The 72,089-nt window shown below is 35.9% G+C and overlaps 2 protein-coding genes, 2 long non-coding RNA genes and 1 pseudogene across 4 annotated transcripts in view; 2 read left to right on the top strand and 3 right to left on the bottom strand.

Annotated features, from left to right (window-relative positions):
- Positions 1-873: 873 nt before the first annotated feature.
- Positions 874-19,344, top strand: LOC142611917 (protein neprosin-like). Its single transcript, XM_075784069.1, has 6 exons — positions 874-1,074; positions 1,953-2,117; positions 2,261-2,317; positions 2,405-2,551; positions 18,713-18,850; positions 19,291-19,344. The coding sequence occupies exons 1-6, from the start codon at positions 874-876 to the stop codon at positions 19,342-19,344; spliced, it is 762 nt and encodes a 253-aa protein (XP_075640184.1).
- Positions 19,345-21,530: 2,186 nt separating this feature from the next.
- On the bottom strand, positions 21,531-22,898 carry LOC142611916 (uncharacterized). Its single transcript, XM_075784068.1, has 4 exons — positions 22,715-22,898; positions 22,057-22,486; positions 21,793-21,966; positions 21,531-21,639 (listed from the first exon to the last, which is right to left on the bottom strand). Exons 1-4 carry the CDS (start codon positions 22,896-22,898, stop codon positions 21,531-21,533), a joined length of 897 nt encoding a protein of 298 aa, XP_075640183.1.
- A 19,895-nt stretch (positions 22,899-42,793) lies between these two features.
- On the bottom strand, positions 42,794-46,411 carry LOC142613050 (uncharacterized). The gene is made up of 3 exons (XR_012840226.1): positions 46,143-46,411; positions 45,821-45,982; positions 42,794-43,194 (listed from the first exon to the last, which is right to left on the bottom strand). It is a non-coding gene; the product is annotated as an uncharacterized LOC142613050 (long non-coding RNA).
- Positions 46,412-50,021: 3,610 nt separating this feature from the next.
- LOC142611693 (phosphopantothenoylcysteine decarboxylase HAL3a-like) lies at positions 50,022-52,114 on the bottom strand (annotated as a pseudogene).
- An 18,463-nt stretch (positions 52,115-70,577) lies between these two features.
- LOC142613866 (uncharacterized) overlaps positions 70,578-72,089 on the top strand; it is a 3,424-nt gene continuing 1,912 nt past the window's right edge. Inside the window, exons 1-2 of the long non-coding RNA XR_012840321.1 lie at positions 70,578-70,831; positions 70,992-71,153. This is a non-coding gene — a long non-coding RNA (uncharacterized LOC142613866). The remainder of the gene's footprint in view (positions 70,832-70,991; positions 71,154-72,089) is intronic.

Here is a 72,089-nt window from a genome sequence, read left to right as displayed (position 1 = left end):
TCAAAAGAACTAGAGTAATGCTACATATAAACTAATTTACAACACTTTTACAAACCATTGATGTGGCTTTAGTAATTTTCAAATAATTATTGGTAAACATAAATGTAATGTTAGTGGTAGATCCATATTAGAACTAATAAGAATTTGTCACATCAATAGTTTGTAAATATGTTATAAAATAATTTGTAGCTATAGCACTACTCAAAGAACTATATTACTTCTTTGTTATTCATAATTTTTTTTTATTACAATTACTTTATTCTTATTTAATTTTTAATTTGTGCTGAGTAGTTTTATTTTATTCTAATTATATAGAATTTTAGTTCATTTAAATTAATAGAAAACAAAATTACTTTTTATCTTAATTTACCAAACTTCATTAAAATTTAACTTTCACAAAAACAAAAATTCCCTCCAACTTAATTCATAAAATTATTTGGATCCAATTTTCTCATTTTCTTATTATTTTAATGTACAAATAATTCAATTGAAGACTTAGTGTTAATATTACTTTGAATAAACCTCAAATGGACTGCTTACAAAGTTGCCAATTTGGGTTGTGTTGGTTTGGCCTTCGCTCTCACAGCCCAAAATGCCAATAGCAAATGTTGGAAATATTCAGATAGCCGAAAAGATTCAAGTTATTTGCTTGAGAACAATATCTTACTGTGATTTCTAGTTTTCTATGGTCTTTGTCTCCATAGTTAAGGTTGTTCTGCACATATTGCTTGGATACATGTGACTTGTACTAAGTAAACATTTTTATTTTCTTTATTTACTTTTATTTTTTTTAGGTGTGTATTTTGTATTTACCAATTTAGATTTAACTTTTATTGTTTACTAAACTAACATGCAATTAGTTTAACTTAACAGATGGCTCCAAGTTTTTCTGGAAATGTGCTGAATAATTATGACACCAAAATTGGTAAATTTTCCAAAATTGGCCTTCAAGATGAAGGGTGTCCACCAGGAATGGTACCTATTATGAAGATTAAATCCAATCGCCTAAGAAATGAGTATTCTCACTCAAAATATCATTCTAAAAATTTTACAGACGATAACCCGAGCCAACAAGTAAGTTAACTATTTATATTCACTTTTTATTACTATAAAACACAAATATATTTAAACGGAATATTTCGTACGTGCTCAAATTCTTATGTTTTAATTATTTTTTCTTTTCTATTTCAATGACCTTGTGGTTTAGTGGCATTTTTTCACCTATCCTATATCATTTTCATGTCATATGATATGAATGACCACCTGTCTATAATGGCAAAAATCCAATTTAAAGACCAAAAGTGGATTTTGACTGTGAATTAACGAGGGTGTCCTAAAAGCATCATTTGTTTCTTATACAATCAACAACGTTTGAGTTTGTGAATATAATAATTGGGAAAATTGTATGCTAAAACCCTATAGCATACAATAAATTTTACAGATAATATATATCATTAGCTAATATTATAAGGCCAAAATGTATTAGTTGAATTATAAGGTTCTTGACAGTTAGCATTACAAATGCTTTATAATGTAGAACATCATTAGTCTAAAATCAAAAGTAATTAAGTTTCTTGTAGGTATATTTTTTTTTCCTCAATAATTATAATCTTCAAAATTTAACATGCATTCTATGATTCGAATGTAGTGTTCTCTTATTTATTTATTTCTTTATATATCTGTAACACCCCCCATTCTCTGGATTTCAATCTATACCTACCAGTATCACCTCCTAGTTAACATTGTCAAATCTTTAAATGAATTTTTTTGGTATATCATGGTATTGACATAAAATAATAAAGCCACTGAATTTTATAGGGAAACTTTAACATTAGTAAAATATAATTTTCTAATTCATATTATTTAAATGGTGGCTATTGATGGCACAATTATGTTAAACTAGATGTAGTTCATAAGCTAATTCTTTTTTCTTTTCTTTTTTTGGTTTCTAGTATGCTACATATCACACAAAGTCGAAAAATAGAATTAATCATGGTGCTCGGGCGATTTTCTCTTTGGACAATCCAAGTGTGGAAATGGGCCAATACAGTATGGCTCAAATTTGGGTTCAAAATGGACAATTCAATGGACTTGAAAGCATACAAGTCGGTTGGGCAGTAAGTGACAAAATATATTTCTGTGTCTCTTGACTAATCAGTTCAATATACATAGATTGATGTCATTAATATTATAACCTTCCTTTATATTCCATATTACACTGTTATAAAGGATTTTTGTATCATTGTATTGACATTCATAGGTGGATCCAGTGTTATACGGTGGTGATACTCGTACACGAATAACAACATTTTGGACAGTAAGAACCAAATCATTTTCATTCTTAACTATAGTGTTTATAAGTACTTTCATGAATATATCCCTACTTTCGCTTATATGTTTACAGGTAGACAACTTTGGGAACACTGGTTGTTTCAATACTGAATGCCCTGGGTTTGTACAAGTGCATCCTCGTCTTCACCCTGGTTCGCTTGTCGCCAATGTTTCAGTATTTCAAGGACAACAATTCGTTGCTGACATTTTGATAGCTCAGGTAATACATTGTCCATTAAAGTGAGAAATCATGCTATGATACATCATTCTTTTTTTATATTAATCATTTATGATATTATTATTCATTTAAAATATTTACTGTGGGGGGTAAAAAGACTCTGATGGTTACATGGGCCGTTGGGCCATGCTAAGGAAGACCGACCTGCTCTTGGGTTTAGGACTTGTTAGTACTATGGGTCGGCCCATACGCCGAGGATCCGAGGATCTAGCCGAGGGTGAATTTCTCTGCAGATGGACACCGGAGAACTCGGGATTTCATGGTAAAGGTTAGGGAATGACACGAACAATGCCAATGGTTAAAGGGGGTGAACCCTTGAATGCCCTAGAAGCACCGATGTTGGAAAAATGTCAAAGATAAAGGCTGCTACCTCCACATTAAAGACTCTGCACCTACCACCCTGGCCGCATTAATGGGGAAGTGACACCTGAACAGTGGAAGGGAAACTTCTGGTTACTATTCAAAGGCACTGAGAAAAGAAATATCTAGGTTAAGGGGGAGATAGGACAACACGTGTACAAAGTATTAACAAGAGGAGTATTTAAGGGGCAACCTAGAACAGGAAAGGGGGACGGACTTCTTTGTAATCAAAAAGGAAAAGAAAAAAGGGGAAAAGATAATATAATAACAACTCTTGGCTTACGTCCGAGGAGGTTGATTTACAATATTCTCCATTATTTTTCGAGTGTTTGCAATCTTTTGCTTGCCATTTAATCCTCACATACTTCTAACCTGGGTTTCAAGCCCACACTCTACAAATTCATATTGTTTAAGGCTCATTGGGCCTGAGCCCGTAACTGTTCTTGGGTCCAGGTGCAATTGTGCACTTACAATTGACGCCGTCTGTGGGAAATCTAGTCTAGAAGAGGTAGGGATATTATGGCAGGCCTAGGCTCTCACCATGCAGAGTCACAGGGATCACAACCGGAAGATCATTTCGAACGTCTTGAACATCGAAGGGATCGTGAAGGGAGTGTCCGTACAGAATACCCAGGCGCTAGCCATACTCATGGCGGGGGTAGCACCACCCACGAGGAGGGTTCTAAATCCATGCAGAAGGAAATCAATCGTTTGAAGAGGAAGTTACGCCGTGCTAAACGTAAGTTTTCACCGTCCTCGTCTAATTCTTCCTCGGAGAAGGGTAGGGAAAGTAGCTACAGTTCAAGGTCTCGCTCCCCCACCAGTGCAACATCCTCCAGTGAGGAGGACGACCAGCCAACCCGCAGACGTAAGAAGCTTCGTTCTAGGGGCTTAGGCAACGATACTATGAGTAGGGCGCTGCACCAACTCTCTAAATCTCCGTTTTCACGGAGGATTGAGAGGGGGAGGCTTCCCAGGAGGTTCACCCAGCCCACCTTTACCATCTATAATGGCCGGACTGATCCGGTGGAGCACGTGAGTCACTTCAACCAGAGGATGGCAGTGCACTCTCACAATGAGACTCTGATGTGTAAAGTTTTCCCCTCCAGCTTGGGACCTGTGGCTATGAGATGGTTTAACGGTCTCAAATCGGGGTCTGTAGGCTCGTTTGGGGTGCTAACTAGGGCATTCGCTTCGCGGTTCATTACGTGTAGCAGAGTCCCTCGGCCATTGGACTCGCTGCTATCCATGGCCATGAAGGAAGGGGAGACACTGAAAGCATACTCCGACCGATACTGGGAGATGTTTAACGAGATAGATGGTGACTTTGATGAGGTGGCGCTTAATACCTTTAAGGTAGGTCTTCCTACTGACCACGACCTAAGAAAGTCTTTGACGAAAAAACCCGTCCGCAGCGTACGCCGCCTTATGGATCGTATTGATGAATACAAGAGGGTAGAGGAAGACCAGCAGCAGGGGAAGGGAAAGGAGAAGGTTATCCCACAGGAGAGAAGGAATTTCAGGTTGGACAGATACCACAACAATAAGCCGAGGAGGGATTACTTCGGGCAATCCGGCTCGGCAGCACCTCAGGCTATAAATATTGTGTTCCAAGAACCAGTGCATCAGTTACTAGAGAAAATTCGTAAAGAGCCCTTCTTCAGATGGCCAGGCAAGATGGCAGGGGACCCTGCGAAAAGAAACCAAAACCTCTTTTGTCAGTACCATCAGGATGTGGACCACACTACCGAGAACTGGCGGACCCTGTGGAACCATCTAGAGCAGCTCGTCAGTGAGGGAAAGTTGAAGCAGCACTTGTGTCAGCCCACTGGGCAGGTTAGTCAAGTTGGTTCAAACAACCAGAGGAACCTTTCATCGCGGCCAGCATTGGGAACAATTAATGTTATCTTCGCTGCACCTGGTAGGACCGGCTCAGGTCCCACTAGGGTGATGGCGGTCTCCCATCCTCAGGCCGAGGATGTGAGTAGCAGGCCGAAGAGATTGAAGGGCACTTTACCCGTCTTGGGATTCTCCGAGGAGGATAAAGTAGGAACTATCCAGCCCCATGACGATGCTCTTGTGGTTACCCTCAGGATAGGGAACTATGATGTGAGGAGGGTGATGATAGATCAGGGCAGCGGTGCAGATATCATGTACCCTGATCTATTTAAGGGGCTCAGGTTGGAGTTAGAAGATCTAACTCCTTATGACTCCCCACTTATAAGCTTCGAAGGGAGAGCCGTTGTGCCGAAGGGACAGATCCGTTTACCCGTTCAATCCGGTACAGAAACGGTTGAGGTGGACTTCATTGTGGTTGACGCGTACTCTCCATATACAGCCATCCTCGCCAGGCCATGGCTGCACGCTTTGGGAGCTGTCTCCTCTACCTTGCACGTTAAGGTTAAATTCCCCTCAGGGGAGCATGTTGAAGAAATCCTCGGTAGCCAGGTAGTGGCTAGGCAATGCATATCGGCTGCGGTGCTTCGTCAATCAGAAATTGAGTCATCAACTTTGCCCATCCAGGAGTCATAGCAATTAACAGCTCCAGAGGCACCTGGAGCGATGACAGGAGATGAGGCTGTTTGTGAGGAGTTAGAGAAGTTTGTAATAGCAAATGATCCAGAGAGGTTCTTCCAAGTCGGCATACGTTTGCCACACCAAGAGAAGAGGGAGTTGTTGGAATTTCTGAAGGATAATATAGATGTCTTTGTGTGGGACCCCTATGAGGCTCCAGGTGTAGATTCGAGCTTCATTTGTCATCGTTTAAACGTCAATCCTGCCATTGTTCCAAGGAGGCAGCCACCTCGGCGATCTTCCCGAGAACACTCTGAGGCTGTAAAGGAAGAGGTTCTTAAACTCAAAAGGGCGGGGGCTATCAAAGAAGTTTTTTACCCTGAATGGTTGGCTCATACTGTTGTTGTTAAAAAGAAGAACGGCAAGTGGAGAGTATGTGTGGACTTTACTGATCTGAACAAGGCCTGTCCTAAAGATTCGTTCCCAATGCCACGGATTGATCAACTGGTAGATGCTACTGTCGGACATCCTCGGATGAGTTTCTTGGACGCCTTCCAGGGTTACCACCAAATTCCCTTGGCGTTAGAGGATCAGGAGAAGACTGCTTTCATTACTCTGACCGGGAACTATCATTATAAGGTCATGCCATTTGGATTAAAAAATGCTGGGGCTACTTATCAAAGAATGATGACCCGAATGTTTGAACAGCAACTGGGGAAAACCATAGAAGTATACGTGGATTATATGGTGGTGAAGAGTAAGACAGTACCTTCCCACATGACAGATCTGGCCGACACCTTCCAGATGCTAAGGAAGTATAAGTTGCGCCTTAACGCCTCCAAGTGTTCTTTTGGCGTGGGGTCTGGAAAGTTCTTGGGATATATGATTACTCATAGGGGCATAGAGGTAAACCTAGTGCAGGTTAAGGCTATTCAGAATTTGCAGCCGCCTCGGAACCCAAAAGAGATTCAAAAATTGACCGGAATGATTGCTGCGTTGAATAGATTTATCTCTCGGTCAGCTGACCGGTGCCGTCCTTTCTTTCAGTAGTTGAACAAGTGGAAAGGGTTTCAATGGATCGAGGACTGCGAGTTAGCTTTCCAACATCTTAAGCAATATCTTTCTCGGCCACCCATTTTGTCTCGCCCTGAGGTGGACGAGGTTTTGTTCGCTTATCTGGCCGTGGCTGTCCACGCGGTAAGCTTAGTCCTTATAAGGAATGAAAGCGGAGTGCAAAGACCGATCTACTACGTTAGTAAGTCCTTGAATGAGGCCGGGGTGCGCTATCTGCCCTTGGAAAAAGCGCTTCTGGCTGTAGTCCACGCCACGCGCAAACTTCCTCATTATTTCCAATCTCATACTGTGGTTGTTCTGACCCAGCTGCCTCTCAAGGCGGTGTTACGCAGTGCTGATTACTCTGGCAGGGTGGCAAAATGGGAAACCATTTTGGGAGCCTTTGATGTCAAGTACAAGCCTCGCACCTCGGTGAAGGGCCAGGTCCTCGCTGATTTGGTGGCAGAGTTTACCGAACCATTGTTAGAAGAAACTTCGAAAGAAGCACACATGGGTGAAAAATCAGTTGGTGTGATCACGGCCGTATTGCCCTCGGCATGGAGAGTTTATGTGGATGGGGCTGCTAATCAAAAAGGGTCTGGTGTTGGACTTGTTCTGATGTCCCCTGAAGGAATTGTTTTCAAAAAATCTTTGAGATTGGCCTTCTCGGCTACTAACAATGAGGCCGAGTATGAAGCAGTTTTGGTAGGCATGCAGATGGTACATAAGATGGGTGGCAAGGAAATCCATGTGTTCTCGGACTCTCAGTTAGTGGTCGGCCAAGTCATGGGGACCATGGAGGCTAGAGACCCCAGAATGCAGGAATATTTGGCCCAGGTCAAACGTCAGCAGGCTAAATTCGACTCCTTTGCCTTAGCTCACGTCTCTAGGAGTAGAAACACTCATGCAGATTCTTTGGCTACGTTGGCAACATCCTCGGCTCAAGGTTTACCAAGGGTTATCCTCGTTGAGGATTTGGTAGAACCTTCTCTTGTAACTGCTAACGCACCTCGCATTCATCTAATAAGGCCTTGTCCTAGCTGGATGGACTCGATCGTATTTTTTCTTAAGAATGACATCCTTCCCGAGGACAAGGCTGAAGCAGAAAAGATACGTCGAAAGGCACCGCGTTTCTGGTTGTCCGAGGACCAGAAGCTCTACAAACGATCCTTTTCAGGACCGTACTTGTTGTGTGTACACCCTGAATCAACAGAAGCATTACTGGAGGAACTGCATGAGGGAATTTGTGGGAGCCACACTGGGGGAAGGTCCTTAGCCCATAGAGCCCTGACTCAGTATTATTGGTGGCCCAATATGCAGAGGGAGGCTCAGGACTATGCCAGAAAATGTGATCAATGTCAAAGGTTCACCCCTAATATTCACCAACCTGGAGGGGTTCTCAACCCTCTCTCTAGCCCTTGGCCTTTCGCACAATGGGGCTTGGACATTGTAGGGCCATTTCCGAGAGCTGCTGGAAACAAAAGATGGCTGCTCGTAGGGACCGACTACTTCACTAAATGGGTTGAAGCTGAGCCCTTAGCCAATATCCGAGATGTTGATTCCAAGAAATTTATATGGAAAAATATTGTCACTAGATTCGGTATACCACATACACTTGTCTCAGAAAATGGCGTTCAATTTGACAGCAACGCCTTTAGGCAATATTGTGGTGACATGGGTATCACAAATAGATACTCTACCCCAGCTTATCCTCGGGGAAATGGGCAAGTCGAGGCCGTTAACAAGGTCATAGTCAACGGGCTCAAGAAGAGGTTGGACGATACGAAAGGCAGATGGGTAGAAGAGCTCCCTCATGTCCTGTGGACGTATCAGACCACACCGCGCAAGTCCACTGGAGAAACGCCATTCTCTATGACTTATGGAGCCGAGGCGGTGATACCACTGGAATATGGTTTTCCTACTTTAAAGACGAGTTCTTTTAGCCCAGAGAATAACAGGGGACTCCTAGGAAAAGATCTTGATTTACTTGAGGAACGGCGTGAGGCGGCTATGGTCCAAATGACTTATTATCAATAGAAGTTAAAACGAGGATATGATGCCCACGTGAAACTAAGACCACTTGCACCAGGCGATCTTGTACTAAGGAAAGTTGTAGGCACTTCTAAGAATCCAGCTTGGGGTAAGCTAGGACCCAACTGGGAAGGCCCCTATCGTATTGTTTCAGTAGCAGGCATAGGGTCTTATAGGCTAGCTGACCTAGACGAAAGAATTGTACCACGTCCATGGAATGTAAATAATCTTAGAAGGTATTATTATTAATGAAATGTGCTTTTGTCAGTTGATATTCCAAAGTCATGAGTAGCTCTGTTATTTGAAGTTACAATTTTTAAGAATCAAAAAGAAACTTGGTTAAGTGCAGTCCTCGGACCACAAACCTTGTGGAAATTGATGTCTTCTCATTTGTTAAACAAAACCTTAGTTATGCCGGGTCTTCGGACCTCCTGCTTTGGGAAAATTAACGTTTGAAGTTACAGTTTTTAAGAATCAAACAGAAACTTGGTTAAGTGCAGTCCTCGGACCACAAACCTTGTGGAAATTGATGTCTTCTCATTTGTTAAACAGAACCTTAGTTATGCCGGGTCTTCGGACCTCCTGCTTTGGGAAAATTAACGTTTGAAGTTACAGTTTTTAAGAATCAAACAGAAACTTGGTTAAGTGCAGTCCTCAGACCACAAACCTTGTGGAAATTGATGTCTTCTCATTTGTTAAACAGAACCTTAGTTATGCCGGGTCTTCGGACCTCCTGCTTTGGGAAAATTAACGTTTGAAGTTACAGTTTTTAAGAATCAAACAGAAACTTGGTTAAGTGCAGTCCTCGGACCACAAACCTTGTGGAAATTGATGTCTTGTCATTTGTTAAACAGAACATTAGTTATGCCGGGTCTTCGGACCTCCTGCTTTGGGAAAATTAACGTTTGAAGTTACAATTTTTAAGACTCAAACAGAAACTTGGTTAAGTGCAGTCCTCGGACCACAAACCTTGTGGAAATTGATGTCTTGTCATTTGTTAAACAGAACCTTAGTTATGCCGGGTCTTCGGACCTCCTGCTTTGGGAAATTTAATATTTAAAGTTACAATTTTTAAGAATCAAACGAAAAATTGGTTAAGTCTTATCTTCGGACCACGACTTTGATCAAAGTTAACTTCTTATTATGTCTGCGTGTTAATGCATTGCTGTTTATTAACTTGGATCTTAAGTTTTATATCTTTAAGTGTTAAGCAAATTTGTGTAAGGAATGGTCCTCGGATCTTACATCCTACTAGAAAAGATGCTGTACATTACAAGGGTTTAATCTTTATGCAAGATCTTCTCTTCTTTCTTAATCAAAGGCATTGTTTAAATATTTCAACCATATCACCTTCTATTAAATCTTTAATAATGTGCGTATGATTATGTGGAAGTTATGATTGTGCAATCCTTGGAGTTAGATTTGTTTACTTTGAGAAACTTTTGTTATGTATTAATGGGAAACTTTTGCGATAAATATAAAAAGAATAAAGTAAAAACATATGCAACACGAGTAAAAATCAAATAAAGTTGTTCTTTATTAATCATTTGGGTATGCATTACATGTAAAGGCTGAACATGGAGAAAGAGAAGCCCTAAGCTAAGTCCTAAGCTTTTGGAGGAGGATCTTGCTGAGAAGTGCTGGTTCCCTCTGTCTCTCTCAACTCCAATTCAAAAGGAGACAGAACTGTTTTTTCTTTGTCTGCTACTTTCGTTGGAGGGACATTGGACTCCATGGCTTGGCTAAGTCCCTTCTCGGCATCTCCGCCTCCTTCCTTGTCTTTATTGGAACCCAAAGGTTCTGTAGGATCTGGAATTGGCTTCGGGACTATGGGAGGAAGAGCAGGAAGAGTTGTCTCAGGGGTAGGAGTAGCAGCAGGAGCTTCTTCAATCTCCTGTATTTCCAGGGGAAGCCAAACGTTCTTGGACTTCCTCAGATCTGAAGATAGAGGAACTCCTGCTACGTTTAAAGCTTCCCCCCATACTTTTTGACAGTATTCCCGGCACAAAGCCGCGAACTCCTCTGTTACTCCTCTGTCAGCTGCTCCTCTGTGGTTGCTACCCCTTCCTCGAAACTTGCCTGCTTGGCAGCTTGTAGAGAGAGTTGGTAGGAGCTGGCTTCTTCCTTCATCAGCGCCAGTTCCTTTTTCAGATCCGAGCACTCCCTTTGAGCTTGGGAGAGCTCTTCATCTCTTTCGCGAAGGAGCTTGCGCTGTCCTTCTATCTGGGTCTTCATGGTCTTCAAGTTTGACTCGACCCCATTTTTCTCTCTCCTCAGCTCAGCCATCTCCGAGGTAAGCTTCTCGTTCTCAGCAAAAGCAGTGCCCAAGGACTTCTCAGTCTCTAGCCTAATCTCCAGCTCAGTCCTGGCCTTCTTCCGAGTGTCTTCTATAAATTTCTCGGCTACAAAGACCTCCTGAATGGCCTGCAATAAAGTATGATGGAATCAGGAATAGTAAACAACTTATGAATGTTATTAAAAGTGGAATCTTCCTAAAAAGAGGTAAAATTACCAGCGCTAAATCCCTTTTTAAAGAAAGGAACAGTTGTGGCTGGCTCATTTTCTCCAAGGTCTCCATGTCCTTGGGCAATAGAAGAGTGCGCTCCAACACTTCGGCCAAGTGGTGGGCATGGCCTTGTTGAACCGCCCTTATACTGGACTGGCAGGAGATGGGTGCGCCGTCCAGTCTTAGGTCGGGGGACCAAGTGGTCGGTGCTCGGCGCACATCGGCCTCGTCCCTGATTTCCCCGCTTTCAACTGAGCGGGCCCTACCCTTGCCTTTGTCCAGCTTCTGCTGCTGGACCGGTGGGAGTTGTTGTCGTGGTTTCTTGGGGTCCTTATTGATCGTCCCCTCGGTATCCCCCTTTCTCTTCTTCTTGGGATCCTTGGCTAGAAGTTTTGGCTCAGCTGGAGGAGGGGGAGGTGGTAAAGATGGGGGAACTTGGGACGTCCCCGTCTTTTTCTCCACAACCTTTGCAGCTCTATTGGTTAGGAGACCCTGCATCCTTCCCATATCTTCCTCAGATTCGTCCTCGGGTAGGGCAACCACAAACCCTGCAATTCCAGAGGCCTCGGTGGCTTCTTCCTCCTCGTCGGAAAGTACAACAAACTGATTCCCGCGAGGTCTCTCGGTGTCTTCAAAATGGAATTGATCTATCTCGTCGTCAAGTGTATGCGAAGAAGACACTTGCTCTTCTGGAAAGACAGTTGCCTGTGAGTGCACGGCGAGGGGAATTGCTGCTATAGGCTGGTTGTACAAAACAGTGTGAGGAGCGTCCGGGAGATCGCGGTCGTCCAGAAAGTGGGGCCGAGCTACGTTTATCCTCCTTCGTCTTCGGTCGCCCGCAACTATGGCGTTTTCTATCTCTTGGAAGTCCGAGGAAATGGGGGTGTACCCCAGAATGAGATGAGCAGCCCGGAGTTGTAAGTCTTCGCTAACGAACACCTCGGAGCGAAGTACTCGGTTTAGATCTGCGACGTTACAGTGGCTCAAACGAGGACGCACGTGTTGCTTATCTGCAAAAAAGACATCAAAACAAACAAACCTGGTCAGATTCACACAGATATTTAGTAAATTTAAGTAAGTATGAATACGCATTTCTGTGTGTGTTAGAGGAAGTTGTGTTGTGGGGAGATTAATCCTACGACATCGTACCTGGATCCCTCCACTCAACTGGGCAGTGGAAGCCGTCGTGCCAGTTCCCAGAGACGATCAGGTGGTCGTCCTTCATGCCTTTGTTGGATTTGGGCAGACAGGAGATTAACCTAACGACACTAGAACGGGACTTAATGTAGTAACCTACGTTGGAAAGTTTATGGGACTCATATAGAAAGACGACGTCGTGCCAGGTGAGGTTCAGACCCATTTGCTCATTTAGAGCATCGACACTACCCAAAACTCTAAAAACGTTTGGGAGGCACTGGTCGGGGCACAACCGGTGGTTGCGAAGGTACTCCCTAGTTACAGGTTTCATTGGGAGGGTCATCCCACCCTGTATAAAGGCTATCATTGGGATGATAACCTCTCCCTCTTTCCTAGAATCGGCCACTGCTTCCGCCGGACAATACTTTAGACCTACGTCGCTGGGAATACGATACTTGGCCCTAAAGCCTTCCATCCCAGCGGCGGTATCAACTAGACACTTGAATCTTCCCATTACAGAGGAACGAGAGATTAAACTCTAAGAGGGAGAATGTTTGTAGTGACAGCCGAGGACAAAGACCGAGGAGAAAAGGTTAAGAATAGAAAGAGCAAGAACTTACAAGGTTGAAGGTGTGCAAATTTCCACGGTTTTCTGCAGGTAAGGTATGATGGCTGATGTTTTGATGGGATTAGCCCCTGAGGAATTAAATGAAAGCGCAGGTTCCCAAAGCGTCACGACGTGCAAAAAGGCGGCCTCGAAATTATAGTTGTCCCGCCTAAAGTTTCGTGGAGGAACGAGGACCGTTGGATGCCTATCTCACCGTTGAACGTGGAAGACAAAGTGTAACTTACAGTAATAAATGCGCGCGTTTTTGAAAATAAAACCGCCAAGTGGCATCTTCTAGGACGCGAAACGATTTCCACACGTGCCGTAACTCGCAAAGTGTGTGGAGTAAGTTCTCGTCAGATCAAAACCCTATTTTTCTCCTCGGACGTTGAAAATTAGAGTTTTGAGGGGCTATTGTGGGGGGTAAAAAGACTCTGATGGTTACATGGGCCGTTGGGCCATGCTAAGGAAGGCCGACCTGCTCTTGGGTTTAGGACTTGTTAGTACTATGGGTCGGTCCATACGCCGAGGATCCGAGGATCTAGCCGAGGGTGAATTTCTCTGCAGATGGACACCGGAGAACTCGGGATTTCATGGTAAAGGTTAGGGAATGACACGAACAATGCCAATGGTTAAAGGGGGTGAACCCTTGAATGCCCTAGAAGCACCGGTGTTGGAAAAATGTCAAAGATAAAGGCTGCTACCTCCACATTAAAGACCCTGCACCTACCACCCTGGCCGCATTAATGGGGAAGTGACACCTGAACAGTGGAAGGGAAACTTCTGGTTACTATTCAAAGGCACTGAGAAAAGAAATATCTAGGTTAAGGGGGAGATAGGACAACACGTGTACAAAGTATTAACAAGAGGAGTATTTAAGGGGCAACCTAGAACAGGAAAGGGGGACGGACTTCTTTGTAATCAAAAAGGAAAAGAAAAAAGGGGAAAAGATAATATAATAACAACTCTTGGCTTACGTCCGAGGAGGTTGATTTACAATATTCTCCATTATTTTTCGAGTGTTTGCAATCTTTTGCTTGTCATTTAATCCTCGCATACTTCTAACCTGGGTTTCAAGCCCACACTCTACAAATTCATATTGTTTAAGGCTCATTGGGCCTGAGCCCGTAACTGTTCTTGGGTCCAGGTGCAATTGTGCACTTACATTTACTAGTAGAAATTCAACAAAATTGTAAGTGTCATTTTTTTCTATATATGATAGAATTTTAACCTATGACGGTTACTTTATAATGATTGTTTTTTATCATCAAGCCAAAACAATAAATTGTTTTTGGTGTTGATGGAGTTTGAACCCAAAATTTATATTCACTAACAATATATTTTACTAATTGAGCTAACATGAACTCATAGATATCATTTTACTTTACTAGTAAAGCCAATATTTTTTTTAAACATAATGAATCACACCTATATTTTTCGACAAGGGTTGAAGGGAAAAGAGAATACTTTGTCTCATTAAATAGCCCAAATACCTAAGAGACAATCCTATGGACCAAGAAAAAAAGAAGTGGAAACAATCACATTGATAGTAATTTCTCATAAAATAATATGTATATTATAATTATTGGAAAAAAAAATACTAAACCAAAGATCTTAATTTCTGAAATTATTGCCTGATGTAATAAGAGTAGCCATTCTATTACCTATTCAATTAAAAACCTTTTTTTTTTGCTTAAATGCGAAAATGTTTGTATTTTTGATTTACATTGGAGCACTCAATGAGAATTTGTTTAATAAAAGAAAGTATGATAAAGGAAAGATTCAAATCTTGGATGCATTTAATTTTTTACCTTAAATTTTTACTCATGACACACCAAGCGTGCTCTTTATAGTGACAACCGATTCACCAAAACAGATATAGAGACTTTGGGTTTGACTGTTGAAAGTGAAAGCACAAATAATAGAATCAATTTACAAAATAAACACTGGAACTTTTTTTTTTGGTTTTACCACGTAATAAGTACAAAAATAAAATAAAGGCCAAATTGCAAATTGCAACCTTAAAGTTTGAGACTGTTTAGATTTTACATCTAGAAGTTTGATGGTGTTTAAATTTTACACCTTGACGTTTCAGAATTTTGAATTTTACTTCCAAAATTTTAGGACTGTTGGATTTTATTCTATAAAGTTTAGAGGTATTTGGATTTTACACCCTGAAACTTGAGAATGTAAAATTTAAACACTCCCAAATTTTAGAAAATAACATTTAAATTTTAAAATTTCAAGGTATAAAATCCAAACACTTAGAAACCTCACTCCAAAAGTTTGGGTTCAATTCCATGTTGCCCACATTTTACAAATCTTGGCTCCGGTATGTATGTGCTTGCGTTGATTGGTAACAGTAATTGCCCAGGCCAAGCACTCACGTCTTACTTTATAGCCCGGTAGAATGCATTCACCCATACCTTGGCCAGTACAATAATTCTTACCATCCATATCTGAAGCTACCCAGTCTGCGATGCTTATGACATCCCAGTTCGCATGCACAATCGAACACTTATGCAGCAAAACCTTGTCCTATTATTTATTTGTACAATTTTGCATCCCTACCCACAAAATCGCATTGTTATGTCGCTGGCTTTTGATTTGGTCAATTAAGTAGACCTTGTCCTATTACTATTTGGGCTTGTTTAGCTACCTATGTGATGACTTTGGAAGGGTGATTTGACAGTGAATGACGGTTTTTTGAATAGTAAAATAAGAGTTTTAGTATGGATTTCGTGGGTTTTTGGGGATGAATGGCTACTTTAGCAAAAGTACTCCAAAATGACACTCTAGTAAGTACAATATTATTACTTATATAAAAATATAAATTGTATTGTCTACAATAAGAATCTTCCAATAAATGATAAAGAATGATGATCCCTTTCAAGCAGCCATTGGAAGCTTCAAACTCTCTCTAGTGATTCACATGCACAAAATCATAGAAACCTTTCACCGTGAAATTACTCTTTACAAATAGATATGTTAGCAAAAACATTGAAAATCAATATTATTTTCATACATTTTATTAAACAATTAAATAGAGAGAAATTAAGAATTAGAAACCATGTAAGCTCCTTTACTTTGCAAAAATTCAAAGTAAAAGAGATATAAAAAAAAAACACTTTCAATCTATTAATGAAAATTTAATATCTAAAAATACTAATACAAATGGTGCTTTTTTTTCCTATGGTTTATCAACAACGAAACATTTGAAATCAAGATAAAGAAACACTAAACATACGTACAAAACATCATAGAGCTGGCGTACAACTATATTAACAGAAAGAAATATCAAAATGCACAGAACATAACCCATAAAATAAACTCACAAATAAATAATTTAACAAACAACTAATGAAGAAAAGAGTACGTACGTACCTATTGGATTGAGCAAGTGTAGAGAGAGAAAATTCCCGACCTATCACAAGCTGACACATTATACTATCAAGTCCACAAAATACAGCCAATTACAAAGCACCACGTATTGCTGCTAGGCTTTGCTATTACTACTCAAAAACCAACAGAAATTTGCCAAGTGTCGTTGAAATAGGGGCATAAAATGCATGCAAAAATCAATCACACATCAACAGGTGTAAGTGATGACATAAGCAGCCTGGCGCATGTAAGCAATGACATAAGCAATGACACATGTCACCAATCAAGCTTCGCCATGTGTCGCTCACCCACCCCCAAACTCCTATAAATAGAAGCCTTCCTAAGGCATTTCTACACACACACACACACACACACCACGAGATCCATGCCACAAGCAGCATCAAAGAAGATTCAAAAGTATAGAAGTTCTACTGGAATCAAGCCCTGAAGCCTCCAAGAACTTCAAGAACTTCAACCTCGAATACGAAGAATATTTGAAGCAAAAGCATCCAAACTACCTGCCTAGATCTCAAAGGTCACTGGAATCAAGCTCAAAAGCCCCAAAAATTTCAAGAAACTACACATTGGTGAAGCTCTATGGATTCAAACCTCCAAAGCCTCGAAGAACTTCCACCACAAACCTTCAAATACAAAGAACATTCAAAGAGAAATCACCCAAATCATCTTCCTAGATCTCAAAGTTCACTGGAATCAAGCTCGAAAGCCTCCAAAAACCTCAACAAGCCATAAATCAACGAAGCCCTACGGATTCAAGCCTCTAAAGTACCAAAGAACTTCCACCACAAAACCTTTGAAGATGAAGAACGCATCAAGAACATGAAGAACAAAGAATTTCTAACAAGCTAATAGCCAGAGATTCATTGTAATTCAATTTCAAGGGTCTTCGATTCATCCTTTAGCCAAATTGAAGGATATTTGGTGTTCAAGTCAAAATCACATTATTACAAATATATTTTTCAAGAAGACCAAATCAGAGGATCACTCTTTTGTAATTTCAGATAACTGTACCACACATTCATCAATACAAATTTGCATTTGTGAAACTATTTTACTTGTTTGATTTATTTCGAACTAAGAAATTTAGTCTTTCCACAGCAAGTAAAAAAGAAAAAAAGAGAACACCCAATTAAGTAATTGACATTCAAATATATACTACCTACTAAATGGATATGTTGAAGAAGATGAAAGGGTAAACCAAAGTGAAACCAAACCAAGGATTGTTAACCTTAGATCTTCACTGATGAGGTTTTATAATAGCATTGCCTTTTATTTTTGATCTTGTTTGTATTAGAGATATATTAGCTCACTAGTCGCTAATCCGATCCATACGGTGGACGAAAAAATTTATCAAAATTTATCAGTTTAAACGTAACATATAATACTATCCAAAAGATATTGTAATTATCCATTCAACCATTACATTTATTATTATTATTATTATTAAAGATAGACTGTTATTATTAATTCTCAAAAGTAAGTGTACAAAAGTATAGAAAGTTGCCAAGTTGGTGCCCACATGCTTAGTATATTGATAGAACTAAAGGACACAACAATATACACTCCAGATATCAAATCAGCTATACAGTCAATTCGATTTAGGATTGTTGCTTTCATTCCTAGAGTTCGGGTGTAGAAGAAAGTCCTTAAAGCTGTGCTTGTTGGGCTTGTTCGGGTGTATATATTACAAATATACAATCCAAATTGAAATTTAGGTCCACGAATTGAAATATATATTTCTCTGCAATCTCTTTGTTTTCTCTATAAAGATCCTAATCCTTCCTAATATTTAAAAGGTATTAGAAATATTGGGGTTTGCTTTGCTTTTATAGTGTTCATAATTAACCTCACAAATTTAGAGATAAATTATCAATGTTTGAATTTAAGTTGGACTTGTTAGAAAAATAGAGTTTCACTTCTTGTTAAGTTTGGATTAAACAAAAATAATTTTATTTAAAAAAAAGAAGATAATAATGAGTTTGAGTTTAAGTTGAACTTGTTAGAGAGATAGAGTTTCACTTCTTGTTAAGTTTGGACTAAACAAAAATAATTTTATTTAAATATTGTGCTGACGTGGAAAATTGTGAAAGTTTCAAAGGCTTCGGTTTTATATATATTAGCATAGGCTCAAGCCTAATGTTACTTTGTGTACAAGCCAAGTCTCCTACTTGTACTAAAAGTTTATTAATCTAGGGTTTAATCTACTATATATAACCATGTTATGGTTCCTTGTAAGTTGTAACACAGGTTTTGTATTACACTCTTATATATTAAAGATGTAGTCCTTAAAGGTTTCTTCCGTGGACGTAGGCCATAAAGCTGAACCATGTAACTCTCATGCTATTGTATTCCTATTTTATGCTTCCCTCTTCCACATAGATTCAAGCATATTCAACATAGAATATATCATAGTTCAACATAAAATATATCATTACTAATATCTAACTGTTTGGAAGATAAAAAAAATAACAATATGGAAGATCTAATTGAAGAGTTGGATTTATTTTGGGTGATCTGTTGGCAAATCTGGCTTCAGCGGAACTCGGTCTTGCATGGGGGTTCTTTTCAACATTCATCATGGTCATACCAGCGGGATTTGGATTATTTGAGTGAGTTTCATGAAGTGCAGGAGCATTTAAGTGTACCTGTGACAGTTCATGTTTCAACAAGTCATGTATGATAGCCACCGTAAGGAGATTTATTCAAGCTAAAATTTGATGGAGCATGTTTTAATAATGGAGCTGCTTTGGGTTATGGGGCTGTGGTTCATAATTGGAATGGCAAAGTGATGGCTGCTATTTTGGCCAAGGGTGGGGCTGTAAGGGATAGTGAAGAGGTGGAGGTGCTAGCTTGCGCAAAGCTCTTGAATTTGCTATAGATGTTGGTTTTATTGAGGTGATTTTGGAAGGTGACAATGCAAGGGTGATGAAGACAGTAGCACAGGCTCAACCAGATCTAGCTCGGCTTGGGTTTATTTATGAGGATATTTGGTGCTTGATTGTAGGTTTTAGATCCTTTACAATCAATTGTGTTAGGCGGGGTGCCAATGGTGTTGCTCATGTGTTGGCAAGATTTGCTAGGTTTTTTGATAATGAAATTGTATGGTTGGAGTAGGATCCTCCACCAGCAGTTGATGCTCTGTATTTGGATTCTAGTATTCTTCATTAATGAAATTCATTTGGTTTCGATCTCAAAAAAAAAAAAAAAAAAAAAAAAAAAAAAAAAAAAAAAAAAAAGAAAAAGAAAAAGAAAAAAGAAGATCTAATTGAATAATACATGGTAGTCATTCTCCTTGTTTGGAAGGTTTTCTTTAAAAAAAAAATCTTGTCGTGTACTCTCAGAATAATTTTTATAGTTTAAAAAAAAAAAATTATTAGCCATTATGCTTTTATAATAACTATAGTGTGGAATGCATTTATAATAATTAGTAGGAATCATTGAATGAGCAAATAAAGTGCAGAATTTTTTTTTTTGTGTGAAATGTAATGCTTGACATATGGCTTATATATAAGCAATAAATTTAATACATGTCAAACATATATGAAGTGGACCAATTGTGGTTTGCAATGTAGCATTATTAGTCCTAAATGTCTTGAAGAATCTATTACATGTCAAGTGTCTAAAGGCTCAAACATGACATGTGTTGTTGTTATGTGCATCCTCTAGTTTAAGGATTCAACTTTTATAATATATACTAATTGCTAACTTGTGCAATGCCTGGAAAAAAATATAAAAAAGTGAGATCTGAAGAAAATTATGTAGCATATAGTTATTCCCATAATGCTTTTTAATTTTACATTGAGTGCTGCTCTTGAACATATACAGTTTATGGTATTTGAATTTATTAAAAAAATTGTCATGTAATATAAGTACCCTCTAATATAATTATTTAAATAAAAAGAATTGGTTCCAAAAATAATCACCACAATCTATTAAACAATAAAATTTCAATATAATCTTTGGAAAATCTCTCTCCCATTGTCATCTCCATCTTTATACATTGTCATAATAGCCTTTGAATAGTACAAAGTTTGGCTTTTCTTCTCTCTTCTACAATCCCAAATCAAGATGTTCTACTCAGAAACTTGAGTTTTTTGTGGGGTTCTTTCAAGTATTATTTAGCTACTTAAAAGTGTAAGTGCAATATCATAGTTCAGGTACTCATATATATCTTCAAGGCATTATAATTCTCATAGAAGATAATAATAAGTTTTTTAAGTATTCAAAAGCTTAACATTTGGCATGAGTGAAATCATACATGAAGGCATACAAACTTAGATTAATAGACTTTTACCTATAAAAAATAATGGTAGAGAAAATTGTTACTTGTAGCTTTGCAATAAATAAAAGGGGAAGGTAGCAAGTTCAATTTTACAGCTTCAATTTGAGTTTCTCTGCTAAGGATGAGAGTGCACAATTTTTCATCCAAAGGATGTTGCCAGGATAACCATGAACTCAATAAGACCATGTTATGTGCTGGCGTTCTTGGTTGTCGGCTTGGTGGGACTGCCAGCATTGATGTGGGTGGTGGTGGTGGTCTACAAAGATATGATTTTCCAGAAAAATACAATATTGGGTACTAAAACTTGGACATAGGAAGCTAATAGAAAAAGGTTTAGAAAGAAAAATTTTTGATTGGAAAATTCTCATTTTCTGTCAACAGTTTTGACAGAAATTCATAGACCCAATAGTAAAACCCTTTTTGGACAACCTTCAAGAAGGTTTCGTGATGGCCAATAATCATATATTTTATACATAAGTAGGCTAGTAAAGCCTTCTACTTTCTTGTTGCATCAACAATTTCATGCAAATAGAAAGTTCACACAAATGGCCCTGTTGCTTAATGTGCTATGAAGCACGGGTGCATTTCGGAATTCGGGTGCAGGTGCGGGACTCGGCAATTTCTGAAAAAGTAGGGTGCGGGTGCGGCGATTAAAAAATTATTAAAAATATTTTTATTTATATTTTTAATATATTGCTAAACATACTTTTTTCACATTATATAAACATATACCAAATTTAAGAACAATAGTAAATAATAACTAGAATACAACTCCATTATATAAACATTCCATGATATTTGAAAATTAAAATACAACTCACAAGTTTGAAACTAAAACAAAATAAAAGATACATCAACAAGACAATTAACAAGACAATCAAACACCAACTTCATCATCATCAAGATCAATAGCTTCACTTCGAACTTCACTTTCACTAGTAGTAACACTAGTGCTAACATTCCCAATAACCATGGCCTCTAACTCTGGCTCATCAAGTGTAAAAGCTGCATTCTCAAGAATTCCAGCTCCTCCATGTATGTCGCTCTCATTCCAAGAAACTCCTGCAATATCTCACATCTTTGTATCTCTATTTATGTACTCCGCATTGCGCCTTGACAAGAGTTGAAGATTAGAATGCACATATACCAAATCCTCAGCGCGTGCAGGAGCCATTTTGTTTCTTTTTAAGGAATGAATAAATTTGTATGTGCTCCAATTTCTCTCAGCACATGAGGATGAACAAGGTTGTCCAAGAAGTTTAAGGGCAAGGGTTTGAAGAGTTGGAAATGCAGAGCCATGGTATTGCCACCAAACCAAAGGTTGTAAGACCCACCTATCTGTCAAGACAGCTGGTGAAGGAAACCTCCCTTCTGAAAATGCAGCAAACTCAGACTTCACCACATTCAATATATTCACATCTTCAAAGAATCGATTCAAACACTTTTCATGATCTTGATGTGGAGGGATGCGTTTTGAATTCTCCGAAAGCCATTCAGTGGAGTAATACCTAGAGTTAAAGATTAAAAAACAAATATAAATTAAACGTGTGTTTTACTAGAAGGGGGAACTAAAGAAAATAGAAAATAAATGTACTTACCTAGGATTTAAGGAATGAGCCAAGCAATGTAGTGGAGTACAATTTTTAGTCCAACAATCAATAAGTATATCATACACCACACTCCAAAATGAGCTATACTCATCATCTTCGAAGCCTTCATGCTGATATATTGTTACTTTCACCTTCTCTATCATTGAATCCCACATCTCATACACAAGATGAAGACAAGGCTTATCTGTATCAGCTACTCGTATCATATCATAAATAGGTGCTGTGAATTCAAGGATATAATCAACCCTATTCCACCAAAGATCACTTAGAATCATCTCCTTCACCTTTTGAGCTTTTCCAACATCATCCTCCCTATAAGAAGCCCATTGCTCACTAATAACCATGGCTTGAAGGCATCTTTTTATCAACTTTAACCTTTTTAGCATTATAACAACCGAAGCAAATCTAGTATCAGCAACTTGGAGCAATTTTAATGGACAAAATTCATTAAACATTGCCAACCTCATTGAATGGTTCATGATAAAAACACGTATGAATGATGCATCATCAGCAATACGTGTAATCTAACTACATTCCTCATATGTAACTTCATTCTTTTCAATGTTTTTTGCTGTACAAATATTCTTCAAAACTAGATTGAGAGTGTGGACAACACAGGGTGTCCAAAATATTTTAGGATACTCACCCTCAATAAGAGCTCTAGCAGACTTCATCACATTAGCATTATTAGTGATGACTTGGACAACTTTCTCATGTCCAACCTCTTTTATAGCATCCCTCAACACCCCAACAATATAATGTTTGTCTTTGAACTCACCTGACCCATCAATTGCCTTAATAAACACTGGACCCCCATCTGATACAGCCATAATATTAATAAGAGGCCTCCTTTGTGGATCTGACCATCCATCAGAAACTATACTTACACCATTTTCAACTCAAAAGTCCTTAATTGGTTTCAAAAGTCTATCAACATGAGCTTTTTCTCTTTGCAAAAGTGTTGTTCTCAAGGCATTGTATCCAGGAGGAACATAACCTGGAATGCTATGAGTAGCGGCATATGAATTGGAACTACGATAATATGGATTCCTTGCAAAGTTAAACGAAATCCCACCGGTGTAAAACATCCTAGCAATTTGACTATCCAATTCGTGTTTAACATTATTCTGGAATAATTTCTCCACCGTAGGATTCAAAACCTTCCTCCTCTTATTACCATCAAAGGGATTTGTACTATCACTCTCTTCTTGTGTCCAAAATGAGGGACTACTCCTAATAGGCCCATGGCTTGGGGGAGGTGGGGGTAAGAGAATTTGTCTTCTCCATTCTCTTTCTAACTTATCATTCTCAACCTGATCATGCATTCGCTGCATTTCCAACCTATGGCTCGATGTCACACTAGGGCATACTTTAATACCTTTATTAACAATTCTTAATAAATGAGCCTTAACCCTAGAATAGGATCCTAAATAAATATTACCACAATAGTTGCTCTTAAATTGTATGTTTCCACCTGATTTAACAGTAGAACCAGATGGTTTTTCTATTTTAGTCACATACTGCCAAAGAGGAGCTTCATCATTTGGCACTCCTTCATTAGATGAAGGTGAACTTTTTGTGCTAGTAGCTTCATCCATTGCAAATTCAACAGATTCAATTTAACCTACAAATAATTTCCAAATATATAATAACTATTAACTAAATAAAAAAATCAAACCCCAGTGTCACAAGACTCACAAAAAAAAAAAAAAATCAAATCATCACAGATTCACAACACAATCATAAATCTGAGTAATAATAACTATTAACTAAATAAAAAATTAAACCCCAGTGTCACAAGAGTAGCACAGCTGAAGAGTATGAGTGTGAGAGCTATGATACCTGACAGTGAGGGGAGACGGAGAGCAAGGGAGACGAAGTGGAGCGCTGAAAAATGAGACTAGCACAGCTGAAGAGTGAAGGCAGAGAATGGGAGAGAGCCTAGCTGAAGAGTGAAGGCAGAGAGTGGGAGAGAGGCACAAGAAAAATGAAGATTGAAGAGGCAGGGCTGGGTCGGCTGAGACTTGAGAGCAAAACCAGACTGAGTGAAAAAAAAAATTGAAGACAAATGAGAGTTTTGGTTGAGAGTGAGAGCTATAGGGTTTTTTTTTCCAAATGCATTGTTTGCACTTCTTTTTTTTTTTTTTTTCTTTTTTTTTCTTTTTTCGGCCAAGTAAAACAGTGTATTGCGCACCTGTTTTTTTTTTTTTTTTTTTTTTGAACTTCGGCCGTATTGACCGATTTCGCCGGTATCGGCCGGTATTGGTGTTGCGCCCGATACAGACCGATTCTGGCCAAATCGGCGCAAATCGGCCCAATTTCGAGCGTGTCGGCGCGAATCGCTCCGAAAAAATTATTTTTTTAATGCCCAATGCGGCACAGATGCGCAGGCAGCGGCGTCGCCTGCGCGTCCCCGCGTCGGGCCACGTCGGACGCGAGTGCAGCGGCCCAAACACCGCACCTGTGCTTCCTAGACTATTACTACCACCAAACTATAGAGCACAACAGTTTGATTGCTTCGACTTTCAGTGTATCTAACTTACCTTTTTATATAATCATAGAACCAAAGAGATTTGTATAATTCCACAGTTAGACTAAGAAAATAGTAATCATGTTTGGACGTTTTAAAATTTTTTTTAAAAAATGGCAAATAAACAATGTTATTTGGGAGTAACAAAGAAGGAAAGTAAGAGAATCATTTTTTCACAGTATTACTATTAAACCTCAATTTTAATATAAAAATCTAAATATATAGAGATATTTTAGGATTTTTAGTGAAAATTTCATTAAATTTAATTTTATTCCTTTCAAATCCTGCAAATTTCTGGAGGAATGAAAATTAGAAGTTTTAAGGGAATAGTGAAAATTGACAAATGAGTATTCCCTCCTATCCATTCTATTTCCTTCTACTTAAACTTCTAAAAAAGATATTAAAATGAATATTTTAAAAGAATTCATTTTCATTTTATTCCATTCATTTCCCTTCTTCCAAATTAAGTAAGATGTCATTAAATTCTTCCAAATTAAGTAAGATGTCATTAAAGCCATAGGCTGTAATTTGGTTTTCAAAGTAGCATACCTATAGAGACTGATTAGTGATTACACATAAATGTGAATTTTGCATCTTTGCATACAACAGTAACTAGAGAAATTTTTAGGTCCTCTAGGGAGGATAGCTACTTTGGTCCAACCATCCAGTAAGATTTTGCTGCAAATTTAAAATGCTGAATCAGTGGCCAAGTCATGTCAGTGTTGTTTACTTTTAACTTACAGACTAATAGTTCTTTGTTTTATTGTTTCGCCGATGAAATCGTTGTAATTGATGTTAAATTAGTAGATCTAGTCTAGAGTTCATATATGTTCTTTTCTTTTCAAAAAAGGAAAGATATAAGTAAAGATTTTTGGTTGGTCATATTGCATTTCCTATTGGCTTTCTCTTAATTTGTTGATTTTAATGAGTATTATAGTCCTAGTCATTGCATGGATCTCTCTCAACACACACCAAAAGTTTCTCTGTAGCTAAGAAAGTCCTCCAAACTTCTCTTAGGCAGTAGAATAGCCGTACCTTCTAGGAAGGTTTCTTTTGTTCTCCACGTTCTAACAATGTTAGTTCATTGGCTAGTTGGGTTTTCTTCAAGGGAAAAGGGAAAAAACTGCCTTTTTTAATTTTCTTCCTACTGCCTAGATAATTTTGGACAATGGAGGAATTATCACAAAGTTGGACAAAACTATTGCTTTCGGAGAGAGAGGGGCCCAAGTTGCTGTTAAAAGATGAATTCAGTTTGAAAGAACATATCATAGCAGCAAAGTTTCTTACGAAGAGGGCACTTAATAATTGAGGCCATTGCAGAAACGTTTACCCCATTGTGGCGTTCAAGGAGCGGATTTAAGATCAAAAACCTGGGTGATCATGTGATTCTTTTCATTTTTGATAATGAAATGAACTAGAGAAGGTCCTCAATGCCGAACCATGGTGCTTCGATAAGCACTTGGTGATCATGCAGAAGTATGACGAGCATGGCAATGGAAGAACTGAAATTTAAGAAGACTCGATTTTGGGTTCAAGTTCATGGACTCCCCTACAAGTACATGGATGTTAAGGCGGCCAAGAAGATTTGTGAAGTTGTTGGAAAAATTGTCCACTCTAACGATGTAGCTGAAACGGAGGGGGGCAATTTTATAAGGATTCGAATGGAGATGGATATATCTTTACCCCTTTGCCGTGGTCGAGTTGTGGGTATGGAGAATGGAAAAAAATCTTGGGTCACTTTCAAATACGAGTACCTTCCTAATATATGTTATCGGTGCGACAAAATGGATCACTCGGACCGTGATTGTGAGATTTGGCTGGATAGTGAAGGAAGATTAGCAGAAACACAAAAACAATTTGGGCCGTCATTACGTGCTCCACCATTTTTCCCATCAAAGCGAAGTGTGATGGCCGTCCCAGGATTTTACAGTAAAAAACGTACAACCTCTAAGTCGCAAGCTAATGTAGCCAGACCTGAGGACGGCAGTGGGATCAAGGATGATTCACGAGCTATGGAGGAGCTAACAGTGGTGCACAACACAGACTTAGATGATAGCTCATTAAAGGCGCATTTATGGGAGAAAAACGACACACATAATGACCCTCATAATTCAGGAAACAATTACACGAGTAATAAACCTCAAGTCCCTAATATCACTCCACAAAATCCGGACCACTTTAATGCAGAAATTATAGGGATTAATGTGACCGAAAATTCTGGTGATAGTTGTCCATTACTTCCAACGGAACCAATGGGAATTAATCCAATTAATGTCCTAAGAGTAAATCCATCAGGAGCAATCAAGTCAAGGAGGCGGCTCAATCAAACCCTAATGCTAATCCTTTCATCCTTACCTCTATGTCACGTGAGGGGCATGAAGTTACTAAGGCAATAAAAAAAAAAGGCACGTGGACTAGGCTAGACAGAGGCAAGATCACGCAGCAGGTACCTCAGGCAGATTCCACAGGTCCATGCAAACGAAGTTTTTCAACGATTGATGATCATTCCGATTTACCTTGTAGCAAGAAACAGGTTTTGAAGGATGAAGCTGAATTTTCTTCTCAAATGGTGGAGGCTGATGCTCAGCCGCACCAAGAGCCATGAATCTCTTAGTGTGGAATTGTCGTGGGCTTGAAAACCTATGTACAGGAAAGGAGCTTGGAAACATTATCTGGGCAAAAGATCCCTCTGTCGTATTTTTAGCCAAAACATGAGCTAGGCTAGATCAAGTCTTTCACAAGTGAGAGGTTTGTAGTGGGCAGAGACGTGGAGGATTGGTGCTGTTTAGGAAAAATGATGTTCATGTAACCATTGAGGATTCACATAGGTATTTTATTGATATAACCCTAGATAAAAATAAAGAAACAGAATGGAGATTTACTGGGTTCTATGGAGAGCCTGAAACTCATCGGAGAATGGAGGCTTGGAATAAATTGAGAGGCTTAAACAATAGGCTAGAAGTACCATGGCTTTGTGTGGGGGATTTCAATGAAATCAATAGACAAGACAAAAAATTGGGGGAGCAATGAGAAGTCACAACCAAATGCAACAATTTTGAGAAGTAATTGATGAATGTGGTTTCATTGATTTGGGATTTAAGGGATCCAAATTTACTTGGAGCAAACATTTTAATGATGGTCACTCATTATGGGAACGGTTGGACAGGGGATTGGAGAATTGTGAATTTCTCATAAGATTTCCAGGTACAAGGGTGTCTCATCTCAGATGTCTGTCATTAGATCATATTCCACTTCTTATAAATCTTTCAAGATTGGAAGCTCCACCTAAAAAGAAAGTATTTCGTTTTGAGGAGATGTGGTTATCTGAATCAAGTTGTGGAGAAATTGTGGAGGCGGTATGGAGGGAAGGTGAGGGAGGTGATATCTTGAAAAAAATTGAAAAATGCAGTAAGGAGTTCGGAGAGTGGGAAAAAAAAAATTTGGGAATGTTAGGCGAGAATTGGAGGAGAAGCAAAAATTGTTAGCCAAGGTTGAGGCCGAGGCTATGAGGAGGGGAGATAATTCTCGACTTAGGGAATTGAAGGATGAAATTCATGTTCTCATGGACAAGGAAACCCGAATGTGGAGCCAAAGATCAAGAGTGCTATGGTTGAAAAATGGTGATAGCGATTCCAAATTTTTTCATAACAAAGCAACTCAAAGATTTTGGAAAAATTCCATTCTTGGAATTAAAGATAAAAGGGGTATTTGGCAAGAGCAACCAGAAGTAATTGGAGACACTATTGTGGAGTATTTTGAAGAACTTTTCACTACAAGGAATTCGGCCATTGAAGAAGGTTCACTATCCTTTATTCCAAGGCTGGTCACAAATGAGATTAATGAATAGCCAATGAGGGAATTCATGGAGTGGGAAATTCAGGAAGCACTTAACTAAATGGCGCCCCTAAAAGCACCAGGTCCTGATGGGATGCCACCTCTATTCTACCAACATTTTTGGGGGATTATGAATGGTAGGGGTGTGCAAAAAACCGACCGAACCGATGCCAAAATTTCGGTTCAGTTTCGGTGCAGTTCGGTTTCAGTTTCGGTTTCATTTTTAAAAAACCGAAATTTTCGATTTTGGTCTTGATGTTGGATTTTTTATCCCAAAAGCAAACCGAACCGACAGAAATATATATATATATATATATATATATATATATATATGTAATTTTAAAACATAACAAATCAGTGGCTTAGTGGTATGCTTCTTGTGGTTTGCCTACCTAATCCAAGGTTCGAGCCTTTGTGTGGGACATGGGTTTTTTTTAGCTATTTAATTCTTTAAAACCCTAGAGCATGTAAAGATGGAAATACCCCCTCTTATTTTCTTCCCTTTTCTTTTCTTCAGCCGCCCCCTTCTCTAACTTTATCTCTCAATTTTTTCTGTCTCTTTCTACCTTTCTCTCTCGTTCTTGCTTCAATTGACACACACACACACACACACAGCAAAATGGAAGAAGAAGCTTTCTCAAGCTTTCTTCACCCAAATTCTTCAGTCTCTCTAACTCTCTCTCTCTCTCTCTCTGAGTTTTATCTCTTTGCTTCAGATAGATGAAGACCAACTGTAAGAGATCTCTACTTCCTTTTTCTTTCGAATATCTGAGATTCTCATATAATCAGTGAATTTTTTTTTATACTTCAGGCTGTGTTTGTTTTGTTTATACTGTGATTTTTTTTTTCAAGTGAACAGTGATTTTGCTTTAGAGTGATCTGTGTGAAAAGTTTTGAGCTTGTGGTTTTTATCGATTCTGAGTGTGATTTTATATGCTTTGAACCCTCTCTCTTTTTTGAATTTTGGGTTTTGTTTAATACTGAATCAATGCTATTTTTTGTGAATCTGTGATTGTGATTTTGAGTTGTTATTTTCTTATTAAAAAATCGATAACCCCATGTGATGTTGAGTTGTTTTTTTCTTTTTGTGACTGTGAATCTGTGATGTTGATTGAAACCGAACACCGACCGAAAAACCAACCAAAACTGAAACCGACGGTGTTTCAACTACTTTAGTCAGTTTCGATTGGCAACTTTGGAAACTGAAAATTGCGGTTTTGGTTGGCCAGTTAAAAAAAACCGACCGAAAACAAACCGAAACACCCCTAATGAACGGAGATGTGACTTCTACAATTCTGGCTTGGCTGAATTCAGGTAAAATACCTCACCCAATAAACCATAATTTTGTCACTTTAATTCCAAAAGTAAAGAATCCTACTTTAGTCTCTGAATATCACCCTATTAGCCTATGTAACGTATTGTACAAAATATTCTCCAAAGTCCTTGTAAACAGATTAAAAAAATTCATGCCAAAACTTATAATTGAGCATCAATATGCTTTTACAAAAAATAGGCTTATTTCAGATAATGTTTTAGTAGCTTTTGAGACCTTGCATTATTTGAAAAATCATAATTCAGGACAAACAGGTTTTATGGCTCTAAAACTAGACATGAGCAAGGCGTATGATAGGGTAGAATGGAGCTATCTTTAGATACTGATGGAAAAAATGGGCTTTTGCTCAAGGTGGATCGGTTTGATTATGGAGTGTGTTCGTACTGTCTCATACTCAATTTTGGTGAATGGTGATTCGAAGGGGCTAATTAATCCAACACGAGGCATAAGGCAAGGGGACCTTCTCTCCCATTTCCTCTTCCTATTATGCACGGAAGGAATACATGGCTTAATCAAAAGAGTTGCAAGAGCTAAGGAAATCAACGGCTTCTCCATCTGCAAGAGAGGCCCCAAACTAACCCACTTATTTTTTTGTAGATGATAGCTTGCTTTTTTGTAAAGCAAATCCTCAAGAATGTGGAAATGTGCTCAAAATTTTGACAAAATATGAAGAGGTGTCGGGCCAGAAAATAAATAAAGAAAAGACTTCTCTTTTCTTTAGCAAGCCCACAAAATGTGTTGGGTATGAATGAAATAAGGTCGTATGAGCGATACTTGGGGCTGCCCTCATTGGTAGGAAGGGGAAAAACAGCAAGTTTTAACTATATTAAAGAGTGGGTTTGGAGGAAATTACAAGGGTAGGAGGGGAAGCTCCTTTCTCGAGCCAGTAGAGAAGTTTTTATCAAAGCAATTGCTCAAGCCATTCCAACTTTTGTTATGAGATGTTTTAAACTTCCCTTGGGCCTATGCCATGAAATTGAAGCTATGGTAAAAAAATTCTTTTGGAGGCAGCAAAGTGACAAAAGAAAAATACATTGGATTAAATGGTCGGAATTGACAAAACCAAAATTAGAAGGAGGATTGGGATATAGAAACCTTGCCCTTTTCAATGACGCTCTTCTTGCCAAGCAAGCATGGCAGCTTCTACATAATGAAGACGCTATCTTTTACAAAGTTTTTAAGGTGAGATTTTTTCACCTGTTTGTTCATGGAAGCACAAGAATCAGCATCCGGATCCTATGCTTGGAAAAGCATTTTGAAAGGGAGAGAGGTGATCCAAATGGGAGCAAGATTTTGGGTGGGCAATGGAAAAAGCATCAAAACATGGCAGCATCATTGGCTGCCCATAAAGCATCCACCATTAATTTCATCCCCAATTATAGAGTCTATGGAGAATGCCACAGTGGACTGCCTCATTGACATCAACACAGGTAAGTGGAATGCTGAAATGCTTCAAGGTGTTCTCATACCAGCTAAAGCAGAGATTGTTCAAAGGATTCCATTGTCTCAAAGCCAAACCAAGGATACTTTGTATTGGCCATTCACTACAGTTGGACAGTACAACTGCAAGTCTAGGTACAAGTTTCTCAAGGATTTGGAGGGAAATTCTGATGGGAGAACTTAGACGAGGAAGAGAAGAGAGTGTGGAAGAACATTTGGCATCTAGAAGTCCCAAACAAATACAAGAATTTGGTGTGGCATGCATGTAGAAACGCCCTACCAACGAAACAAAATCTGGTTCGGAGAACTATAATACAAAATCCCAAGTGTGACTGATGTTCCCTACAAGCTGAAGATACTTTGCATGCACTGTGGAGGTGCTCGGGTTGAATGAGGTGTGGAAAGGTGACAGATGGAGTTTTCGGTCAAGGATGCAATTTAATGACTTTATGGAGTTGTGTAACTGGATTATTGAGAATGGCAAGCCACTGAACCTATTTGCTATTCAGGTATGGAATATTTGGAACTAGCGGAACAAGCTCAGGACAAACCAAGCTTGCTACCTTACCAAGGACTTGCGGCAGAGGGCAGAGGAGAGCTAGAACAAGATCAAAAATTGCAACCTCAAGTCGGACCAGATCAGATCAATACCTTAAACTAAATGGATAGCACCCTTACCAAATACATACAAGATCAATTACGATGGAGCAATATCAAACACAAACAATAAATCCGTGATTGGAGTAGTTGTTCGGGACTGTCGAGGGGAGGTGATTGCCTTACTTGTGCTGGATCAGGCATACCAACCTGTGGAAGTTGAGGCATTGGCAGCATGTAGGGTAGTAGAGTTTGGCAGTGAGCTAGGACTTCATCGCGCCATTGTTAAGGGAGACTCGGAATTGATTATGAAGGCCTTGAGATGCAAGGATTATGGGCTAGCTCCTTATGCTCATCTGATAAATGATGTGTTGTTATTCTCTGGTTTATTTTCAGAATTATCATACTCTCACATAAGGAGGGATGGTAATAAAGTTGCTCACAGTTTAGCTAGGCTAGCTCTGACATCACCAAATTGTACTGTGTGGATGGAGGATGTTCCATCTCGCACTCTACCTTTTGTTCAAGCTGATTTGGCCGCTCTTTAGTTTTTTCCAATAAAAGTCTTCTTCCTCAAAAAAAATAAATAGTCATTGCATGGAAATTTGATTACCCATTATTAAATTCAATAATAACCATGACAATTAAATTATGTTGACTGATTTGCACAATTTGGGATTGTGCATTTCAATTTAAGTTCGTAGGCTTTCAAATGTGGCTTTCCTTTAAGTGTACTTCAAAACAATTACATAATATGTTCTTTTGTTGTGGATTGGTTCTGAAGATTTGGAATTTGATTGAAATTTCGTTTTTTGTTGTTTGTTTGCAATACTTTGGTTTTTAATTAGAACTAGGCAATACGCGGGACATGTTATTAGCGCAATATTTATCTCATTGGTTTTCAATTTTGTAGAGGCTTTAAATCTCCTTATTTTTCACTATTAATTGGAATAAAAATAACTATAAAAAATGAAATAAAACATTTTACCATTTCAGTTGGATCTAGCTATTTCATTAACTTTAAAGATTTAATTCTAAAGATTATTTCTATTACCCCTATAATGATTGCACCTATATATTTAACGATTTTAAGATCAATATTATTTCTATAATGATAACACCTATTTAACAATAGCTTAAGGACTAATCATGAAGTATAAGAATTTGCAACAATTGCATTGGCAGCTTTTGTATAGTGAGCCCCATCCCAGCTTATGCATTTTAATTCATTGACACCCGCATGTGACATTAGGATTGTAATTGTACAGTGTCCATTGCTAGCCAAAACATGCCTTTAACGGTTTCTTAAAGCCCTTCAAAGTATTGAGTATTAACCATTAACCAATATGACCACCGCGTACCCTTGGTACGATGGTCACTCCACAAGTATAAGTACTTGCGGGGTGTAGGGGGAAAGGACCGGAGTTTAAATTTCTAGATAGGAGCTTTACACATATATACACTTAAATTAAGGACATGAGAGTTAATGAGTTATGGTGGCAATCTTAAACGGCAATGAACAGAAGAATGCAAAAGAGATGGAGAGGCAATCTTTATCTGAGGGTTTGCACTCTTTTGAATCAATATTAAAACCAAAAACTACGCTGTTTTGATTGGAGCAATTTAACAAAGTTATAGCCCATGTGCCAATAAGACGCCATTTCGATCAGAGAAATTTAGGGAAGGTTAGGCTCTCCCATCACATTATTAACCTATTAGGTGGCCGGCCCTTTTTTTTCTTTTTTCTTTTTTCTTTTTTTTGTTCCACTTAATTAGTTAGGAATTAATAGAAGATTATCCTTTACAATCTCAAATTGACCCTAAATAAATGCGCCATGCCCATGGTTGCTTAAATTAAATAGAGGAGTACAGATGTAGAAAAGCCCTTGCTTACCACGTTCGAAGTTCACGGATTGCAGAATGTGCATGACACAGGAGTGTACTATAGATATTGAATGACAAAACATAGAGAAGATGAGAATAATCAGTATAAAATTTTTTTTTAAAAAAAAAGCATACTGAATATAAACCCAATCAAAAGCAGGGGGAGGTTTAAATCTCCGACAAAAAAAAACAAACAAACAAACACACACTTGGATCTAACAACTTTAAAAGTAAATAACAATGCATGAAACAATGATACAAAGTACAAACAGTCCAAAGCTGATATTTTCTTCAGTTATTAACTGTTCAAATGGAAGTTTAAATTTGAAAGGCAAACATGAGCCGTTATAGGGAAGAGGAGAGAGAGTGTAACGGTCATGGGTTGCCAGGAGACTGTTGGTATGCACAGGCCAAAGAGAAGGGTTGAGTATTTAGGGTGAAGGATGGAAGCAATATGCTCAGCATCGTTTTACCAAGATTAAATAAATTTTCTTTAAAAAAATGGACAAAACTTAGTTATAGTGTTTTAATAAGGGCAAATTTAAGAAATAACCCCAACATTAAGAAACTTAAGCATACACAACACATAACAGAACCTAAAATTAGGTTTCTGTAACCAACAATAGTATGATAAGGTTTTTAATTATGTATCAAACATAACTAATAAATCATAGTTAACTTATGCTACTATTTTTTCTATATAAAAAAAAAAAACTTATTCTACTATACACGTATGAGCATAGTCATAAAAGTGAGTCTATACAAGAGAATGTAACACACCAAAAAAAGAAGGAAAAAAAAAAAGAAAAAAAAAGAAAAGAGGATCATCCTCATCCCATCATTTGGAAGTCCCACTCAATCATCTCCAAATGAAATGGCACCTCGACAATAGGGGCATGTAGAGGCAAGAGCCAAGTAGGGTGCAATGCATCTGCGATGGAACACGTGCCTACATGGTGGAAGACTCGACAACTCATCTCCATCAATAAAGCAATGCAGACAAATACAACACTTCTCCGTGTTATAGGGAACATGAGACCCATTGTGAAACACAATCACAGGAATCTGAGGGTAAACTCTAATCCTAATAAGTCCATAATGGTATGCCACGTAGAGCATCGACATAATGAGCGCAAAAACACAAGTCATGACAACTAGTGTAGGCACGTAATAATAACGCCAAACACTAAGTACGCTAGGCTCAGGCTCAAAAGGAAGTGAAATTAGTGCATCATCCATGTCAGAATCTCTGCAAAAAGAATATTAATTGATGTCAACAAATTCTTAGATAGAAACAACAATATTTTACTCTTTTTTTTTTAATGCAAAAACAAGAATTTGATTGTTCTTATCCAATTTTCCTCTAATGTTTTATCCATTCTTTCGATAGACACAAAAACTTAATTTTCAAATGGATGGGGTTTGGGTTGGGCATAAATGGAGTGAGTACATAAAACCCATTTACCCATTATAACGTATTTAACCAATTAATTATAACCCAAACCCAACCCTATTATTATAGGTAAAACTCAACCCACTCAATTACCAATTAATCAGTGAATATATATATATATATATAACTAAAATACCCCTAAAACCTCTAAAATAGCCAAAATATCTCTAAAAATTATCAAAATGCCCCCTAAAACTTGAAAATGACCAAAATACCCCTAAAACCCTCTAAAATGACCAAAATACCCCCTAAAACTTAAAAATAACCAAAATTCCTTAAAACTTAAAAATGACCAAAATACCCACAAAACTTTTAAAATGATCAAAATGCCCCTAAAACCTCCAAAATGACCAAAATACTCCTAAAACCTCCAAAATGACCAAAATACCCCGAACACCTTAAACAAAAAAACTTAAAAAAAAAAACTAAAATACCCATAAAAATTCTAAATTGATTAAAACAGCCCCAAAACCTATAAAAAGAAAAAAAAAAACCCCCAAATCTTTAAAATGAGCAAAGTACCCCCCCTAAAACCTTAAAATGACTAAAAATACTCATGAAACCTCTAAAATAACCAAAACACACCCAAAACCTCTAAAATGACTAAAATGGCCCCAAAACCTCAAAATAATATAATAAAAAAAAATCATGAAACCTCTAAATGACAAAAAATACCCGTAAAACCTTTAAAATGACCAAAATACCCTGAAATCTCTAAAATGACCAAAATAGCCTCAAAAGGTAAAAATGACAAAAAACCCATGAAACCTCTAAAATGACCAAAATACCCTAAAATCTCTAAAATGACCAAAAATGCCTCGAAACTTCTAAATGACCAAAACTTTTCTCGAAATCTTTGAAATTGCCAAAAATATAACTTATTGGTCATTCTGAAGGTTTTAAGGTTATTTTGGACATATTAGATATTTCAAGGGTATCTTGGTCATTTTAGAAATTTGGGGGTATTTTAGTAATTTTGGACGTTTCAGGGTATTTTTGGTTATTTTAGAGGTTTTGGGTTATTTGTAGTCATTGTAGAGGTTTTGGCAGTATTTTGGGTATCTCAGAGGTTCAGGGGTGTTTCGGTCATTTTAGAAGTTTTGGGTATTTTGATTTTAAAGGTTTTAAGGGTATTTTTGGCTATTTTAGAGGTTTTGGGGGCATTTTTGGTCATTTTAGAAGCTTTAGGATATTTTTGGTCATTTTAGAGGTTTAGAGTTTTTTTTTTTTTTGTTGTTGTCATTTTAGAGGTTTAGGGGTATTTTGATTATTTTCGAAATTTTTTTAAGGGTACTTTGGTCATTTAGAGATTTCTAGATATTTTGAATCATTTTAGAGGTTTCAGGGTACTTTAGTCGTTTGAAAGGTTTAGGGTTACTTTAATCATTTTAGAAGTTTCCAATGTATTTTTATCGTTTTAGGGTTTTATTTTTTTTCTCATTTAGATATTTTGGAGGGGTTTTTTTTTTTTTTGTCATTTTAAAGATTTAGGATGTATTTTGGTAATTTTAGAGGTTTTAGGGGTATTTTTGTAATTTTAGAGGCTTCTAGGTATTTTGGCTCATTTTAGAGATTTTGGAGGTATTTTGTTCTTTTTAAAGGTTTTGAGGTATTTTTTGTTAATTTAGATATTTCAGGGGTATTTTGGTCATTTTTTAGGTTTTAAGGATATTTTGGTCATTTCAGAGGTTTTTAGGTATTTTGGATAATTTAAAACATTTTTGGGGTATTTTTGGTCATTTTTTAGGTTTCAGAGTTTTGTTTTTGTTGTTATTTGGAGTGTAATTTAGTTATTTTTGTGGTTCCAAGGATATTTTGGCCTTTTTAGTAGTTTTAGGGGTATTTTTAATTTTAGAGTTGAGTAATTTGAGTAAATGATAGTTGGGTCATACTTGGGTCTAATTGAGTACCTAATTAAGACCCATTAATATTTATGTTAATTAAATTTAATTGGGTCAATACTCATTTGCACTAATTAATATTTGGGTAGATTTGGGCGAGTAAATTAGTTTGGATTGATTTTGCTACCCCTAACTAGGACACAAGACAAATACCGCTTTATGCTATCAAAAAAAAAATAGAGAGACAGTACCACTTCAAAGTTTACATGAACAAGAGAATTAACAATTTAAGGAAGTATATGTTTCAAAACTATAGGTTTGCTTTTGTTGAAGTTTGATCAATGTAAACAAAACCTCGATCAGTTTATAAAGTCACTCAACAAATTTATGGAGATTAAGAAATTAAGATATCTTTTATTTTGTGGGTTCTAGTTAGCTTAACTAGTAAAGTCTCTGATGGTTGAATACGAAACTTGGAGTTCAATCCCCACCTACTTCAAAAAAACGATTGGTGTCTTAATTTAATGATAAAAAAGCTATTATCAAGAGCAAACGCCAAAGATTGAAACTCTCTAAAAAAAAAAAACAAAAGTTAAGATATCCTATTAATACATTAAATAACAACTTTAAAAATTAACTCAAAAAGACTTGTTTCTAGTGTTTTCCATATATAAGGTTCCATATATAAGGCCATTGATCTTATAATTGATGGGACAAATGTTAGAATCTTCAATATGTACAAGTTATTGGGTTCAGACTGGTTCAATTCGTTCGGATCAGTTAAGTGAAGCAAGTGAAAGTCCAATGACTCCAATCTTTAGAGTATCTCCAGCAATTTGGCTAAATTTTTGTATTATTTGGATGATGAACAGTGACATTTACCTTTTAGCTACTTACTTTTTCAAATACACCTTCCAATAGATTCTCTATCCTTTCTCCATCTCATTTAAATATTATTTTTTCATTCATTCTTTATTCTTTTTTAATCTTTATTTTTTTCCTCTATTCATTCTTAACAATTATATTTTTCAACAAAAAGTGTTACATCCACAATATTTTTTGCAATACCTTCACAAGAATCATAACAAAATCTTATATGGAAAGTTGTTGCTAATTTTAATTTGAACCCACCACTGAAATTATATTTTTATTATTCACCAATATTAGTTAATAACAATATGCTACTTAAGATTTATTGTGAAAATATTGTGGTAGCATTTCTAAATTGTCATTTCTTATTCTTTATATTATTTTTCTTTTCTTTCATCCATACGTTTCCTTTTTTTTTTCTTTTTTTCTTTTTTTCTCTTGTTTTTGTCTCCACCACACACATATACCATGCATCTCTATCCTATCCTTTTTTCCTCTACTTTCCACTTGATTCCAGAACCTCCCTCTCTCTTTCTTTCTCTAGCTCTCTCTTTTTTACTCTTTTTTTCTTTTTCTACTTGATTCCAAAACATTCTCTAGCTCTCTTTGTGATAAGAAACGGAGAAAGAGGTAGAGAGAGAAAGAACAAATGGGTTAGATGACTCTGCTCCGCCACGCCTTCTACTCTGCTCTCTGTGCCACACCTTCCATTCCGCTACCGCCGCTCGTCTTCCTCCCCAACACAGCCCAGATGGGTTAGATGGCTTAGGTCTTCTTCTTTTTTTTTTTGCTTTTATTGTTATGATTTGATTAATTTTAAGATTATGTTTTTGAGTTTGTATTTTGATCATGCTTAAGTTTTGAGATGTTTGAGAGAAAGTATTGTTGTGTTTGTAGCCGTTGTGAATATTTGTAGCCGTGGTGAGAGGAGAGAGAAAGAATTATTTTTTATTGAGTTGTATGATTTTTAAGTAAAAAAATTCATTTGGAGTTGCTACTGTCTTCTCTAGATAAAGAGAACTACTGTAGGAACTTCAAAAAAAAATTGGAAAAGTTTTCCTTTTAGAGAAGCTGTTGGAGTGAGTTTTTGGTGTGTTTGTTCTCCAAAATTGGTTTTAGAGAACCTATTGGAGATGCTCTTAGTACATAAAAACACCTCACGTCTACAGTTCCTCTCTCTAGACTTGAAAGTACACGTGGCAAGCAAACTTTCTGATGCTACATGATTAAAAAAAAAAATTGCATCAACCCAATTTTTATTTCTTATTGCACTCCCCTCATTTTTGCCTAACTTTCTCTTCTCTCTAAAACTTCACCAAGTGGCACCCTCACTGGAGAAGGTGGCCCATCAAGTCATACTTCATGATTTATCAGAACTTGGTCCAAAGAGGCAAAAACAATGAAATTCTTTTCTTAGCAGCCACCACAAGAAGGCTCAAACCTTGTGATGGAGGCTTGCTTTAGGGTTGAAGATGGTGTTGGCTCATGGTAGCTTGTGTAGATGCCTTGTGGCTCGTGTAGCTAGCTTGGTGGCTCGTGGAGGATGAGCCTTGCAGATTTGGAGGGCAAGTGGGGATTGGTGGTATGCGTTTGAAGAAGAATTAAAGATGAGAAAGGAGAGGGAGCACAAGTTAGAGGAGAATAGATCCATCAAACGTGGACAACACAAAGAAGTGGGTCTCATATATTGCTGATAATTACAAAAATGATACCATAACTTAGTTTCCATAATCGGAGAACAACCAAAAGTTGTTCTTAGTTTTCATCACTCAAACTCAGTTTTTTTATTTTGAGTGATGGAAATTGAGTCATAGGAATTGATCCAAACAACTTGAATTTTGGTGCGACCAATGGATTTTTAGAATTGGATGATGGAAATTGAGTTTTGAATTATGAAAACAGCTAAACCAAATACTCTCTTAAGAAGTGCTAGAAGACTCTGGGCAATATTATTTTCTTTCCTATGAGTATAAGGATTGATTTTTATCCATATTTCAATAAATAATTACACATATTTCTATTATCAAATAAAAATATATTATAAACAAGCATATAAAAGTGCGTTGCAAACAAATCAACATCTTCTGTCACACTTTTTGTACCACTTTGTGTTCCACAAATAAAAACCTAACATGTGTTACTTATTTAAGCAAATCCAAAATTTATGCTTACCTAAAATAAATATATAGCCAACACAACCCACCGCCGCCACCACAACCACCACCACCACCACCAGAGGTTAGCAACAGCAACAACGCTGCCTTTCACGACCATCCACCGCCACCAAGCTTTTGAGCAAATTGGGAGAGGGAGAGTTAGGAAGTGGTGGATCTAACACAATATTTGGACGAATGGTACAAAGAAAATCCCAACACATCCCCACCACCAGCTCCAACCTTTGCCGGAGTCAATGCCATCAAAGCAACCATTTATAGCCATCCAATCATCAACGCTGCGAAGGATTTGAAGCCCATCACGTCAATACCTTAACTCAAATCATTGAACTTTTCTTCTAGAGATCCTTTTAGTTTTGATTGATGGGTTCACAATGTAATTTGTAGATTCTTTTGATTTAGATCGAATACCTTTTACGTTGGACTTGTTTCTATTATTTTACTCTCCATCTTTTATTTTTGATTTTGTTTCTTAATAAACAGTGAAGAAAGATGAGAAATAGAGTCAAATTTGTCAGTTTTTTTTGGTGGTTAAGTGATTAAGGATGGTTGGTGGTGAAGTGATTAGGGATGGACCCAAGATTTTAACCTAAGGGTTAAAAGATAAGCAAAAATAAATAAATAAAATTTAAACAAAAAACTTCAAATAAACATTCATATAGTATTACCTTACTACTATGAATTTTATAATACATAGCTTTTCCCAACTTTACCATTATTTTTGCATCTTTTTCTGTTGTTTATTCCCTATTGTTGCCCACTACCAACAAACTTGTCAAACGTGTCAAATACTTTATAAATTATCAATTTATTTATTACTATTTTTTTTTTGGGTAATAGGGAATATACAAATAAAAGTTACACAGCCTTGGGGCCAAAATCAATACATAGTCTCATGGTTTTAAAAACTGGTACGATGAAAGAACCGAAAAATTGACTGAATACTGGTTTTCTGGTCGAACCGGTGACGTTATAAATAATTTAATTAATATTATAAAATTAATAATTATAAAAATAAAAAAATAAATAATGTTATACCTAGTCAATTTAACTAAAAAATTAAAAAAATAGTAAACATTAAACTTTAGCTAACCAACTTTTAGACACCACTCAACACAATTCAACCAAAACAAAAACAAAAAAACATATACAAGAACCCACAACCCACTATTAAATATTTTAGTTATTTTTTAACCTTTCAAATAACAAAAAGTAAGTGCACCAATGAATAGTAATATCATTGCCCACTTGATATTTTTTTTCCCTCCATACATTCTACACTTTAATACTTAGGCTGCGTTTGTTTCAACAGTAAATCAGTTTCAGAAATTATTTTTCACATTTGTGTGTGTTTGGTAGCAACTGAAAATTTGATCAATCGAAAAATCATTTACCTTTTACCGTAAAAAAGCCCTTCAAACCCGTAAAATAAATTTCGTTTCTATTTTACCTTCAAATGGAAATTTTCCAGAAAACAGAGAGATAGAGCACAAAGAGAGTGAGAGAGCACGAAGAGAGAGTAGAGAGAGGGAGATCGTGCCTAAACCCGCGCCGGCGAGATCGCGCCTTCGCCATCACCGATCTGATTCGCGCCTTCGCCTTCGCCATCGCCATCGTCGATCTGAACCCAGTCTAATCGTCGAACGCAGTCGAACCCAGTCGCCTCTCTCTTCGTTCTTCTCTGACCGGATTTGAGCAGTTTTTTTTTTGGGTTTTGTTGTTCTGTATTGAGAAATCTCTCTTCGTTCTTCTCTGACCGAATTTGGGTTTTGTTGGTTTGTATTGAGAAAATTTGATGAGTTTTTCTTTTTTGGGTTTTGTTGTTGTTGAGAAGATTTGATGAGTTTTTTTTTTTGGTTTTGTTGTTCTGTATTGAGAAATGATATTTGTTTGGAAGCTGAGAAAATGTGAGAAACAAGTAAAAAATGTATTTTCTATAATATTTTCAAGATCACAGCCAAACACCTGAAAATATTTTTCAAAGTATTTTTTAAAATGCTACCAAACACCTAAAAATATTTTCTTTTTCCGAAAATATTTTCAGCTGAAATCATTTTACACTCGAAAAATATTTTACACCCAACCAAACGCACCCTTAATATCCCAACTACCACACATTTTGAAATCTATACAACCACTGCCACACGTTTGGTTCAAGTTTCAACATTACTTTTTTACATTTTCCCATCTCACTTTTTGCATTTCATATCTCTCTCTCTCGTGAATATGAGCATGTGCAGATCATTAAAAATGAAGCAGCAGAAAAAAAATCTGCTTATCTAAAGCAGCAGATGGTTAAAAAGCAGCAGAAAAATAAAAAGCTCTCTTTAAGAGGGCCAAGTTGGGTTTTTTGGAGCTAAACAAGTAGGAAAGCACTGCCATGAATATAGCAGCAGCAGCGACAATAGCGCCTGTGGTTCTCACATGCGCCATTGCAACAGTTCGAACCCAAGGCCTCAGACCAAAAACCTTTAAGATTATTGCACCCCAGGGAAAAAAAATAAAAATTAAAAAAAAAAGCCTCAACTGAAGTGGAAGATCGTTAAAAATATGCTTATCTTTGGGATTCTTTGGTTCTTCTTCAACACAAATATAGTAAATCTAGTTTTTTTTTAGAGCAAAAGGTAAGTAAAGTAAATCTGATGTTTTTGGGTCACTATTGTGGGTGTCTTAAGCTTCACCACTTCATACTTGAGAAAGCATTTTCAAAATCAAAATTTCTCTTCTTAAATCTGAAACAAGATCTCTCTTTTTATTTTTATTTTTGGGTTAAAAAACACAACAGCTGAAGTATTTATGAAGAAGTGCTAAAACTAGTTTAACTGCACCGGTTTTCGATTATGTCGATTGATCCGACGGTTTGTACAGTTTGTCCAGTTTTTCTTTTATTTTCGATTTTAACTAATAACTGGACCGAATTAAGGTCTGGTTCCCAGTTGAACCAATTGAATTGGTCGGTCCGGTCCAGTTTTTAAAACCATGCATAGTCTATTACATCTAAGACCATTAAGGTCATATAGTAAAAGTGAGGACAACTCCATAGGAGGAGTGTCTAAAATAACAAAAGATTGATGGAGGTGAATTGCCATTCTTGCAAGTTAGTGGTGGTGGCATTTGCTTCCCTAAAGTAGTGATTCAACTTCCACCTGGGAATCTGATTTATTAAGTTCCTGCAGTCATCAACCATAGGGGCATAATCAGCAAGAGAGACAATATTGTTGTGTAGCAGGTCCACAACTGATTTAGGAGGTGTTTGGTACATGATTTCAAACAACAATTATCAGTTTTTAAACAACATTACACGTATTTCTATACTTTTTTACCCACACGTATTTCCAAAAAAAAACCTTTTCAACTTGAAAGTTGTTGTTTAAACACACGTACCAAACGGGCCCTTAACATTAAATTCTATCTCTATTTCAGGGATTTGGAATTGGATGCATAGTGCAAGGCCATCCCTTACAGTCCAAAGCTCAGCATGTAAGCTATTTGCCCATCCTATAGCCCTACAAAACCCTTTAATCCACCTGCCGTGATGATCCCTAAGTAGTCCACCACCTCTTGCTAGCCTAGGACATCCAATGGCAGAACCATCAGTGTTAGGTTTGTGCCAGTGGGGTTGAGGGGTTTTCCATATGACATTGGCTAGAATTTTTTGTTTGGGGTTCGGGGGATTAAGAGCAATACAGGAAAATTCAGTTGACAATAGGGGTATATAACCAACCTGCTAAAACCAACCTGACTCAACCCAACCCGCCAAGTTGGGTCGATTTTTTGGGATTTGTAGGTTGAGTTGGGTTATGAAAATATTTTTAATAGAGGGTCAAGTTGGGTTTGAGTCATAACAATAACAAACCTGCCTAACTCGACCCGACTCACCTATATATTTAAAATTTAAATTATATATTTAAAAATATATTATATATTTAATAATTTTTTATTTAATTTTTTTCCATAATTAGGCTATTTTTATTTAAAATCCAATCGCCTCGCAAACCCTAACAATCTTATTTCTCTCTTTACTGTCTCCCACTCCCACTCTCCCACTCCCACTCTCCCACTCTACTCTTATTTGTTTATAACTGAGTTGGGATACTAATTTATGTATATTTTGTTTATCAACTCAATTAGATATATTTTGATTATAACTGAGTTGGACCACTAGTTCATGTATACTTTATTTATCAACTTAAGTGACAAATGAGATTTTTTTTCTACTCAATTTAATAATAATAGTAATAAAAAAAATTTTAAAAATGTCCAACCCATGAATTCAACCCAACCCAACTTGATCCATGTTGGGTTGGGTTAGGTTGAACCTTTATGATGCGTTGGATTTGGTTGAATTTTTTTAAACCCACCATGGTGGGTTGGGTCAAAAAATCCCTTTAACCTAACCTAACCCGACCTATGCATACCCCTAGTTGCCATAAAGTTAACTTCATCTAACAGAAGGGTGTTTACTGTTTAGTCTGGATTGTTGGAAAATAACGTTATTTCTTTGGAGCCAGAGTTTCCATATAGCAAAAGGAAGAAAGTACCCCAGGTGTAGGTTTTGTTGGGTATGGGGTTATGGTCATTGGCATTCAAATGAAGCCACTGATTGAGGGGGGCGTTGAAGAAATCTGTGTTAGTCAGAGATTGGTCAGCAGCTAACTAGAAATTTCTAGCAATAGGGTAGCCTCTAAGTACATGAGAGCAAGTCTCATCTACGTTAAGACAGGATTGACAGCAAGGATTATCAGTTATGCATCTGTGGTGAAGTATAGCACTCACAGGGAGGCTATTGTGTAGGCATTTCCATATGAAAATTTGAATTTTTGGCAGTGTGTTGAGTTTCCACAGCCATTTGCCTTCAAAGCTAGGGTGTGTGCTTTCTTCCTCAAAGGCTAACTTGTAGGCATGATTAGAATCAAAATTACCTTTAGCATTTCCATCCCAACTAAGCTTATCAGTGGAAGTAGAAGCTTTCCTAATAGGAATAGCTTTAAAAGTTAAAAGGAGGTGTGTGGGGATTTCAAAGGAAAAGTACGGGACGTCCCACTGCCCATTTCTAATAGCATCCTTGACCAATAAACTTTCTTCCACAAGAGTGAGGGGTCCCTGTATCAAAGATCTAAGAGTACCCATTTTAGACCATTTGTCGTACCAGAATGATAAGGAGCTGTTATTGCCAATAATCCAATGGGAACCTTTAGCACACAGGTTTTCACTTTTGGTTATGGTAGACCAGATTCTAGAAAAGCCCCGTTTCCTCGGATTGCCTTTCCTCCAATATTTTTTCCTTAAAAACTCTCAGCCCGTAACTCGCCTTTGCTGTTTTTAAATCTCCAGCAAAGTTTGGTGGTTAGGACAAGATTTCTTTGCTTGGCAGCCTTGATCTCTAATCCCCCCTCCTAGTGACTTTCTACCAATTTACAAGGTGGAATTTCTTTTTATCATCAGTATAACCCCAGATGAAATTCCTGTTGATCTTGTCTAGGGTATTATGGATTCCACTGGGTAAAAGGGCACCTTGCAGGACATAACTAGGTATAGCAGAGGTTACAGAGGAAGCTAGCACTCTCACACTCAGCAGGTGCAAAAAAAAAAAAAATCTCTGAGAGTCTGAGACAGACAGAGACTCCCAAGTCCCAAGCACAATCACATATTAAAATTCAATTCACAATCATCCTCACAAAAAAAAAAAAAAAAACCCACAATCACAGATTCACAACCATTATAATTTATAAACGTATGGCTTATAGAGTGGAGAGAGAAAAATTAGATTTTGAAATTTAAGGAGAGAAAAAATACTTGAAAGGGCAGATCGGGATAGAGGCAGGAGGCTGCAGCGGCCAGAGAAGGTGGTGGGTTGGGCAGGTCAAGCTGCCGGAGGCGCTGGAGTGGCTGAGGGCCTGTGACGGTGACATGGGTCAGTGGGAGGCGGCGGCGTGATACACACACAATGACAAAGAACTGAAAGAAGTGAGAACGAAAGAGTGATGAGAAAGAAGGAATGAAATTGAAATTTGAAACTGAATCAGAAGGAGTTATCAGGTGAAGTGATGTGGTGGGTAGGGAAACGTGCAGTAAATGTGTAATGAGAAATGAATATAAAGTGGGAAATGTTGGCTACCCGTGAGCTGTGTCAGTGAGAATTTTTCGTATGGGAGTGTCAAGTGAACATATAATTGAGTTGTGCTACACTCTTCCAGCCTTACAATAATGGCAGGTTCCGCCTCCGCCAATTTCAGCAAGCCAGGATCAGCAAAATATTTGGGAAAGCGAATAGATGTGTGAATTATCTTGCCAAAGGAGGCTGCACCCTTGTTGGGGATTTTGTTGTTTTAGACACTCCTGTATCAGAAGAACTCTGTATTATTTAAGATTTTGATGCTTCTGGTTTGTACTATTAAGACTTTCAGCCAGGGCTTCGTCTTTTATAGCTAGTTAATTCTAATGCAATTTTTCATTTTAATAAAAAAAAAAAAAAAAGTTGGATATATAGAACTTTTTGCTTATTTATTGTCTATTTGATTAATTATTTTTAACTAAAATCCAACCTAATCTTTTTTTTCTTTTTTTTTTTAAAGAAAAAGGTAAAGCAAAATTTTATTAAAAATTAAACAAAGTCAAACTACGATACATCTTCCAAATCAACATGCAGATCTTCTACCCATACAGAAGTATTAGGAGATAAAATTGCTCTTCTAGCCAGGCCATGAGCCAACCCATTCACCTCTCTACGGACATGTTGAAAATGACAAACAAAGTCTTGCACAACGCAACCTTACATAATTATTATGGATAAACTCAAACCCACCTAATTATCCAATTATCAAAATGCCACTAAAACATGAAAATAACTAAAATCTTTTAAAATTACCAAAATACCTCTTAAACCTAGAAAAATACCAAATATGATAAAAAAAACTAATAAAAATTACTAAAATACCCTTAAAACCTAAAAATGACCAAAATACCCACGAAACCTAAAAATTGACCAAAATATCCCTGAAACCTAAAAATGACCGAAATAGTCCCTAAATCTAAAAATGACTAAAATACCCCATAAACCTAAAAATTGGCCAAAATACCCTTTAAACCTAAAAATGACCGAAGTACCCCTTAAACCTAAAAAATGACTAAAATACTCTTGAATTCTAAAAAAATGACCTAAATACCCTTGAAACCTAAAAAATTACCAAAGTACTCTCGAAACCTAAAAATTATCAAAATACCCCCTAAAACTAAAAAATGACTAAAATACCTCTAAAAATTTAAAATGACCAAAATACCCCTTGAAACCTAAAAATTAACTAAAATACCACTAAACCTAAAAATGACCAAAATACCCCCCTAAAACTATAAAATGACAAAAAAACCCTAAACCAACAAAATGAGCAAAATGCCCCTAGAACCTAAAAATGACCAAAATACCTTCAAACCTATAAAATAACGAAAATACCCCTCAAACTTTAAAATTACCCAAATACACCCAAAACCTCTAAAATTACCAAAAATTACCCTAAAACCTCAAAAACGACCAAAATAACTCTAAACCTCTCAAACAACCAAATTACGCCTTAAACCAAAAAAATTGACCACTTTTAGGAGGTACTTTGGTGAATTTTTGATCTTATTTTCTCTTGTTTATCTATGTTTTTTTCTTTTTTTTTTGGAGGAGAGAGACATAAAATGGAGTAAAAATACATATTTAACCCAATTTTTAACAGAAGTAGGTTATGGAACTCTAACTGGGTTAACCTTAGGTGGGTAAAGTGTCAAATTTCAAACCATGGATAGATAACTTATATTTTGACCAAACCACAAGTGGGTAAGTTGTAATTAGCCCTTAAAAATATCTCTTTTAGAATATTTATAGAATATTTTATTTTCCCAATAAGAATCTCAAAAAAAAATCCTTTTGAAATCCAAAACACCAATCCTTGAAATAAAAAATCTCTTATTCCAAAAAAAAAAAAAAAGACATGAAATTTCCTTTTCCAAAAACATTTTTTCAATCAAAATTTTTTAAAAAACGATTTCAAGAGAGTACAGTTATCTATGGTTCAAATTAATTGAACTAATGATCTCCAAATCCACTTTGATTTTTTTATTCTTGCATGAGAATAACACTTGGAGATTTGCTTGCTAATACTTTGAAGGAGTAATGTTAGTCCATTGGTTTTTCCCTAAGCAATTTATTTCACAAGTAAATGTAAGTATGTATAATTTTTTTTCTATGCACATTATATTCTGTGTAAGTATATTCACATGCTATTCTCACATGCAATCGTAAACTTTCTTTCTTTCTTTCTTTCTTTCTTTCCTTTTTTGTTAATCTGGAAAATATTTATTGAAGGAAAAGCCATCAACTAAGCACTAGCTACGGACAAAGCAGGGCCCAGGTCTTGCTGCGCAGCAGCTACAAAAGAAGCAGGCCCTATACAAGGGGCAATCACATACCAACAAAAGAGTTCCTAAAGAGACCAACTAGCTAATTCATGGACAGTCATGTTGGCTGTCCTATTAATTATCCAGCAAAGAGAATCAATTGACTCTATACAACATTTAATTCTCTATAAAGACGGGAGTAATGGACCACGAAACCTGGTGTCGACAATGGTGGTATGGTTTTGGCCATGGATCTAAGACCGTTTCCCATTTAAGAACTTGTAAATTAAACCATGTTCTACCTGCTGGTTTTGAAAATGATATACGCAGCAACACACCACCGGCCTTGCATACATACATGCATATATATATATATAGAGGTCCGGTTAATCAATGTCATTCATTTTTGGAAACATTTTATGGAGAATTGAAAATGCTGAATTTTTTTTTCAATTTTCAATAAAACTTTCTCTAAAAATGGTATACTATTATATGCCCTTAAGACATACGTTAATAATATATATATATATATATATATATATATATACATACTCAACCATACGTCATTATTTAATATACACAACTATTTAGTATTTTGCACAGAATTAAGAATTCTAAAGGTGTAGTAATTGTGGTGGGATAGAGATAGACGTAACTTTTTGGGTGTATTTGCATTTGGACTTTGTGCCATCTGTGTAATGTTCATAGTTTCTTAGTGAAAGTTTTTCTTGACACTGCTTCCGGAAATAGGCACAAAGTCCTATTTATCTATATTTTTTCTTTATCTATATTTTGCATAAACCGACTATTATTGACTACACACACAACCAACAAAAATCAAAACATTCGCCTATCTCAACTGCTTGAAAAGTTGAATGTTCACAAATGGTAAGCATACATATTTATTGATATTATCAAATACAATTATTCATTAAGAAAATCTTGTCAAATACCACACAGTGACAACATGGTTTGTGTATTATGCATTGATACTATGGCCTATGGAGGGACCCAGGGAGTTGTTGATGACCATGCTTTGCTTGATACTTACGTATTATGCATTTTGCACCTATTTTTTTCTTCTAATTATTTTTGTACCTACACTACAGTGTGTCCGGGAAACTACACAAGTGTGTAACTATCGCCACTTCTTCCACTTTCTTTTCTTTTCTTTTTTAATTTATTTTTTTCAATTTGTTTCACTGACTTTAAAGTTCTAAGTATTAATAGTCTTCTGGTTGTCAAGATGATTGTAATACAACTTGTTAATATCTTTGTGTGGACCTTTTTTTGCTAGTGTTGGGCTGGGCCGTTACACTAGGCCCAAAGTTTTCTAGATAGAGGAGTTGGGACCGGTCCAAGAGCAAACCATCCTGGTGCGGCTTGTGCACAAACCATGCTTATTTAATTCATTGTCATTCCTTTCCATTCATTTCTTTTCTATCAATTCTATTCTATTCCATTGCTATACAAGATTTAAAGGACAACAACAAATCTAGCATGTTATGCATAAAATGTAAAACAGCTCTTCCATTACTCCTAAAAATAGAAGCTCTTTTCTTTTCTTTCTTCCTTTCTTTTTTTCTTTTATCAGTAAATGACAGCTTTGCAATACTAGTTACTGAATATTACTGCCACCTTGTTGAATCTTTGACTCTAAGAAAAGCCTTACTGTTGAGCATATTACAGAAGGTTCAGCCATTGCACCATTGCCATAATCCCTACAAGCCAGCCTCTTCGTGACAGGAGGGATGAGAGAAATACCAAGCTCATCAATTAGCATGAGATGTTCTGTTAAAGGATTGTTCCACATAAATGTGTTCATGTCAGGTGCAACAAAAAGTGGCCTGCTGTAATCCCATGCTCGCACAATGCATGTCAGTAAATTGTCATACAATCCCCCCGCTATCTACAATTGCATCACAGCAAATATTTTAGAAATATGCAGGGATTAAACATTTGATTTGAAAAACTTTTGAAAAACAAAATTCAGAAAGAGGTGTAGAGAAAAAGCCCATAGGAGCCAGATGATGTCATTCTAGACAGTGGATGTACCTTAGACTCACAGTCTCTACCACTTCAATTAACATGCACACATATACATAAGTTTGTTTTATACACAAAATAAAATGGTAAATTACACCAACCTTGAGATTTCACGAAATGACACTCCTCTAAACTATAAACAAAAGGACAATCCCCACCTTGACATTTGTTCAAATGCAACCAATAAATCCCTAATTTCACTTCTTCTTTTTTTTTAAGATTTCTAATTCTTTATATGAAACATACACTAACCGAATACAAGCACTGGCGGAGGGAGGGGCTATGGCCCCCTGGATTCTAAAAAGTCCCTCCTCCATCTTATAATTTGTGTGTGTGTGCCTCTCTCTCTCTCTCTCTCTCTCTATATATATATATATATATATACTAATGCCCCCCCCCCCCCCCCAAGATTTTAGAATAATTGTACCATATTTTAGTTTGGTCCCCCTAAAAACAAATTATGGCTCCAACACCGTACAAGTATGGTTCCCCCTATTTATAACCTTAAAACAGGAGCCCAAACAAATTCACAACATAAATACATGGTCCCAATCATTGCTTAGATGAACATGGAAAATAACTTACTCCCAATAACCATGAGTCTGTCTGTGTCATTAATCACAGGGTTCTTAGACCACAAAAAATAAGCAAAGACAGTGAAATGAGCATTACTTAGCCATAGTACCTTCGCATGCCTACAAGAGAAGGTACAACAGGAGCAAGGTGGGTTGGTAGTTCACAATGCAAAAAATGGATCCTTTACGCCCAAAACAGCAAGGAAAGGTCACAAACAAATGTATTCCCTAAAGAATGGGAACAAGAACAAGGAAATGAAGTAGTATTCTTTTGTATAAGCATGAAATATCTTTTAACAAGCTTATTCAGAATGAATTTCAGATCTTCAATGCATACATTTACAATTTTTTTCCCCATTTAGTATTGTGAGAGATCTATCAAAATAATGCATTTGTTTATCAAATCAATGAAAGAACTAATTTTCAATGATGAACCAGACAAATAACTTGACCTAGTTGCATAATGAAACAGACATATTGCTAGTACAATTGGCTCCCACAAATAATAAGTCCTCTTAAACTAAGAAACCACTTTTATGCATTCTCTTTTCCTTTTAACTCATCATTTTCAAGAACCAATTTGGGGACTAGAGGTACTAAATTTCCAAGTTGTTGCAGTAATCAATACTTTTAATGAGTGTTGGCCTTTGCCAGTAACATGGACTCACCTATATCATACCGTTTCCAGTTTCTAAAAGTTAACAGCAAGAGGGACAATTTTTCTGAAATTTCTCAATCATAATACCTTGCCAAGTGTGTTGGCTGACAATGGAGCAATGACCATAATATCAGCCCATCGGCGTAGCTCAATGTGAAGCACATTATCACCAATTTTCTTCCAACTAGACCATTCATCATCCTCTGTATAAAGAAGTACATCTTTAGGAAGAGATGCCCTCTCTATGAAATGTAAAGACGCTGTTGTGGCAACTGCTCTTACTTCTGCTCATTCTGAAAAACAATGGCAGAGATTTCCAAACTTTATCCCAGCAACACTTCCACTAGCAGCAAGTAGAATCTGTGGCCTCCTGGGAGCAGCATTGATGTGCATTGGCTCCATTTCTTCACTTACAGGTTCTGAGGATGACATAACCTATTCAAGAGGTGCCAACAATATTCTTATCAAAGACTCAAACAGTATCTCAACATAGAGCCCACAAGCAAATCAACTTGTAACAAACCTTCGACTAGAATTCATAATACCTTTGCAAAAAGAAATGCTTTACAAAGATTCTTATGAAAATAGAGCCAAAATCTGAAAAGGTTTACACATTATCAAGAGATACAAGCACAAATCAATTGAAAATAAAGAGAACAACACTTGTGCATGTGTGTGCGCGCGCGCAGGGGTACATGTGTGAATTAAAGGTTCATTAATAATGCATGAAAGCAATTATTGATTGTTCCATTTCATTACTCCATGGAGAATAAACACTCTTCACAACAACAATAAAAAGTAAGGGGAAACCAAATGTTATAGAGTCAGTATGCTGAAAGCATCTCTAACCAAAATATATGAAACTGAAACATAGTTGCTCTATGAGGAGCCATGAATGCAAAGTTATATGGATGTATAAGCTCAAAAAGCTATTTGCCCATATAAATAGTTTGGGTAGCTTAAGATTTCAAATGTATAAGTAGAGCTGTAAGTGAGTCAAGCCAAGCCAAGGATAAACAATTCATATTCGTATTTCGTATGTGTGCCAATCTCACGCTCATGACCAAGTTCAAGCACATGCTCAATCTTGATTTTTTTTTTCTTTTTTTGTAAAACAACCTCAAACTTATTCATGAGATTCTTAATTACTCTTCATAAAAATATCAAGACTATATTTTCTTTTTTATCCTTTAATAAATCTGTTTTAATTATTAGTTACCAGATTAAAATTATGATCTTATTGTTTGAATTAATTAGATAGACTAATTTTCATTTATGATCTTATAAATTTCAACTAACCTATGTTGTATGGTTACAAGTTAAAAATATTTTTCTTAAAATAAATAAATAAATAATTTGCTTCGATTTGCTTTAACATAAATAAATAAATAAAAAGAGAGTAAAAAGTATACAGGACTGATCATCAATTTAAATACGAAGCAGGCTAAATTCAAGATGGACAAATAAGAAATGGATTTAGTTTAGCGAAGTCAATTAAGGGTCTCTCTCTCTCTCTTTGTGGTTATTTCTATTGTTTATTTGCAAAGCCAAAGATGAATGATACCCGTAGTTATTTTAATTTGTTCATCAAATCAACTCTAATGCCTCTTGATGTTTGGTCTAGAGTTTCACATTCTTTTCAAACTGAGCATTATAATTAAGGAAAACGCTAGGAACACCATTACAATACATTCCCAAATCTTAACTACCAGTAACTCACTTGCCTAGCATAACAACTAACTACGCATCAACTAATTTGACAGCTAACACTGCCACATACACAGTATTTACTCTTATCAACTTCATGGTCGTGCTACAACTGTAGTCCTTGCCATCATCTCCAACTCTCTCATGCGCCTATAGGAATGTGGGCGCCTCCTCCTCCGTGCCACCCAAATCCAAATGCAGAGGCAGATCAGGCATAGTAGCACTATGACTGGAATCACAATCCAGAGCCAGTAGATCTGGGAATCTACTGAGATGCCATTGCCAGATCCTGTAGGATCAGAAGGATGCTCTGGGGGAAGTAAGGGCGAAAGAATGTCTACAGGTACATCCCATGGATGCGCTGGTACGATATCATCATCCATAGCTCACTCAAGCTCTCTGGAACTTCGCCGAATGGCTCTGGTATTCTCTCACTGTGACTGTGTGTTTGTCGCTTGTCCAACTAGTTAAGAGCCTACGAGGTTCAAGAAAGAATGTACACTATAATTTGTTTGACCTCTTAATGAACAAGAGATTCTAATCAGTCCATATTTTTGAAACTACATGATATTCGTTTTGTCTGAGTCCATGTCACAATACCTCATGATATTAGAGCAAGCAGTCATAATTCCAACCTACTATACTGCAAAACGAATATCATGTAGTTTCAAAAATATGATGTAGTTTAGTCATAATTCCTGAAATGTTTCCAAAAAAAAAAAAAAACCCTTGCTTTACCGATTAGGCTTTGCTTGAATATTTGGGCCTTCCTTGGTCAGTTACAAAATAAGAAAGCCCACTAATATTGTGTTCACGTGGGCTGGCTCTCAAACCATCTCAAGGCAATCATTGTGGGCTTGTGGCACCAGCATTTGTATTATCACTTCTAAGTTCCTGAATAATTTGGAGGTTATAGTTAATTTGACACTTATATTTTTGTAGTAGTTAATTTATTCAATGTTATTTTCAACTTATCGTCAATTTGGTCTCTAGATATTGAGTTCATAATCAATTTTTCAACTTACAGTTAATTTGTTCATTATATTTTTATGAGATATGCTATGTTCACAACATTTTTACAACATTTTCACAACAAATTATAGGTGGTTAGTTGTTATTGGTCCAAATTTGAACATAACATTAAGATTACATTTTTGCCTCAATAATAACAACTAGTAACAACCTGTTATTTAGGATTTGTTGTAAAAATATTGTAGAAATGTTGTGGACATATCATTTTTCTATTTTTAGTATTACTAGTGTGTAGCCTCATACATATGCACGGGTACAATTAAAAACTATCACAATTATACAGTTCAAATTATACATGGTATTAGCTTATACTTTTTTTAAATCACACATTTCTAAAATATGTAAATGTTTCTCATTATCTGTATATATTAAGAGGATTCAGAAAGTTAGTTATTGCTTTTTTTTTCCTATCAAAAATACCCCTAAATTAATTAACCAACAATTTAAAAATGAGGTTAAATTAGTAAATTGGCAAAAGAAATTTAGTTATTACTTTTTTTTACTTTAAAAAATACTCTTACCTAAAACTTAAAAATAGGGTTAAAATAGTAAATGGACAAAAATAATAAATTCCTACTTCTATGTTGTGTCTATTATCTGTATATATTAAGAAGATTCAGAAAGTTAGTTATTACTCTCTTTTTTTCTGTTAAAAATACCCCTAAATTAATTAACCAACAATTTAAAAATTGGGTTAAAATAGTAAATTGGCAAAAGAAAGTTAGTTATTACTTTTTTTTTACTTTAAAAAATACTCCTACCTAAAACTTAAAAATGGGATTAAAATAGTAAATTGACAAAAATAATAAATTCCTACTTCTACGTTGTGTCTATTATACTATTTAAGCGGCTACACCTGTTTGGACCGGATTTTTTTTTTTTCCAAAATATCCCTACACCTCTAGGTTTAAGTAGAGACAGAACTAAATAATAGTTTGGTAAAAATACATGTCTAACTTTCACTAAAATATTGCCAACAAAATAAGAACACTTTTCCACTAACTCACTTATTCAAAGTAATTATACATTTATTGTTTTTTAAATAGAAAAATGGATATGAATTATCAAATGTCTTACTCTAACAGACCCATGTTTTACTCTTAAAAATGGATTTTATTATGTCAAGTGTCAACAACGTTTTGCACTTTTCAATTACCAACCAAAAAATTTTTCCCCTTTTTATAGCCGATTAAATTTATCATGTTTTATTGTTTTACTCCTACAAAATGATTTTAATTTGCCAGCCACGTTTTCCACTTATCCAATTACTAAATTATTTTTTTTCCCTCTTTTAACAAAACCTAGAAGTGTGATGAAAAATTATTTCACCACAAATAATACTCACCACACTCTTAGGTTTTTTTTTTTTTTTTTTTGTGATTGAAAAATTTAGTAATCCCAGATTATAATAAATGCTCTAAATTAATTCTTACCCAAAAATAGAAGACCTTGTGAGCGCGTGCTCAAAGGCTAGTATATATATATATATGTGTGTGTGTGATTTAAAATTTAATTGGTATTAGATTCTTAAGTTTTTGCACCCAATATTTCATTTGTTACAAAAATTAAAAACTTAAAATAGATACGTGGCAAAAAATTGGACTTCAATTGAAATTTAATGTATAATCTAATTGGATTTGAATTATTCCATTTTTATAATTTAAAAAAAAAAAAAAAAAACCCTTGCTTTCCCGAATAGGCTTTGTTTGAAGATTTGGGCCTTCCTTGGTCTGTTACAAAATAAGAAAGCCGACTGATATTGTGTTCACGTGGGCTGGCTCTGAAACCATCTCAAGCCAATCATTGTGAGCTTGTGGCTAGCATTTATAAATTATAATATCACTTATAAATCAAATGTTAAATTTTTTTTTTTTTTTGGTAAACATGTTAAAATATTATTTTGGTTCCTACATTTTGAGGGAATAGTTAATTGATTATTACATTTTGGTAACATTCAATTTTTTAATACAATGATATAAAAATCATTTATAACAGTGTAATATGCTTCTCAAAAAAAAAAAAAAAACAGTGTAATATGGAATATAAAGGAAGGTTATATTATTAATGATATCAATCTATGTCTATTGAACTGATTATTCAAGACACAGAAATACATTTTGTCACTTGTATGCTTTCAAGTCCATTGTATTGTCCCTTTTGAACCCAAATTTGAGCCATACTGTATATTGGCCCATTTCCACTCTTGGATTATGCAAAGAGACGATTGCCCGAGCACCATGAGTAATTCTATATTTCGTTATTGTGTGATATGTAGCATACTAGTAACCAAAAAAGAAAAAAGAAATTAGCTTCTGAACTACATCTAGTTTAACATAATTGTGCCATCAAAAACTACCATTTAGATACTATGAATTAGAAAATTATATGTGTGTGTGTGTGTGTGTGCGCGCGCATGCGCGCGCTTAGCAAAAAAAAAAGAAAAAGAAAAAAAAAAAATATATATATATATATATATGTTAAAGTTGCCCTATAAAATTCATTGTTTTTATCATTTTATGTCAATACCCTGATATAACAAAAAAAAAAAAAAAACATTTAAAGATTTGACAATGTTAACTAGGAGGTGATACTGGTAAGTATAGATTTATATCCTGGGGGTGGAAATAAATAAATAAGAGAACCACTACATTCAAATCATAGAATCCACGTTAAATTTTGAAGATTATAATTATTGAGAACAAAATATACTTACAAGAAACTTATTTACTTTTGATTTTAGATTAATGATCTTCTACATTATAAAGCACTAGTATGTAACCCGTTCTTAAGCACGAGAATGGTCAATTGTAGTGGTACTTTTAATATTAGCTTATATAGGATATGAGAGAGAGAGAGAGAGAGAGAGAGAGAGAGAGAGAGAGAGAGAGAGAGAGAGAGAGAGAGAGAGAGAGAGAGAGAGAGAGAGAGAGAGAGAGAGAGTATTATTGTCCATGTTACTTATCAAATCATAGCACCAACTACCTTTCTTAGCAACCAAATATTAAGCTGAATTAGATACCTTAAAGCTTTAATTCATTCTTTCGATGCATAAGTTGATTTTATCACTCAAGAATCATATATATGCAATCAGTTCAATACAATACAAAATACCGAAGAGAGAAAATACAAAATTGCACATATACAAAGCTACACACCAAGCTAGAATGGCAGCAAATCCAGACACCAAAGGAAAAACAGCGGATTTGTACAACAAAAACATAACTCTAGATTGTGAGATACACTTTCAAAACTACAACTATACAAAAAATCAGTTCTTTGAAGGGCTTGAAACAACACAACACTGAACACCACAAAAAAAATCCATCACTTATTTACTTGCTATTGGAATTCCCCGTAGATAGTAAACTATGGTGTTGCAAGGGTACATCTGCAAAGTTTTAAAAAAATATTTCAATATAACAAAAGAAAAAAAAAAGAAAAAGAAAAAAGGCTATGTTGTAAGAGTAAAATCATTTTGCAAAAATACATGCACAAAATTTTAAAAATATATTTCACATTTAACAAAAACAAAAATAAATCTTAATGAATGGCAACTTTCATTTTCACCACATGTGGATGAAAGTATGAGTTAACAACACAATATTTTTGCATGGAGAAAAATAATTAACTAACTGTTTGCGTTCGTTTGCTTTTCAAAAACGTGGAAAGGAAAATGCAAAATGATATCCATTACTATTATATCCTTTAATAGTGATTGTTGCCAAACTGAATTTTATGGCATTTTGGATCTAAAAAATTTTCAATTTCAAACATCTTTGAGAACAAAAAAAAAATTCTAATATCCAAGCGTGACGCTTTCTTCCCTCTTTTGGGCTAAGTCTCCTTACATAAATGATTAGATTTTAGATATCATTTCAAATCCTTAATATCGCAAGTGTTTTTGGTTGGACAAAATCACCTAACAATTATACTAACAACTATTCTTAAAACCTTTGTTTTAAATCCTCAAACTCAAATGCAACCTAACGAATGCAAATTTAACAGCTACAAGAATCATTCGTTCCATACAAAATAGTGAAAATACATTATAATAACAAAACCACCAAGAAATGAACTCTCCAGTTTCTTGAAGAGAGGCACATGCCAAATTCTCTCAATTTATTCACTTGAGTCACTGACTTAAGAATCACCGCATTCCTAAACCATCATAAAACCCCAAAAAGAAATACATAAAAAAACCACAATTTTGTAAAAAATTAAAAACACCAATCAAAAGCAATTGCCAAACTAAGCAATGTGTGTGTACAATTTAGCAAAACATAAAGTAATTACTAACCTTAATTATTTTCAACTTTAATTAAACTCCTTCCCACATGGAATGATTGAAATGCCTCAACAAATTCAACAAAACAGTAAGGTTCATCTTGACATGCCCAATATTGCTTTTGGTCTTTATGAGATGTCACCTATAAACATTTTATTATGTATATGGATTGAAAATGAGAGTCTCCATGTGATGCTCACCTTTCAAAGATCAATTATTTCTATTGGAACATATTAAATAGAAAAACCTATATCTACATTTACTTCTTGAAAGAAGTTAGCCACACTTTTCCTTGCAAGACATTTAAAGCCCGTGGATTCAAAAAATTAAGCTCGTGACCTTGGTTCACAATCTGGCCATCAGAGGGGAGAATAATATCATAAAAAAGATCAAAGTCTCTTGTGCTGGCTGAAGGAGGTGAGATGACAGGTGTTCAATGGAGAATGTGAAAACATTATTTGAGCAAATTCACTATTTGAAAAGTTGTCAAGCAGTCCAAACCAATATTTCATCCATAAATAGTGCTTTTACTGGTCCAACCAGCACCTCAACTTTCTTTCTTTTTTGGGTTGAGATAGAGACCTCATCTTTCATTTAATTATCTGAGAAATAATTATTTCAATGAACAAAAGTTAAGGTAAATTGTTGTTCTTAATCGAGTTTACCTGCTATAACACACTTTCTTTGTCCTCTTGAGCCTAAGATACCCCTTTAACATTTGATCCCCAACCGTGGTATCAATGCTCAATCCCAAAACCTATAATGAAGTGAACTCAAATAAATGATAAATTGGGCAAAACTGTTATGGAACTTTGACACTCCATGCTGATATTGCCTTTAGAAAATAATCTATAATGATGATAGCTTGCCTCTTGGCCTTCAATTGATGATCCCTTAAAATAGTTGAAGCCAAAATAAAACCACATAACTTGTCAATCGCAACAAATGTAACTTCTCTAGACTAGAAAAGGTGAGTCTATTAAAACTTACTTTGAGCATAGGCTTTGATAAAAACACAATTTGAGCTAGACTATCCATCATTTATTGAGAAAGAGAATAAGTCATTCACAACAACTTCTTTCTTACCTTCATGAAGATATCAATATCTAGATAGGGCATAATATTGGTTGCTTTCTTGAAGATATCAATATCTACCTTCAATTGAATAATTTGTACATTAAAATAATAAGAAAATGAGAAAACTAAATCCAAATAATTTCATGAATTAAATTGGATAAGAGAGTGAATAATTATCCAAATTTTCTATTACAACTAAAATTCTATTCCTAATAGAAAGGCTATGTCTACAATATTTTTATAATACTTTCACAACAAATCTCATGTGGTAGATTGTTATTGGTTGTTATGAGTGAGTAAAAAAGTAATTTAAGTTATAAATTCAAATTAGAACCAATGAAAACTTAGCACCTATGATTTAGGCATAAATACACTTTTAGTCCCTACATTTTGACCCGATTTCTATTTTGGTCCATACATTTTATTTTTACCACTTTTAGTCCCTAAACTAATTAACGCGTGACATTTAAATCCTTACCGTCACCCAACTAATAGAAAATGCTGACATGACAAACAGAGTGCACTGTTTACACAATAAATGCTGACGTGTCTATTAAAATAATATTAAAAAATCTACTTCAACATCCACGTCAATGTCCACATTAGCGTCTAATTTAAAAAATTAAATTTATCAATTTAAAAATAAAAAATTATTAAAAACAAAAAAGGATGGAATTTAGATCTATTTTGTTGGGGCTAAAATGAATGCACAAGAATAGTCCTGGTGCGCCTCAAGGTCAGAGATAGTGAACTTGCATTCTTCGAGGGTGTTCTAAAGCTTGATTGGGTTGTCACGGGAAGCCAAGACGATTTGACGGATGTCGATTGAGAAAGCGACGGAAAGGATGTCTTTGGTGTGGTCGGCGAAGCGACAGGTGTAGATGCCGGCCTAGAAGTTCCAGAGGCGGAGCTCGCCATCCCAGGAGTCGGAGAGAGCGAACTGGCCGTCGGAGGAGAGAACCACGTCTTCGACGAAGTGGGAGTGGCCCGTTAGCCTACGACGAGGGACACCGTAGGTCTTGTCTAGTTGTCTTCCTTGGTGAGGTTCTAGAGGCTTGTCTCCAATGAAATCTACTCCCACAAGTGCTTGTCTTTCTCATCTCACTCTCTCTTTATCTGGGTTGAGTTTGCTGTATTTCTTTTGGATTTTTGATAAATTTGAAAAGGGATAATATGGGTTCGTGAAAGGATTTTTTTTTTAGATTTGGGTGGCGGTGGTCAGCTGGGCTCATAGGTGGTGGGTAGATCTAGATTTTTTGGCCATTGGTGGGATTTGAAGGTGGTGGATCAGTGGAGGATTTTCTTGGTCTATTGTTGTGTTGGTTGAGTTTTGATGTTTGGTGTTTGGTTGGTTGGGTCCGGAGATGTTTTAGTGTTTTGGTTGAGATGTGTTTTAGTATTTTTGTGATTGTTGGGTTTTGGTGTCATTTGAAGATTGTTGAGTGTTTTGCATGTTTGGTTGCTAAGAAAATGCAAGAATAGAAACAAAAACATTGATTTTTATAATTTTCTGGGCAACAAATTATTTGAGGAAGAAGATGAACCATACTAGCTAAGAGAGGAAGAACATGAACCATTCTGGGCATGAATTTTATTTTTAATTTTTTTCATTTAGTTAAAATTAATAAATTAATTTTTTTTTTAATTTAGATTTTGACGTGGCAATTTTTTAATGCCAAAATAGATTTTTTTAATTATTATTTTACTGTGCCGTCAGCCACGTCAATATTTTCTGTTAGTTGAGTGATGATAAGAACTTAAATTTCAAGCGTTAATTGGTTTAGGTATTAAAAGTGGTAAAAATAAAATGTAGGAACCAAAATAGAAATCAGGTCAAAATGTAGGGACTAAAAGTGCATTTACGCCTATGATTTATTGTGAAAGTATTGTGAAAATGTTGTGAACGTAGCACTTTTCATTACCAAATGATCATAAATTTTTTTTATTACCAAATAATTAAAAAAAAATTTGAAAAAAAAATTAAAATTCATTTTGTAAGTGCACAATTTGTACCCAGTCCAATCACTAGATGGACTGAGGTCCAAAGAACCTTATACAATAAAATTTGTAGAGCGTGGGCTTGAAACCTAGGTTTATGGATATTGTATAACAAACAAATAGGCTAGATTGCCGCAACTACGCAATTAGGATATAAGAATAACATAAATTCTCTTCGTACACAAGCCGAGGATGATAGGGATTGCTATTCTCTCTTTTTAGTGAAGTATATTAATTAAGAAGCAGAAAAAGTCCCCCCCTCTTTCCTACTTCCTCCTCTTTTATATCACTCATTTTTCCTCCCTTTATCTTCCACGTGTAGCACAAATTATCAATTGGGATACTTGTCCCATCTACCGACCTCTTCCAGTCTTCAAACAATAGCTGGAAGGCTGAACCTTACTGTTCAGAGGTCATTTCTCCATTAATGCGGCCAGGGAGGTAGGTGCAAGGTCTTTAATGTGGTGGTAGCAGCTTTTTCCCTTGATATTTCTCATACGTTACTTCTCTCTACAACTATATGGAACACATCTTTACCCACCAGACCTTCCAGAATTCTCTCCCAATGCATGATGACACGTCATACGGTCTTTAACTGACTTGGCAGAGGAGATGCCTCTCCTCGGACGACCTCACTTATCTATCTAGCACGAGTCGACTTGTGGGCTTCGAAGGCTCTGCTCGGACAGGGTCATACCACTAAATCAGGCCCAAGACCTAAATGCATATTTTAACCATCTCACCCCACACATTTTATCAATCAAGTCTCAACAATTAGCGATCATAGTATCACACTCTCAAGCATGAAAATAGTATCTTACTAATTGTTAATAAAAGCAATTAATTTTTAAATTAATATCATTACTTTTTACAGTTATTAGAATATAATTATTTAAGATCATTAACGTCCTCTTGATCAAATTTAGATCTTCTAATAAATCAATTATTTTCTCACTCAAAAGAACTATATTACTTCTCCGTTATTTATAATTTTTTTATTACAATTACTTTATTCTTTTTTAATTTTTAATTCATGCTAAGTAGTTTTATTTTATTCTAATTATATAGAATTTTAGTTCATTTAAATTAATAGAAATTGCAATTAATTTTTATCTTAATGTACCAAACTTCATTAAAAATTAACTTTCACAAATAAAAATTCACTCCAATTTAATTTATAAAATTATTTGGATTTAGTTTTCTCATTTTCTTATTATTTTAATGTACAAATAATTCAATTGAAGACTTAAGGTTATTCCTTTGAATAAAACTCATTACTGTGTTTTCATGTTTATTATGCTAAAATTGCAACTTGAGCAATTATTGGCCCGTTTGATAATGTTGTTCTAGTAACGTTATTTAAGTGTTGTCGAAATATGTGTTGGTAAAAAAGTGTTGTGAAAATATGTGCTGTGTTGTTTAAACAACAAACACTGTTGTTTAAACAACACAACCAAACAAGCCCCTTTGCTTTTTTGTAAACAAAAAGTAGGATTTATTACTAAGTGCATTCATAGCAAAGTTCTAAAAAAATATAGTTTTTAACAATTCAAAAACCTATTTTATCTATTTTAACAACTCACTCTACAGTACATCCAATATCAAAAGTTCTATTTTAACACACAACACATTAAAATAATATATACAAACAATAAAATAATACATCCCAATACAATATATAATAGTCACATCTAGTTTTAATTAAAAAAAGAAAAATAAAAAAAGCCACAACCAGCCTTGGTTAGCCATAGCAACCACTGCCTCTACCACCGCTCCATCAGCCACAATCACCACTATGGCAACCATAACCCACCGCAAAAAAAAAAAAAACAAAAAAAACAAAAAAACAAAATCAAACAAACAAACAAACCCGCAACCCAACCACCGCCAACAACCAGTCAACCACCATCACAATCACAAAATCTAGCAACTTCCTCTTCCACCACCATTTAAAAAAAAAAAAAAAAAAAAAGCCCACCACCTTCCTCTTCCACCACAATCACAAAACCCAACCACCCTGCTCTTCCACCATCGTTACAAAACCTAAACCACTGTCACAAGCACAAACACAACCACCACCATCTTCAACAACCCACGGCAAACCCATTAAAATCAACACAACCATTGCCAATACCCCAACATATTCACATCGAAAATGATAGTGAAGACAACCCACAACCATACAACCCAACAAAGCTAGAGATCTTATCACACAAACCCACACTGACGATGACGACAATGGCAACAACAAAACCCAATCTAGCCACCATGAGTGATGGTTGTTGCGATGGAGCCATGAAGAATAGATGGCCTTGAAGCTTTAAGGGTTTGGTTTCAAACAAAGAAGAAAGACATTGAGTGAGAGGGAGAGGGGAGATGGGAAGGGGCTCGAGACGTTAGAAACAAAGAGAAAATCAAATTAATCAATTAAATAATGAGAAAAATAGTACTTTAAGTGAAAAAGCAATAAAATAATATTTTTTATATATAACTTTACTGTAGCTAGAAGTTAAAAATAAATAGATTTGGCATCTTTGTTGTAGCATAGTTTTTAGTCTTTGGGGTATTTCTAATAGCTTTTAAGTCACTTTAACACCTTTATTGTGATTGCTCTAATGAATCAGAAGCTATGGCCTTGACATGGAGTGTACGAACCACCAATGGAAAAGAGAAGGGACAATGCTCTCTCTCTCTCTCTCTCAACTATATATGCACTTCTCATAATAAAAAGAAAAGGAAAACAGAAAAGAAAAGAAACTATATATATGCACTAAACTAAGGGGATGGATTTCTATTTTCAGAATTGGAAGCTTACAAAAGTTGCCAATTTGTGTTATGTTGGTTGGGCCTTTGCTCTATGGAATAAAATAAAATTGGGTTACAAGCATGCCTAGCTAAAGAAGATCTCAGCATTTTGGTAAGTCAAGCAAATGGCGTAGGGATGGCAATGAGGCGGGGCGAGGTGGGGCCGAAGGATGGGATCTTTGCCCCCGCCCAGTATAGATTTTTCTTGCCCCATCTCCGCCCCTTAAGGCCTCGCGAAGCCCTGCCCTACACCATAAAACTTTATTTCTTGTTAATTTTCTCTATAACTATTACCATTTTTTCAAATAAAATGATATGTTTCAATATTAAAAATATACTTGAAATTATAGATAAATTTATCCAATCAAATCAAATTAATTTTTAGCAAAAACTAAATAATATTATCTAAATGTTTAACAAGACAATATCACAACAAAAATCTCATATTATGTTAATGATGAAAAGTAAGTTGAGAAAGACATATGAATCATGAATGAAAAGACAAAAAAGAGAGTTAAAATTGGTACCTTATTTCCGACTTTGCTTGAGAGAAAAGAGAGGTAGAACTACGTTAGGTAGAATAAAATAAGCTGATGATATTTTTGTTTAAATAGTAGGATTTTAGAGTATGAAAAATTACAACTTAATCCTTATTAACGCGGAGATGGGACAGGGCGGGGTGGGTCTAAAAAGTGTAAACCCATCCCTGCCCTGCCCCGTGGTACGGGTCTAAAATCTCGCCCCATTCCTGTCCCATCACCTTTGCGGGGCGGGGAAAACCCGCATGAGGCGAAACGGGGAGGGGCAGGTCGAGCGGAGTGGGGAAAATTGTCATCTCTAAAATGGCGCTTTAAACCTAACTATCTATAGAAAACTGAGTAAATGACACTTAAGATTAGAAGCAAATGTTGGAAATATATATTTAGAGAGCCAAAAAGATTCAAGTTATTTGCTTGAGAACAATATCTGATTGTGATTTCTACAGTCTTTAATTTGTCTCCATGGTTAAGGTTGTGTTGCACATATTGCTTCGATACATGTAACTTGTACCAAGTAAAATTTTTTATTTTCTCTCTTTACTTTTATTTTTTTGAGTGTGTATTTTGTATTTACCAATTTAGATTTAACTTTTTATTGTTTACTAAACTAACATGCAATTAGTTTAACTTTACAGATGACTCCAAGTTTTTCTGGAAATGTGCTGAATAATTACGATATCAAAATTGGTAAATTTTCCGAACTTAGCTTTCAAGATGAAGGTTGTCCACCAAGAATGGAACCTATTGTGAAGATTAAATCTAGTCACCTAAGAAGTAAGAAATGAGTATTCTCACTCAAAATATCATTCTAAAAATTTTCGTCCATTAGTAACAAACGATAGCCCGAGCCAACAAGTTAACTATTTATATTCACTTTTTATTACTATAACAATAACATATTTAAATGGAATATTCCGTACTCAAATTCTTATGTATTATTTATTTTTTCTTTTCTTTTGTCAATGAACTTGTGGTTTAGTGGCACTTTTTTCACCTAACCTGTATAATTATCTTGCAAAATCTCAACCCACCTTCCATCAATCATTTATTCAATCTATTTATAAGAGGATCCCATTTTGGATTAATTTTTCAGCTGTTCCAAAATACTCTTAAATATTTTATTATTATTTTTTAACTATGTGGCTAAGTGTGAGCGCACCGTCTCGCAGCTAACTCACGTTTCGTGGTTTGTCTCCCTTTGGAAAGTATGTCTCATTTGAATGGATTGGAGGTGGAGGATTTGTAAGTTGTCACTTGGTTTAGGTCCGGGAACCAAATTGAACCTTTTGGGCCACTTACTTATAGGTCTAGAGTTTGGGTACGACTTGAGAAGGTATTAGACACTCAAGACTGCCCTGCTTGTGAATTGACCTCCATTATGTGTTACTATACCATGTTTAAATAAGGAGTTTATTAAGAGAGCTCTAATCCTTAACCTAAACATGTATCATTCGCTTAACAAAATAACACATACAACATGGTAAATTTTGCATCACAACATTAAGGAAACAAATAAAAACAGAGAAGGAAACACGTTAGAACAGAATTTAAAAAAAAAAAAAACTAAAAATGAAAAAGATAACAATTAAATTACACACATAAGGAAGACTACAAAATAAACCTAACATGGAAAAAAAAAACTAAAACACGACTTCTCAAAATGGTTGGTAGAGTACCTCTTTTAATTTTGTAACTGGGTGGTATCAAACTGAATTAAAGGGTCATCCTAATCGTCCTATAATTGAACCATAGATACACTTAACTTATTATTTTAAGATATTGATACTATAAAACGAAGACTTGTCATATTGTTTAGCACATTGTTGACATTTCAAAAGGGAAAAAAGAAGAAGAAAGAAATAAAGAAAAAGAAAAACAACCAATCCAATTATAGGGACACAATATAAAGGTAAAATGTCTCATCTTTATTTAGTGAAATGTGTGTTGATAATTTCATTAGAATGCTCTTGTAAAGTAGATTATTAAATCACTTTCTAGTTTCTAGGGAATTTGGATCACTAGAAATTTGACGAAAACAAAAAACAATATGATCTAAAGCAAATTATAATGACTTTTTCTTATAATTTATAAAGATAGTCATAGTCTTATAATATCAAAATAGTCACAAATGTTGACATTTGTTGTACTTCATGTAGGATAAAGAGAGTGGTCATTGGTGGTCAACATTGGACGAAACTTTAAAACTAGGATATTGGCCCAAGGAGATTGTCCCTCAGCTATCCAATGAGGCAAAATTTGTTCAATTTGGCGGAATGACACATACCACAAATCTGACGAGTCCACCTATGGGGAATGGTCGTTTTCCAAACAAGAATTTAACAGAATCAAGTTCTTTTACACAATTGAAAATCATCAATTCAAGGTACATTGAAGATGATATTGACTTGGCCTGTTATTTGGATACTTATATATGTTAGCAGCAAACCATGTCATCACATGGACTACTGGAGATAACAAACCATGTTGTCACTGTGTGGTATTTGACAAGATTTTCTTAATGAATAATTGTATTTGATAATATCAATAAATATGTATGCTTACCATTTGTGAACATTCAACTTTTCAAGCGGTTGAGATAGGCGAATATTTTGATTTTTGTTGGTTGTGTGTGTAGTCAATAATAGTCGGTTTATGCAAAATATAGATAAAGAAAAAAGGATGTCTTAATGCCTATTTCCGGAAGCAGTGTCAAGAAAAACTTTCACTAAGAAACTATGAACATTACACAGATGGCACAAAGTCCAAATGCAAATACACCCAAAGAGTTACGTCTATCTCTATCCCACCACAATTACTACAGCTTTAGAATTCTTAATTCTGTGCAAAAGACTAAATAGTTGTGTATATTAAATAATGACGTATGGTTGAGTGTGTCTGTCTATATATATATATATTTTATTAACGTATGTCTTAAGGGCATACAATAGTATACTATTTTTAGAGAGTTTTATTGAAAATTGAAAAAAAATTTCAGCATTTTCAATCCCCATAAAATGTTTCCAAAAATGAATGACATTGATTAACCGGACCTCTATATATATATATATATATATATATATATATATATATATATATATATATGCATGCATGTATGCAAGGCCGGTGGTGTGTTGCTGCGTATATCATTTTCAAAACCAGCAGGTAGAACATGGTTTAATTTACAAGTTCTTAAATGGGAAACGGTCTTGAATCCATGACCAAAACCATACCACCATTGTCGACACCAGGTTTCGTGGTCCATTACTCCCGTCTTTATAGAGAATTAAATGTTGTATAGAGTCAATTGATTCTTTTTGCTGGATAATTAATAGGACAGCCAACATGACTGTCCATGAATTAGCTAGTTGGTCTCTTTAGGAACTCTTTTGTTGGTATGTGATTGCCCCTCGTATAGGGCCTGCTTCTTTTGTAGCTGCTGCGCAGCAAGACCTGGGCCCTGCTTTGTCCGTAGCTAGTGCTTAGTTGATGGCTTTTCCTTCAATAAATATTTTCCAGATTAACAAAAAAGGAAAGAAAGAAAGTAAGAAAGTTTACGATTGCATGTGAGAATAGCATGTGAATATACTTACACAGAATATAATGTGCATAGAAAAAAAATTATACATACTTACATTTACTTGTGAAATAAATTGCTTAGGGAAAAACCAATGGACTAACATTACTCCTTCAAAGTATTAGCAAGCAAATCTCCAAGTGTTATTCTCATGCAAGAATAAAAAAATCAAAGTGGATTTGGAGATCATTAGTTCAATTAATTTGAACCATAGATAACTGTACTCTCTTGAAATCGTTTTTTAAAAAATTTTGATTGAAAAAATGTTTTTGGAAAAGGAAATTTCATGTCTTTTTTTTTTTTTTTTTGGAATAAGAGATTTTTTATTTCAAGGATTGGTGTTTTGGATTTCAAAAGGATTTTTTTTTTTGAGATTCTTATTGGGAATATAAAATATTCTAAAAGAGATATTTTTAAGGGCTAATTACAACTTACCCACTTGTGGTTTGGTCAAAATATAAGTTATCTATCCATGGTTTGAAATTTGACACTTTACCCACCTAAGGTTAACCCAGTTAGAGTTTCATAACCTACTTCTGTTAAAAATTGGGTCAAATATGTATTTTTACTCCATTTTATGTCTCTCTCCTCCAAAAAGAAAAAGAAAAAAACATAGATAAACAAGAGAAAATAAGATCAAAAATTCACCAAAGTACCTCCTAAAAGTGGTCAATTTTTTTGGTTTAAGGCGTAATTTGGTTGTTTGAGAGGTTTAGAGTTATTTTGGTCGTTTTTGAGGTTTTAGGGTAATTTTTGGTAATTTTAGAGGTTTTGGGTGTATTTGGGTAATTTTAAAGGTTGAGGGGTATTTTCGTTATTTTATAGGTTTGAAGGTATTTTGGTCATTTTTAGGTTCTATGGGCATTTTGCTCATTTTGTTGGTTTAGGGTATTTTTGTCATTTTATAGTTTTAGGGGGGTATTTTGGTCATTTTTAGGTTTAGGTGGTATTTTAGTTAATTTTTAGGTTTCAAAGGGTATTTTGGTCATTTTAAATTTTTAGAGGTATTTTAGTCATTTTCTAGTTTTAGGGGGTATTTTGATAATTTTTAGGTTTCGAGAGTACTTTCGTAATTTTTTAGGTTTCAAGGGTATTTAGGTCATTTTTTTAGAATTCAAGAGTATTTTAGTCATTTTTTAGGTTTAAGGGGTACTTCGGTCATTTTTAGGTTTAGAGGGTATTTTGGCCAATTTTTAGGTTTATGGGGTATTTTGGTTATTTTTAGATTTAGGGACTATTTCGGTCATTTTTAGGTTTCAGGGATATTTTGGTCAATTTTTAGGTTTCGTGGGTATTTTGGTCATTTTTAGGTTTTAAGGGTATTTTAGTAATTTTTATCAGTTTTTGATCATATTTGGTATTTTTCTAGGTTTAAGAGGTATTTTGGTAATTTTAAAAGATTTTAGTCATTTTCATGTTTTAGTGGCATTTTGATAATTGGATAATTAGGTGGGTTTGAGTTTATCCATAATAATTATGTAAGGTTGCGTTGTGCAAGACTTTGTTTGTCATTTTCAACATGTCCGTAGAGAGGTGAATGGGCTAGCTCATGGCCAGGCTAGAAGAGCAATTTTATCTCCTAATACTTCTGTATGGGTAGAAGATCTGCCTGTTGATTTAGAAGATGTATCCTAGTTTGACTTTGTTTAATTTTTAATAAAATTTTGCTTTACCTTTTTCTTTAAAAAAAAAAGAGAAAAAAAGATTAGGTTGGATTTTGGTTAAAAATAATTAATTAAATAGACAATAAATAAGCAAAAAGTTCTATATATCCAACTTTTTTTTTTAATTAAAATAAAAAATTGCATTAGAATTAACTAGCCATAAAAGCCGAAGCCCTGGCTGAAAGTCTTAATAGTACAAGCCAGAAGCATCAAAATCTTAAGTAATACAGAGTTCTTCTGATACAGGAGTGTCTAAAAACAACAAAATCCCCAACAAGGGTGCAGCCTCCTTTGGCAAGATAATTAACACATCTATTCGCTTTCCCAAATATTTTGCTGATCCTGGCTTGCTGAAATTGGCGGAGGCGGAACCTGCCATTATTGTAAGGCTGGAAGAGTGTAGCACAACTCAATTATATGTTCACTTGACACTCCCATACGAAAAATTCTCACTGACACAGCTCACGGGTAGCCAGCATTTCCCACTTTATATTCATTTCTCACCACACATTTACTACACGTTTCCCTACCCACCACATCACTTCACCTGATAACTCCTTCTGATTCAGTTTCAAATTTCAATTTCATTCCTTCTTTCTCATCACTCTTTCGTTCTCACTTCTTTCAGTTCTTTGTCATTGTGTGTGTATCACGCCGCCGCCTCCCACTGACCCATGTCGCCGTCACAGGCCCTCAGCCACTCCAGCGCCTCCGGCAGCTTGACCTGCCCAACCCACCACCTTCTCTGGCCGCTGCAGCCTCCAGCCTCTATCCCGATCTGCCCTTTCAAGTATTTTTTCTCTCCTTAAATTTCAAAATCTAATTTTTCTCTCTCCACTCTATAAGCCATACGTTTATAAATTATAATGGTTGTGAATCTGTGATTGTGGGTTTTTATTTTTATTTTTTTGAGGATGATTGTGAATTGAATTTTAATATGTGATTGTGTTTGGGACTTGGGAGTCTCTGTCTGTCTCAGACTCTCAGAGATTTTTTTTTTTTTGCACCTGCTGAGTGTGAGAGTGCTAGCTTCCTCTGTAACCTCTGCTATACCTAGTTATGTCCTGCAAGGTGCCCTTTTACCCAGTGGAATCCATAATACCCTAGACAAGATCAACAGGAATTTCATCTGGGGTTATACTGATGATAAAAAGAAATTCCACCTTGTAAATTGGTAGAAAGTCACTAGGAGGGGGGATTAGAGATCAAGGCTGCCAAGCAAAGAAATCTTGTCCTAACCGCCAAACTTTGCTGGAGATTTAAAAACAGCAAAGGCGAGTTATGGGCTGAGAGTTTTAAGGAAAAAATATTGGAGGAAAGGCAATCCGAGGAAACGGGGCTTTTCTAGAATCTGGTCTACCATAACCAAAAGTGAAAACCTGTGTGCTAAAGGTTCCCATTGGATTATTGGCAATAACAGCTCCTTATCATTCTGGTACGACAAATGGTCTAAAATGGGTACTCTTAGATCTTTGATACAGGGACCCCTCACTCTTGTGGAAGAAAGTTTATTGGTCAAGGATGCTATTAGAAATGGGCAGTGGGACATCCCGTACTTTTCCTTTGAAATCCCCACACACCTCCTTTTAACTTTCAAAGCTATTCCTATTAGGAAAGCTTCTACTTCCACTGAGAAGCTTAGTTGGGATGGAAATGCTAAAGGTAATTTTGATTCTAATCATGCCTACAAGTTAGCCTTTGAGGAAGAAAGCACACACACCCTAGC

Source organism: Castanea sativa, chromosome 10, assembly GCF_040712315.1.
Source record: "Castanea sativa cultivar Marrone di Chiusa Pesio chromosome 10, ASM4071231v1".
Taxonomy (NCBI): Eukaryota; Viridiplantae; Streptophyta; class Magnoliopsida; order Fagales; family Fagaceae; genus Castanea; species Castanea sativa.
The sequence above is the reverse complement of the archived record's forward strand: the minus strand, read 5'-3'. Positions and strand labels throughout refer to the sequence as shown.

Bases quoted from the DNA above. Each gene is read 5' to 3' on its own strand.
- LOC142611917 (XM_075784069.1), top strand. From the start codon at position 874: ATGGCTCCAAGTTTTTCTGGAAATGTGCTGAATAATTATGACACCAAA. The intron at 2,552-18,712 runs GTAATACATTGT...ATCTGGCTTCAG, and splicing joins CTGACATTTTGATAGCTCAG to CGGAACTCGGTCTTGCATGG. The intron at 18,851-19,290 runs GTATGATAGCCA...TGGTTGGAGTAG, and splicing joins TTCATGTTTCAACAAGTCAT to GATCCTCCACCAGCAGTTGA.
- LOC142611916 (XM_075784068.1), bottom strand. From the start codon at position 22,898: ATGGCTGTATCAGATGGGGGTCCAGTGTTTATTAAGGCAATTGATGGG. The intron at 21,967-22,056 runs GTAAGTACATTT...CTTTAACTCTAG, and splicing joins GCTCATTCCTTAAATCCTAG to GTATTACTCCACTGAATGGC. The intron at 21,640-21,792 runs GTGGGTCTTACA...TTCCTTAAAAAG, and splicing joins CCAGCTGTCTTGACAGATAG to AAACAAAATGGCTCCTGCAC.